The 62,605-nt window shown below is 44.9% G+C and overlaps 1 protein-coding gene across 1 annotated transcript; it reads left to right on the plus strand.

The window, feature by feature from the left end:
- The first annotated feature begins 22,672 nt into the window (after nucleotides 1–22,672).
- On the plus strand, nucleotides 22,673–43,204 carry LOC142682176 (vitelline membrane outer layer protein 1-like). Its single transcript, XM_075847302.1, has 3 exons — nucleotides 22,673–22,822; nucleotides 29,668–29,780; nucleotides 42,916–43,204. The coding sequence occupies exons 1-3, from the start codon at nucleotides 22,673–22,675 to the stop codon at nucleotides 43,202–43,204; spliced, it is 552 nt and encodes a 183-aa protein (XP_075703417.1).
- The last annotated feature ends 19,401 nt before the right edge of the window (nucleotides 43,205–62,605 follow it).

Raw genomic sequence — 62,605 nt, forward strand, 5'->3', positions numbered from 1 at the left:
TTTCCGTCAGTAGAGTGGTGTGGTGTGAGAGCTTATTTCTTGCGGGAGGAATTGTAGTTTCTATTGGTACCATTTAAAGTGCCATAAAATGTACTGGGAAACTGAAAAAAAATAGGAAAATATAGGAATATAGGAAGAAAATCTGATTCCATTTTTTGGGGTTTTCGTTTTTAAAGCTTTCGCCGTGCGGTAAACACGAAAACTACAGCGATTTTGGTGGTTTAAATTATTTACGTTTTTTACGGTGTTCACCGTGCGAGTTAAATAATGGTATATTGTAATAGTTCGGCCTTTTACGGACGTAGCAATAACAATTTTGTTTATTTTTTTACATTACTTTTGAAGAAAAATGGGAAAAGGTTTTTTTTTAACTTTTTTTTCTTTCTCACTACTAATAACTTTAATTCTTCTACACATTTTATTAGTCCCCTTAGGAGACTTGTACCAGCGATCATTGGATCCGCGGGTACAATATGCTGCAATACTAATGTATTGCAGTATATTGTTATTTTTACAGACTCCTGTAACAGCGCGATCGCTGTTCCTGTCCGTTAGTCCCGGGTGTCAGCTGTAATACACAGCCGACACCCACAGCGTATGGAGCGGGCTCAGCACCATGACGTGCTATTAAGTCATAGTGCTCAAAGGGGTTAATGGACAGCGGATGGTTTGAATATTGCAATTTTCCACTGATATGCCATTTTAGTGCATAATATGTTGTGCCCAGTTTGTGCCCCTGAAGACAAATACGTCATAAAATGTTAAACGGGTTCTCCTGGGTATCGCGATGCCATATATGTGGACGCAAACAGCTGTTTGGGCACGCTGCAGGGCTCAGAAGGGAGGGACGCCATTTTGCTTTTGGAGCGCAGATTTTGCTTGGTAGTTTTTCTGTTTGGGGTTTTGCTGGTATTTCAGTTTATACTGTGGGGGCATGTGTAATCTGTGCGGAGAACATCAGGGGCATAATAAGAGGGTATAATAATGCGGTAAATAAATAATAATTCATAGATATGTGGCCGGTGTCCCACTGATAAATGGTGTCGGATGTTACCCGCTTTTAGAAAACACTGCACATTTTGCATCGCTATATTCCTGGGAGCCAGAACTTTTTATTTTTCACCACCGGAGCCGTGTGAGGGCTTATTTGTTGCGGGACAATCTGTACATTTCATTGGTACCATTTTGGGGTACATGCAATTTTTTTGATCACTTTTTATTACATTTTTTTGCAAGCCGGGTGACCAAAAACAAGCAATTCTGACAATGTTTTTTAGTTTATTTTTTGCGCCGTTCACCGTGCAGTATAAATGACCATTATATTTTATTCTGCGGGTCGGTACGATTACGGCGATACCAGATGTATATAGGTATTTTAAGTTTTGCAGCGTTTGTGCAATAAAATCACTTTTTTATAAAATAATTTATTTTCTGTGTCACCAGATTCTGAGAGCCGTAACTTTTTTATTTTTCAGTCAAAAAAGCTGTGTAAGGGCTTGTTTTTTGGGGGACCGGTTGTAGTTTTTATCTGTATTATTTTCGGGTACATGCGACTTTTTGATCACTTTTTATTCTCTATTTTGGGAGGGGTGGTGACCAAAAAATAGCGATTCTGGTGTCGTTTTTTATTGATTTTTTTTGGGGTGTTCATCGTGAGGGAAAAATAACATTATAGTTTTATAGTTGGGGTCGTTACAAACGCGGTGATACCAAATATGTGTACTTTTTTTAACGTGTTCATTTTTTTCCTATGATGACAGACTTATTATAGGAAGAGAAGCAGTGTTTGTTTATAGAACTTATAACTTTTTATTTTTACACTTTTTTAAAAACATTTTTATTCTTTTTTTTACTTTTTTCACTTGTCCCACTAGGGGACACTTAGACTTGCAGCTTTGATCGCTGCTAGAGTACATTACACTACACACGTAGTGTAATGTATTCTAACTGTCATTGTGACGTGACAGTCACGCTGACAGGAAGCCTCGGAGGACCGGTGGAGGCTGCTCCTCCGAGGCTTCCGTACATGGCAACCCGGAGGTCATTGTCAGACCTCCAATTGCCGTGACAAGCATCGGTAGCCCCCACTTCGTGGGGGCTGCCGATGTGCTTCAAACCCCTTAAATGCGGCGACGGCAATCCGTCGCCGCATTTATGGGGTTCATTTCCGAAATCAGCAGCGATGGTCCGCTGACCGGCAAGGCTGGAGTGTCAGCTGTCAGGGACAGCTGACCTCCTGGTTCCCGGACACTGTCCGTTAGGACAGTGTGCGCCGGGAACTACTCCACAATAATACGTCTGGATGCGGGAACTAACCCCGCTGCAGGACGTACTATTGCGGCGCAGCGCGGGAAGAGGTTAAGGTTTGTTTTTCTTAACGGCTTTCACAGTGCGGCAAAAACGACAAGTTCACTTTATTCTGCTGGTCAATATGGATACGGTGATGCCAAATTGATATATTTTTATTAATGTATAAATTTATCTATTTGTTAAAAAAAAATGTTTTGTGTCGCCATATTCTGAAAGCAGGAACTTTTTTATTTTTTTGTCGTTTGAGGGATTATTATTTGTTGATTTTTATTGGTACCATTTTTAGTGCAATTGACTTTTTGTTCACTCTTTATTACATTTTTTTTTTGAGAGTTTGAGGTGACCAAAAAACAACAATTCTGTTTTAATTAATAATAATGTTATATTATAATCGTTCAGACTTTTACAGACGCGGCAATACAAATTTTGTTTATTTATTACATTAAATTTTTTTTACACTACTGAGAACTTTATTTTACTATTTTTAACACTTTTTATAAGTCTCCCTAAGGGATTTGAACCACTGATCGTTAGATTGCTGGTTTAATACACTTTGACAATAATGTATTGCAGTATATTGTCATTTTTACAAACCTCTGCAGGACTTAATGGAAGCAGCCCCCGGGCTGCCATAAAAACCATCGGCACGATCTCGTCGCTGGTAGCCAATTGACTGTAGGAGTGGGCTGGCACCCTCTTTCTAACTAGTTAAATGCCACAGTTGCTATTGAACGGAGCATCTAAGTGGTTAAACGGCCAGGATCAGAGTTCTCAAAGTAATACACAGCTGACACCTGCAGCGTATGGAGCGGGCTCATCGTGCATCAAGGAGTTAAAGTACAATGTATTTTAGTTTTTAGTATTTTAGTTTTGAAATAATTTTTTTTACTTTTATTTTACTTTCGTTTTATATTTTTATTTTGTATGGGGACTTTAATTTACATAATTTTTTTATTACTCTAACATTCTTTTACAAGACAGTCCAGGGGACCTTTATCTTAGTGACTTCAGCTCCAGCGATCATGTCCTCTTTGTACAGTGTCATAATCAGGTTTGACCGTGGCACTGAATGGGTTAACTGTGGATTGGATCCTAGCAGTTGTAGCAAGAGTGTGGATGTAAATTGTGGGTTATAAATACCCAAGTTTAGAGGGAATGTCACGCTGGGGCAGCACCTTATGTTTAAAGAAGGAAGTTGGAGTGGCCGGAGCATGTGCTGTGGGCAGGGCCGGTTTTCGACAAAGTGTAAAACTGGGCAAAGTTAAAAGTGGGTCCCCAAATGCTGAAGTAGGAACTGTTCACATCTGCGTTGAGGTTACATTGAAGGCTTCCGTCTGCGTTTATGTTAGGGGAACCCATGAAAGCAAACCATGGGCTATTGGTTCTGTCAAGAAAATGGAAACTTTACGAAACGGAGACAAACAGAAACCATTTACAACGGAAGCATTACCATTGAAATAGTACTGCCAAACTGTTACCACTAAGTGACTGAATAATACCCCCGCACTGATACTGAATACCGCCACACCGTTACCACATAGTGACTGAATAATACCCCCGTACTGATACTGGAAAATACTGCCAAAACATAACCACATAGTGACTGAATAATACCCCCTTACGGTTACTGAATAATACCACCACATCATAACCACATAGTGACAGTAACAATATGGGGGTATTATTCAAAGTATACCGCCACACCATAACCAAACATTGACTGAATACCTCCACACCATAACCACATAGTGACTGAATAAAACCCCCTTACTGTTACTGAATAATACCGCCACACCATAACCACATAGTGACTGAATATTACCCCCATACTGTTACTAAGTATACCGCCACACCATAACCACACAGTGACTGAATAATACCCCCATACTGTTACTGAATAATACCCCCATACTGTTACTGAATAATACCGCCACGCCATAACCACAAAGTAACTGAATAAAACCCCCATACTGTTACTAAGTATACCGCCACACCATAACCACACAGTGACTGAATACTACCCCCATACTGTTACTGAATAATATTGCCACACCATAACTACATAGTGACTGAATAATACATCCAAACTGTTACTGAATAATACCGCCACACCGCAAACACATAGTGACTGAATTATACCCCTGTAATGTCTATGTTCGCGGTCCGTTGTTCTGACTTACCCCTCGACGGCCGCGGCCATGGACATGTGTGTTCTCTGCAGCGTCGTCCTCCTGTGAGGCACCGGCACTCACTTCCTGGTATCAAGACTGTCTCCAGGAGGGCGCGCGCACCCGCGCGTGCACGGTCTTAAAGGGCCAGTGCGCGCATATTGCAGGAAGTCTGCAATCAAGCCCAGAATGCTACTGGGCTATAAAAAGGGCTCTGTTCTTTGCCTGAGCGTTGTTAGTTACCCAAAGTTTGTCTTGCAAATGGTCTCCTTAAGTCTCTTCCAATTCCCAGTGTTCCCCGTACCTGTAACCTATATCCCGTGCTATCCTGGTTAAGTGCCGCGCTAAGCTGTTGTCATGTTGTGCTATATTCCACGCCTGTTCTGCTACTCTACGCCTGACGTCTACCTATTGCCTGGTCCCAGCCGAGCCTGCCTTTCTACTGTACGAGTTGCCACAGGTACCCTTTTCTGGACTATAGACTCTGTACTGTATGTGTTTGGCCAGCTGCCATCCCGCTACGTGGTACGGCCCAGTGGGTCCACTCCCTGCATCGTGACAGTACGCTCAGGCCATAGACCCCGCTGGTCCATTCAAGGGCATGTCACCCTCCCAAGCCATGGAGGCAGGCCTGCAGGATCTCCGAGCAAGACAGGACCAACTTCTTGTGGTAGTGGACTCCATGGCTGTCACGGAGGGTTCGTGGACCCACTGGGCCGTACCGTCTTGGCGGTATGGCAGCTGGCCAACAGGACGCAGGTCAAAGTCTATAGTTCGTATAGGGTACATGTGGCAGCTCGGAAAGAAGTAAGGCAGGCTAGGCAGGAACTTGGCAGCAGGTGGACGTCAGGTGTGGAGAAGCAGGTTAGGCATAGCATACAGCACAACACAGAGCAGCAAGCACGACACTAGATTCAGGATACAGGAACAGGAAACAGGAACAGAAAAACACTGGGAGCAGGAAGCACTAGGGGGCCATTTGCAAGACAGACTAGGGATACAACAACAAAGCTCAGGCATAGAACTAAGGGGCTGAACCCCTCTTATAGTCCAAAGTACTCACAGGTCAAAGGTCAGGAACGAGGTCCGGTGCGCGTGCTGCCCCTTTAAGAGCGGGCGCGAGCGTATCCCATACGGGATCCAGCATTGGTGAGTAGACGCGAGTGCTGGCTTCTCCTGAGGAGGAGGCTGGGACCAGCGCTTGCCGACTCGTGGCTGCGGCTGTCAGGAGAGGAACGGAGCTCACAGCCCACAGCCACGGACATGACAATAGCACAGCAGCTTGGCGCGCTAGCTGCTTCCCTTCCTGCTCCTATGCAAGCTCCTCCGATTGACCCTCCTGCTACACCTCCTGGCAGTTACGGTTTGGATCCTCTGTTCTCGCTGCCATTGCCTCCTCGTTTTCATGGAGACGCAAGTACGTGCAGGGGGTTTCTGAACCAATGCCATATCCATTTTACCCTGCACGCGCGAGCGTTTCCGTGAGACGGAACTAAGATCACCTTCATCATGTCTCTACTTTCCGGCAATGCCCTGGCATGGGCGAACCCAATCTGGGAACGTCAAGGATCCGAGACCCAAGACTTCCAGGGGTTCGTGCGGTTATTCCTGAGGAGCCAGGACGAGTCTCGTCGGTAGCCACTGCTATTTTTAACATTCGCCAGGAGGACACCTCCGTGGGTGAATACACCATCCAGTTCCGGACCCTGGCAGGAGAACTGTCCTGGAACAATGAGACCTTGGTAGCGTCTTTCTGGCATGGTCTATCGCCAGAGGTCAAGGACGAACTTGCTGCTCGAGATCTACCACCTGCCTTGGACGACCTGATTCTGCTTGCTACTCGGGTGGACATAAGGCTCAGGGAGAGATCTCATGAGGTTCGACAGGAGAGACAGCTTCCTAGACTGGCGCCCAACTTCCAGCAACCCCTCTTACCGTCTTCTACTGCTTTGCCCGAGGTTCCGATGCAGGTGGATCGGCTAAAATTGTCCGTTCAAGAGAACAGCGCAGGCGCACCTCTGGACTCTGTCTATATTGCGGCCTCGCTGGCCATGTCATACATCTGTGTCCACAAAAGCCTAAAAACCCCAACGCCTAGGATTGGTTGGAGAGACAACCCTGGGCGCTACTGCATTTAATCGAGTACTCTCCTCCAAACTGTTCATTCCCGTGACCATCATTGCTGGCGAGAAGCCCCATGCGGTCTCTGCCTACCTGGACTCTGGTTCTGCAGCCAATTTCATCTACCAAGACCTTGTGTATCTTCTTCAGTTGCCCACTGTTCTGCTGGAAAGGCCGTTGATCATTGCCTCGGTAGATGGACAGCCATTACCTGACCCAGTTTTGTCTGTGACCAAGCCATTGAGACTTCAAGTTGGAGCTCTTCACTCTGAGCTCATCTCCCTGTTTGTCCTGCCCAAGGCCGTCAACCCCGTGCTGCTTGGTTTTCCTTGGCTCCGTTTGCACGCCCCAGTCCTGGATTGGAACTCTGAAGACGTTCTCCAGTGGGATCCCAAGTGTCTCAACAGCTGTCTGGGTCATATCCATCCACCGCAGTCTCCTCCGCATCAGTCATTGGCAGGGTTGACTCCTTGTTACTCTATGTTCTCTGATGTCTTCAATAAGAAGGACGCAAAGATCTTGCCGCCACATCGAGCATATGATTGTCCGATCGACATGGTTCCTGACTCGTCCCCTCCTTGCGGTAGAGTGTACCCTCTCTCCTTGCCTGAGACCCAGTCTATGTCTGCCTACATTAAGGTGAATCTGGAGAGGGGCTTCATAAATCCTAAATCCTCATCCCTGGCCGGAGCTGTGTTTTTCTTTGTCATGAAAAAAAAGATGGATCCCTCCGACCCTGCATTGACTACCAAGGCCACATCCAGATTATAATGAAGAACAGGTACCCATTGCCTTTGATTTCGTAACTGTTTCATCACATACAGGGGGCACATTTTTTTTTTAAACTGGACCTGCGGGGGGCCTACAATCTGATCCGGATTTGTCAGCGTGACGAGTGGAAGACTGTATTTAATACACGTGATGGGCACTATGAATACCTAGTTATGCCCTTCGGCCTGTGTAACGCCCCTGCGGAGTTTCAAGAATTTGTCAATGACATTTTTCGTGATCTCATCTATGTAACTCATCAGAGTAATGTCCGCCAGGAGTTGGTCCGTTTAAGGGAGAATCATCTTTATGCCAAGCAGAGAAGTGCGTGTTTGAAAAAAAGTCTCTTCCCTTCCTGGGCTATATCATCTCCGATCAGGGTCTCAGGATGGACCCTGAGAAGGTAAAGGCTGTCCTGGAATGGCCACACCTCCAAGGCTTAAGAGCCATACAATGCTTCCTGGGAATCGCCAACTTCTACTGGCTGTTTATTCCCAACTTCTCGACTTTGACAGCATCAATCTCTACCCTCACTAAAAAGGGTATGAATGCCAAGGTGTGGACTCCAGAAGCAGAAGCCGCATTTGAGTCCTTAAAAAAAAGACTTCACATCAGCCTCTATTCTTAACCACCCTGATGTATCCCTACAGTTTTCATTAGAGGTGGACGCTTCTTCTGTCGGTGCTGTTGGATTGTTGCTCCTGAAAGGTTCAAAAGGCAAGACTGTGGTATGTGTCTACTATTCTAAGCTGTTTTCTTCCTAGGAGCGCAACTACTCGATTGGAGATCGAGTGTTACTGGCTTATCAAGCTGATATTGCAGGAGTGGAGACATCTACTGGAAGGTGCAGTCCATCCTATACTGGTCTTCACGGATCACAAGCACCTGACCTACCTACAGACATCTCAACGGTTGAATCCTCGTCAAGCCAGGTTCTTTGCTCGGTTCCGGTTCGAACTCCACTACCGACCTGCCAACAAGAATGTGAGGGCCGATGCCTTGTCTAGGTCATTTGGAGTCCCCACAAAATATTATTGATCCTTCCTGCATCTTCTCTGTGAACCCTCTGCAAGTTAGAGACATTCCTCCGGGAAGGACTTTTGTTCGTCTGGCAGACAGAGGAAGAATCCTTTGCTGGGGTCACAGTTCCAAGCTAGCAGGTCAAGCGGGTGCCCGTAAGACCCGAGACCTAGTTGCCCGTCAGTTCTGGTGGCCCAAACTGCTCAAAGACATAGTTATATAGTTACATAGTTCATACGGTTGAAGAAAAGACACATGTCCATCAAGTTCAACCAAGGAATGGGAAAGGGGAAGTAAAATATTTCTACACATAAGAGCTTATATTTTTTTGTTCTAGGAAATTATCTTTGCCTTTTTTGCAGCATCTCCTGTCCCTGCTGTGACGGCTCCTGTGGTGACTATTCCATAGATTCACAGTTCTCACAGTAAAGAAGGCTTTTCGCCTCTGCAGTTTGAACCTTTTTTTCTCCAGACGGAGGGAGTGCCCCCTTGTTTTTTTAGGGGGTTTTACATGGCACAGGATTTCACCATATTTTTTGTATGTGCCATTAATATATTTATATAAGTTAATCATGTCCCCCCTTAGTCGTCTTTTTTCAAGGCTAAATAGGCTTAGTTCTTTTAATCTTTCCTCATAACTTAGATTCTCCAGGCCCCTTATTCGCTTCGTTGCTCTTCTTTGTATTTTTTCCAACTCCAGGGCATCCTTTCTATGAACTGGAGCCCAGAACTGAACTGCATATTCTAGATGAGGCCTCACTAATGCTTTGTAAAGTGGCAATATTACATCCCTGTCCTGTGAGTCCATGCCTCTTTTAATACACGACAATATCTTGCTGGCCCTTTTAGCAGCTGATTGACATTGCATGCTGTTATTTAGTTTATGATTTACAAGTACACCCAGATCCTTCTCAACAAGTGACTCCCCCAGTGTAGCCCCCCCCCCTAGGACATATGATGCCTGCAGGTTGTTGGTACCCAGATGCATATGTTTACATTTATCTACATTAAACCTCATTTGCCAACTGGATGCTCAAACACTCAGTTTGTTTAAATCTGCCTGCAATTCATGAACATCTTCCATAGACTGAACTATATTACATAGCTTGGTGTCATCTGCAAAAATAGAAATAGTGCTATTAATCCCATCCTCTATATCATTAATAAATAAGTTGAATAATAGTGGTCCCAGCACTGAACCCTGGGGTACACCACTTATAACCGGGAACCATTCAGCGTAGGAATCATTGACCACAACTCTCTGGATACTGTCCTTGAGGAAATTCTCTATCCAATTACAAACTATACTTTCTAAACCTATAGTCCTTAATTTACCCATTAGATGTCTATGAGGGACAGTGACAAATGCCTTTGCAAAGTCCAAAAACACTATATCCACAGCGGCCCCTCTGTCTAGGCTTCTGCTCACCTCTTCATAAAAACAGATTAGGTTAGTTTGACAACTTCTGTCCTTAGTAAAACCGTGCTGGCTGTCACTTATAATACCATTTATTGTCACATAATTCTGTATATAGTCCCTCAATAGCCCCTCAAACATGTTCCCCACACTGGATGTTAAGCTTACTGGTCTATAATTACCCGGGGAAGACCTAGAGCCCTTTTTGAAAATAGGCACCACATTTGCCCTGCACCAGTCGCTTGGCTCTATATCAGTCACTAGAGAATCTCTAAATATTATGAAGAGGGGGACAGAAATAACTGAACTAAGCTCTTTAAGAACTCTAGGGTGTAACCCATCTGGCCCCGGGGCCTTGTGTACATTTATTTTATTGAATTTAGCTTGGACCATATCTACATTCATCCAATTCAGTATATCAACTGATATATTAACAGCACTGGCACCGCCTACATCAGTTCCTCAGCACTGGCACCGGCTACATCAGCTGCTCTTTCTTCTGTTGTATATACAGAGCTGAAGAACCCATTTAGTAACTCTGCCTTCTCTTGATCCCCTGTCACCAACTCCCCATTACCACTATCTAGTATGACCCACATGTTCAGACCTTGGCTTTTCTGCATTTATATACTTGAAGCATTTTTTGGGATTTGTTTTACTATCCTTGGCCACTTGCCCTTCATTTTGTATTTCTGCTGATTTTATTACATTTTTACAAATATTATTAAGCTCTTTATAATTTACAAAGGCTGCAGATGTGCCCTCAGATTTGTATTTTTCAAATGTCCTTTTTTTTGTCATGTATTGTCCTTTTTACAGAAGGTGTAAGCCATGTGGGGTTTAATTTGAGTTGTTTATACTTGTTACCTTTAGGAATAAATTTTGCAGTATAATTACCCAAAGTAGATTTGAAAATCTCCCATTTATCATTTGTACCATTATTTGACATTAGTTCTTCCCAGTCTACATCCTGAATAGCAGCCCTCATCCTGGGGTAATTGGCCTTCTTAAAATGAAATGTTTTTGCCCCCCCCCCCCAGCCTGTGTTTGTTTTTTACAGTATAGGTAAAATGTAACTATATTGTGATCACTGTTACCGAGGTTTTCACGAGACGTCATGGACTTTGTCTCCTCATGTACGGTATGCGCAGCAAATAAAGTTGCTCACTCCAGGCCAGCTGATCTGCTCCAACCACTGCCTGTGCCCGTTGCTCCCTGGCAGCATGTTGCAATGGACTTTGTCACGGATCTGCCTCTCTCTGCGGGTTGCATTGTGATCTGGGTGGTGGTGCATCGATTTTCTAAAATGGCTCATTTTATCCCCTTGACTGGTCTGCCTTCTGCTGCACGATTAGCCGACCTCTTCATTCAACACATCTTCCGTCTGCACGGCTTGCCTCTGCATATTGTCTCGGATTGAGGGGTCCAGTTCACCTCAAAGTTTTGGAGAGCACTCTGCGCCCTCCTCAGTGTAAAGTTGGACTTCTCTTCGGCCTATCATCCCCAGTCCAATGGGCAAGTTGAGAGGGTTAACCAAATTATGGAGAACTATCTATGTCACATTGTTTCCAGACGGCATAATGACTGGGTGCAGCTGCAACCGTGGGCAGAATTCTACCATAATAACCACACTAGTGAGTCCACCACCTCCAGTCCGTTCTTCATCGTCTACGGCCAACATCCTTGAATACCTGTCTCTACTATGTCCCAGGTGCCTGCAGCTGACTACCTTCAGGGACTTTCTGCAAATATGGCAACAGACCTGATCTTATATTCTGCTGGCGGTGGACCGCATGAAGAGAAAGGCAGATACTAGAAGACGGGATCCTCTGCAGTTTCTTCCAGGTACGAAAGTCTGGTTGTCAAAGAACATCTGGCTGAGTGTGCCGTCCTGCAAAATTTCTCCCATGTTCCTCGGACCCTTCGAGATCCTGCTACAGATTAACCCAGTGTCTTACAAGCTGCGGCTGCCTCCTATCCTCAAGATCCCTAACTCCTTCCATGTCTCCTTGATGAAGGCAGTGGTCCTAAACCGCTACGCAAGGACTCCTTGTTCCACAGTGGCTCCTGGCGGCTTTCGAGGTAAGGGAGATTCTGACCACCAAGAAGGTAGGAGGAAGGACGTTTCATTTGGTGGATTGGAGGGGATTCGGTCCAGAAAATAGGTCTTGGGAGCCAGAGGAGAACATCGATGCCCCTGTCCTCGTGAGGAAGTTTCTCTCCCGCTCTGGTCCCAAGAAGGGGGGGCGTAAGAGGGGGGATACTGTAACGTCTATGGCTGCAGTCCGTCGTTCTGACTTACCCCTCGACGGCCGCGGCCATGGACATGTGTGCTCTCTACAGCGTCGTCCTCCTGTGAGGAACCGGCACTCATTTCCTGGCATCGAGACTGTCTCCCGGAGGGTGCGCCTGCCTGCGCGTGAATGGTCTTAAAGGGCCAGTGTGTGCATATTGCAGGAAGTCTGTAATCAAGCCCAGAATGCTACTGGACTATAAAAAGGGCTCTGCCCTCTTATTCTTTGCCTGAGCATTGTTAGTTACCCAAAGTTTGTCTTGCAAATGGTCTCCTAAGTGTCTTCCAGTTCCCAGTGTTCCCCGTACCTGTATCCTGTATCCCGTGCTATCCTGGTCAAGTGCCGTGCTGAGCTGTTGTTGTGTTGTGCTATATTCCACGCCTGTTCTGCTACTCTACGCCTGATGTCTGCCTGGCCCCAGCCGAGCCTGCCTTGCTACTGTCCGAGTTGCCACAAGTACCCTTTTCTGAACTATAGACTCTGTACTGTACCTGTTTGGCCAACTGCCATCCCGCTATGTGGTACAGCCCAGTGGGTCCACACCCCGCATCGTGACAACCCCCATGCTGTTACTGAATAATACCACCAGACTATAACCACATAGTGACTGAATAATACCCCCATACTGTTACTAAATAATACCACCACACCATAACCACATAGTGACAGAATAATACCCCCATACTGTTACTGAATAATACTGCCACACCATAACCACATAGTAACTGAATAATGCCCCCATACGGTTACTGAATAATACCACCAGATAATAATTACATACTGACTGCATAATAATACCATAATACTGTTACTGAATAATACCACCACACCATAACCACATAGTGACTGAATAATAGCCCCGCACTGATACTGAATAATACCGCCAGACCATAACCACATAGGGATTGAATAATACCCCCATAATGTTACTGAATAATACCGCCCCACAATAACTATATAGTGACTGAATAATACCCCCATACTGTTACTAAATAATACCACCACACCATAACCACATAGTGACAGAATAATACCCCCATACTGTTACTGAATAATACTGCCACACCATAACCACATAGTAACTGAATAATGCCCCCATACGGTTACTGAATAATACCACCAGATAATAATTACATACTGACTGCATAATAATACCATAATACCGTTACTGAATAATACCACCACACCATAACCACATAGTGACTGAATAATAGCCCCGCACTGATACTGAATAATACCGCCAGACCATAACCACATAGGGATTGAATAATACCCCCATAATGTTACTGAATAATACCGCCCCACAATAACTATATAGTGACTGAATAATACCCCCATACTGTTACTAAATAATACCACCACACCATAACCACATAGTGACTGAATAATACCCCCATACTGTTACTGAATAAAACCGCCACATCATAACCACATAGTGACTGAATAATACCCCCATACTGCTACTGAATAATACTACCACACCATAACTACATAGTGATTGAATAATATGCCTATACTGTTACTAAATAATACCGCCACCCCATTACCACATAGTGACTGAACAATACCCCCGTGCTGATACTTAATAATAGCGCCACATCATAACCATATAGTGACTGAATAAAACCCCATACTGTTACTGAATAATACCGCCACATCATAACCACAAAGTGACTGAATAATACTCCCATACAGTTACTGAATAGTACCTCCATACCATAAACACATAGTGACTAAATAATACCCCCGTACTGTTACTGAATAATACCACCACACCATAACTACATAGTGATTGAATAATACCCTAATTCTCTTACTGAATAGTACCACCATACCATAAACACATAGTGACTGAATAATAACTCCATACTGTTACTAAATAATACCGCCACATCATAACCACATAGTGACTGAATAATATACCCATACTGTTACTGAATAATAACGCTACACCATTACCACTTAGTGACTTAATAATACCACCACACCACATAGGGACTGATAGGATGTGTAACGTCTATGGCTGACTTACCCTTCGACGGCCGTGGCAATGGACATCTGACTTGTGTGCAGCGTCGTCCCATGTGAGGCACCGGCACTCACTTCCGGATACCGAGACTGTCTCCAGGAGGGCGCGCACGCCCGCGCGTGAACAGTCTTGAAGGGCCAGTGCGCGCATATTGCAGGAAGTCTGCAATCTAGCCCAGGATGCTGGGCTATAAAATGGGCTCTGCCCTCTTGATCCTTGCCAGATCGTGGTTTGTTACCCGAAGTTTGTCGTGCTAATGGTCTACTAGTGTCTTCCAGTTGCCCAGTGTACCCTGTTCATGTTTCCTGTTTCCGTGCTATCCTGTTCTAGTGCCGTGCTGAGCTGTTGCCATATTGTGCTGCTTTCCACGCCTGTCCTGCTACGCCACACCTGACGTCTAACCGCCGCCTGGTCCCAGACGTGCCTGCCTTGCTACTGTCTATGTTGCCTCAGGTATCCTCTCTGAACTATTGACTCTGTACTTACCTAATTGGCCAGCTGCCATCCCGCTATGCGGTACTTCCCAGTGGGTCCACACGCCACATCGTGATAGTAAGCTCTGGCCATGGACTCCACTGGTCAATTCAAAGGCATGTCACCCTCCCAAGCCATGCATGTGGACCTGCTGGATCTCCGAGCTAGACAAGATCAACTTCTTGTGGCAGTGGACTCTATGGCACAGCAGCTAGGGACGCTAGTTGCTTCTCTTCCTTCCTCTATGCAAACTCCTCAGGTCCACCCTCCTGCTACACCTCCTGGTAGTTCCGGATCGGATCCTCGGTTCTCGCTGCCATTGCCCTCTCGGTTCTATGGAGACGCCAGTCGGGGGTTTCTGAACCAATGCTATATTCATTTTACCCTGCACGACCGAGCATTTCCGTCGGATGGTACCAAGATCGCCTTCATCATGTCTCTACTTGCCGTCAAGGCCCTGGCGTGGGCAAACCCCTTCTGTGAACGTCAAGGACCCGAGACCCAAGACTTCCAGGGGTACGTGCAGTTATTCCGGACTGTTTTCGAGGAGCCAGGGCAATTTTTGTCGGCTGCCACTGCTATCTTCAACTTTCGCCAAGAGGACACCTCCGTGGGTGAATATACCATCCAGTTTCGGACCCTGGCAGGAGAGCTATCCTGGAACAATGAGGTGTTGGTAGCATCCTTTTGGCATGGTCTGTCCTCCGAGATCAAGGACGAACTTGCCACCTGCCTTGGATGACTTGATTCTGCTTGCCACTCGGGTAGACATAAGGCTGAGGGAGAGATCTCATGAAGTTCGTCGGGAGAGATGGCTTCCTAGACTGGCGCCCAACTTCCAGCAATCCCTCTTGCCTGCTTCTTTTGCTTTGCCCGAGGTTCCGATGCAAGTGGACCGGCTAAAATTGTCGGTCCAGGAGAAAAAGCGCAGGCGCACCTCTGGACTATGTTTATATTGTGGCCTCGCTGGCCATGTCGTGCATCTGTGTCCTCAGAAGCCAAAAAAAAACAGGTTTGGTTGGAGAGACAACCCTGGGCGTCACTGCATTTAAGCAAGAACTCTCTTCCAAACTATTTATTCCCGTAAACATCATTGCTGGCGAGAGGTCCCATCCGGGGTCTGCCTACCTGGACTCTGGCTCTACAGCCAACTTCATCTGCCAAGACCTTGTGGATCTTCTTCAGTTGCCTACTGTCCTGCTAGAAAAGCCATTGATCGTTACTTCGGTGGATGGACTGCCATTCGCTGACCTAGTTGTGTCTGTGATGAAGCCGTTGAGACTCCAAGTGGGAGCTCTTCATGCTGAGCTCATCTCCCTGTTTGTCCTGTCTAAGGCCGTCAAACCCGTGCTGCTGGGTTTGCCTTGGCTCCGTCTGCACGCCCCAGTCCTAGATTGGAACTCTGGAGACGTTCTCCAGTGGGGTACGAAGTGTCTTGACCGCTGTCTGGGTCATGTCCAGTCTCTAAAGTCTTCTCCGCTTCAGTCATTGGCAGGGTTCCCTTCTTGTTTCTCCATGTTCTCCGATGTCTTCAATAAAAAGGAGGCTGAGACCTTGCCGCCACACCGGGCATATGATTGTCCGATGTACCTAGTTCCTGAGTCATTTACTCCTTGCGGTAGAGTGTACCTCTCTCCTTGCCAGAGACCCAGTTTATGTCGGCCTAAAGTAAGGAGAATCTGGAGAGGGCTTCATTCGTAAATCCTCATCCCCGGCCGGAGCGGGGTCCTTCTTTGTTAAAGGAACAGTGTCATCACAATTTTTTTTTAAATATGTTAAAGATGTTAGTGCTTTATTTAAAACAATTGGATTAATTTGTGTGTTTGTGTGTTACTTTTTCTTATTTTTACACTTTTTCTTCCCTATGGGGGCTGCCATTTTTTTTTCCATTTCTGTGTGTGTCGATTAACGACACATACAGACATGGAATACGGCAGCTCCAGTCCCATAGGGACTGCGAACGGGGCCCGTTCCATCCACTAACATGTACGCCGCTGTGTGGGAACGGCGCATGCGCCGCTCCCACACAGTTCAATTTGAAATGCGCGCCGTCCGGCGCCATTTTCCTGTGGACCGTAAGTCGCGGCCGGGCAGTAAGATTACTACTTCCGGTCGCGGCTTCCGGACTTGTGCACATGGAGCAGCGGCAGCAGACGGAGCGGATGGACCGGAGGGAGCGGCGGCGGCGACTGGAGCAGGTATATAGTTACATAGTTACATAGTTACATAGTTAGTACGGCTGAAAAAAGACACATGTCCATCAAGTCCAACCAAGGGAAGGGAAAAGGGAAGGAAAAATTTCTACACATAGGAGCTAATATTTTTTTGTTCTAGGAAATTATCTAACCCTTTTTTAAAGCCATCTACTGTCCCTGCTGTGACCAGCTCCTGCGGTAGGCTATTCCATAAATTCACCGTTCTTACTGTAAAGAAGCCTTGTCGCCTCTGCAGCTTGAACCTTTTTTTCTCCAGACGGAGGGAGTGCCCCCTTGTTTTTTGAGGGGGTTTTACAAGGAACAGGATATCACCATATTTTTTGTATGTGCCATTAATATATTTATATAAGTTAATCATGTCCCCCCTTAGTCGTCTTTTTTCAAGGCTAAATAGGTTTAATTCTTTCAATCTTTCCTCATAACTTAAATTCTCCATGCCCCTTATTAGCTTCGTTGCTCTTCTTTGTATTTTTTCCAACTCCAGGGCATCCTTTCTATGAACTGGAGCCCAGAACTGAACTGCATATTCTAGATGGGGCCTCACTAATGCTTTGTAAAGTGGTAATATTACATCTCTGTCCCGCGAGTCCATGCCTCTTTTAATACACGACATTATCTTGCTGGCCTTTGAAGCAGCTGATTGACACTGCATGCTGTTATTGAGTTTATGATTTACAAGAACACCCAGATCCTTCTCAACAAGTGAATCCGCCAGTGTAGCGCCCCCTAGGAAATATGATGCATGCAGGTTGTTGGTACCCAGATGCATAACTTTACATTTATCTACATTAAACTTCATTTGCCAAGTGGACGCCCAAACACTTAGTTTGTTTAAATCTGCCTGCAATTCATGAACATCTTCCATAGTCTGAACTATATTACATAGCTTGGTGTCATCTGCAAAAATAGAAATAGTGCTATTAATCCCATCCTCTATATCATTAATAAATAAGTTGAATAATAGTGGTCCCAGCACTGAACCCTGGGGTACACCACTTATAACCGGGGACCATTCAGAGAAGGAATCATTGACCACAACTCTCTGGATACGGTCCTTGAGCCAATTCTCAATCCAATTACAAACTATATTTTCTAAACCTATAGTCCGTAATTTACCCATTAGGCGTCTATGGGGGACAGTGTCAAATGCCTTTGCAAAGTCCAAAAACACTAAATCCACAGCGGCCCCTCTGTCAAGACTTCTGCTTACCTCTTCATAAAAACAGATTAGGTTAGTTTGACAACTTCTGTCCTTAGTAAAACCGTGCTGGCTGTCACTTATAATGCTATTTATTGTCACATAATCCTGTATATAGTCCCTCAATAGCCCCTCAAACATTTTCCCCACGATGGATGTTAAGCTTACTGGTCTATAATTACCCGGGGAAGACCTAGAGCCCTTTTTGAAAATAGGCACCACATTTGCCCTGCGCCAGTCCCTTGGCACTATACCAGTCACTAGAGATTCTCTGAATATTATGAAAAGGGGGACAGAAATAACTGAACTAAGCTCTTTAAGAATTCTAGGTAAGTGATTTCTATGTATGTTTGTGTTTCAGTGTGTGTTTATTACTGTATGTAAACCTTCTACACTGTGTGTTAGCTCAAAAAATGGCGACACACAGTGTAGGAGGTCAGACCGTTCAAACCCCTCGTTTCTCCCGGCACTAGCCAGGATAAAGGAGGGGGGGGGATGCTGAGAGCTCACTAGAGCGAGGGCTTTTTACCCAATTTTGCAGCATAAAGCAATGTGGTTGCTTTACCACATGCAATGCTGCAATTTTGGGAATGACTCCATCTAGTGACCAGCAATGGGAAATATTATAAATTAGAATCCAATTGAATCCAATTTATAATATTTCCTGACTCGTGAAAAAAAAATAAAAAATTAGAACAATGTTTAATCACCTAAACACTAATTGTTTAACTAAAAAAAAAACAACATGTTTTTCTGGCAACACATTCCCTTTAAGAAGAAAGATGGATCGCTACGACCTTGAATTGACTACCGAGGCCTGAATCAGATCATGGTGAAGAACAGGTACCCTCTGCCTTTGATTTCTGAACTGTTTGACCGCAAACGGGAGGCAATTTTTTTTTCTAAACTGGACCTGCGGGGGGCCTACAATCTGATACGGATTCGTCGAGGTGACGAGTGGAAGGCTGCTTTTAATACTCGTGATGGGCACTACGAATATCTAGTTATGCCCTTCGGCCTGTGTAACGCCCCCGCAGTGTTTCAAGAATTTGTCAATTACATTTTTCTTGATCTACTCTATGTCTGTGTTGTGGTGTATCTCGATGACATTTTGATTTTTTCCCCAGATCCAGTAACTCACCAAAGTCATGTCCCCCAGGTGTTGCATCGTCTAAGGGAGAATTGCCTGTATGCCAAGCTGGAGAAGTGTATGTTTGAGAAGAGGTCTCTACGCTTCCTGGGCTATATCATCTCCGATCAGGGCCTCAAGATGGACCCTCAGAAGGTAAAGGCTGTCCTGGAATGGCCACGCCCCCAAGGCTTAAGGGCCATATAAGGCTTCCTGGGATTCGCCAACTTCTACCGGCTGTTCATCCCCAACTTCTCATCTTTGACTGCTCCTATCTACACCCTCACTAAAAAGGGTATGAATGCCGAAGTGTGGACTCCGGAGGCAGAAGCCGCATTTGAATCCTTAAAGAAAGCCTTCACGTCAGCCTCTATTCTGCACCACCCTGATGTATCCCTACAGTTTTCGTTAGAGGTAGATGCTTCCTCTGTTGTTGCTGGTGCACTGTTGTTCCAGAGATGTTGGAAAGGCAAGGCTGTGGTATGTGGCTACTATTCCAAGCTGTTTTCTTCCGCAGAGCGCAACTACTCGATTGGGGACCAGGAGTTACTGGCCATCAAGCTGGCTCTGCAGGAGTGGAGACATCTACTGGAGGGCACAGTTCATCCTATCCTGGTCTTCACAGATCACAAGAACTTGACCTACCTACAGACGGCCCAGCGGTTGAATCCTCGTTGAACTCCACTACCGACAAGAATGTGAGGGCCGACGCTTTGTCTAGGTCAATTGAAACTGAGGACACTGTGGAGTCCCCACAGAATATTATTAATCCTTCCTGCATCTTCTCTGTGAATCCACTGCAATTAGAGACATTCCTCCGGGAAGGACTTTTGTGCGTTTCGCAGACAAAGGGAGAATTCTTCGCTGGGGTCACAGTTCTAAGCTGGCAGGTCACGCGGGTACTTGTAAGACCTAATCGCCTATCAGTTCTGATGGCCCACGCTACCCAAAGATGTTATGGACTTTTTCTCCTCACGCACGGTATGTGCAGCAAATAAAGTTGCTCACTCCAGACCTGCTGGCCTGCTCCGAACACTGCCTGTGCCAGTTGCTCCCTGGCAGCATGTCGCAATGGACTTTGTCACGGACCTTCCTCCTTCTGTGGGTTGCAGTGGGATCTGGGTGGTGGTGGATCGATTTTCTAAGATGGCTCATTTCGTTCCCTTGACCGGTCTGCCGTCTGCTACGCGATTGGCTGACCTCTTCATTCAACACATCTTCCGTCTGCACGGCTTGCCCCTACATATTGTCTTGGACCGAGGGGTACAGTTCACCTCGAAGTTTTGGAGAGCACTCTGCGTTCTCCTCGGTGTAAAATTGGACTTCTCTTTGGTCTATCATCCCCAGTCCAATGGGCAAGTCGAGAGGGTTAACCAGATTATGGAGAACTATCTGCGTCACTTTTTTCCAGGCTGCATGATGACTGGGTGCAGCTGCTTCCATGGGCAGAGTTCTCTTATAATAACCACACTAGTAAATCTACCACTTCCAGTCTGTTCTTCATCGTCTACGGCCAACATCCTCGTATACCTCTTCCTGTCTCTACTATGTCCAAGGTGCCTGCAGCTGACTCGACCTTCAGGGACTTTCTACAGATATGACAACAGAACCGATCTTCTATCCTGCTGGCGGTGGACCGCATGAAGAGAAAGGCAGATACAAGAAGATGGGCTCCTCCACAGTTTCTTCCGGGGACTAAAGTCTGGTTGTCTTCAAGGAATATCCGTCTGAGGGTGCCGTCGTGCAAATTTGCCCCTAGGTTCCTCGGACCCTTCAGAATCCTGCTAGAAATCAACCCGGTATCTTGAAAGCTGCAGCTGCCTCCTACCCTTAAGATTCCTAACTTCTTCCATGTCTCCTTGCTGAAGCCGTGGTCCTGAACCGCTACTCCAGGACTCCTAATTCCGCAGTGGTCCCTGACTGCTCATCTGGGATTTTTGAAGTAAGGGTGATTCTGGCCACCAAGAAGGTGGGAGGAGGACATTTTATTTAGTGAATCGGAGGGCTTTCGGTCTAGAAGACAGGTCTTGGGAGCCAGAGGAGAACAGCGATGCTTCTGTCCTCATGAGGAAGTTTCTCTCCCGCTCTTGTCCCAAGAAGAGGGGGCGTAAGAGGGGGATACTGTAATGTCTATGGCCACGGCCCGTCGTTCTGACTTACCCCTCGACGGCCGTGGCTAGGGACATCCAACTTTTGTGCAGCGTCGTTCCCCTGTGAGGCACCTTCACTCACTTTCGGATACAGAGACTGGCTCCAGGAGGGCGCGCGCCCGCACGGTCTTAAAGGACCAGTGCGCGCATATTGCAGGAAGTCTGCAATCTATCCCAGGATGCTCTGGGCTTTAAACAGGGCTCTGCCCTCTTCTTCCTTGCCAGAGCGTTGTTTGTTACCCGAAGTTTGTTGTGCTAATGGTCTCCTAGTGTCTTCCAGTTTCCCAGTGTACCCTGTTCCTGTATCCTGTTTCCGTGCTATCCTGTTCTAGTGCCGTCCTGAGCTGTTGCCATATTGTGCTGCTTTCCACGTCTGTCCTGCTACGCCACACCTGACGTCTACCCGCCTCCTGGTCCCAGACGTGCCTGCCTTGCTACTGTCTACATTGCTTCAGGTATTCTCTCTGAACTATTGACTCTGTACTTTACCTGTTTGGCCAGCTGCCATCCCGCTACGCGGTACGACCCAGTGGGTCCACACCACGCATTGTGACATGATGCGGATCAACTTGACCACTGTGACCCTATAGTTATGCCACTTGTATGCTATATAATAGGGGATATTTCAGTAAAGTAAAAAGATGATCAAATCATTTAGTAATGATGTTTAAGCACACTCGGGTATGAAGTACAGTAGGAAGTAATGCTGATGAGGAGTCCAACATGTGAATCAAGAGTTAAAACACAATTCTGAAAAAGGGTTAACGTAAGCCTAGGATTAGTATCTTCACCTAGACCTGACAGTGAAGCCATCTTAGATATGGCGTCTAGTTCTCTGTGCGCTCTTCACATGCCAGCCCCATTGTAAAACTCTTTGCGATGACGGCTGGAGGCACTGACGGTCATGGATCAGGAGTTTCAAAGCTACCCAACATATCAACAAAGACCTGGTTCACATTTTATCTTCATGCAAACCTAAACGACATTTTATATATAAACATAAGGAAAGGGATCTGTTTCTAAAAATCCAGTCACGCAGGATGCAGATACCTTTGATGTCCTAGAGGCAATTTTCACCATTGTGTTTCCAACTATATTCCTCATATCTGACCTTAGACTAAAAATGTATTCAATGTCTCCTATTGTGAGATGTTTGCCTGCTTATCCTCTCGTCTTTGTTTGTGGATTTCAGATTTACATCTAAGCAAAATACCAGGTCGTAACTGTGAAGAATAATGTCATAACGACCTAACATGGTGAAACCATCCATCTATCGCACGTGAAATTTAACAATAGGAGGTCGGGGCTATAAATACAGGCTGCCCAGAGAGTTCTTGGAACCATTTTCCTTAAGGAGATCTTCTTCCCTTTTCATAAGATGGTGACCTTAGTTGTAGTGTTTGTTCTTATACAAGCAACATTGACCAGTAGTTGGTTTATTTCCGTTGGTAATGGTGGGCTTTGGGGTTATTGGGGCACTGTAGAAACATGTACTTCTGGGTCCAGTGCCAGAGGATTCAGCTTGAAGGTAAGTCAACTTTCTGTCTAATTAAATTACTTTGCTATCATGTTTTTGCCCGTTTTCTGTTGGAGGTAATCTTCTGCCCTTCATTTCTTGTCCTCTTTCATGAAGCTATGTCTATGAGGACTTACATTCTTCCAAATCAATTGCCCCGCACCCTTATTTCCTAGGTGGCCTGTGAGAACTGGCTCCCCAGGAGAAACCTGCTGATCCACAGGCCTTTATAGCTCCTATTTGGGACCAGCTATACCTAAAGTCTTGCACTATGCTGGTCACGGCAGGTACACCTCTTTCTGACTCACTTGAATGTTTCCTAATTGCCTAGCTAGCTTTCCATACAATGTAAGCTGCCACCTCACTTACTGCTCATTCTTTAGGAACTGCTGCCACTACAAGCACAACGATGAATGCAGCCTAGCCCGATTCTGACAATTCTCGTGTAGGCTCCTCAGTTCCAGTCTCTATCCGGTGGGTCCTACCAGCCGCTCTCTATGTCCTCCGGTCACTGCCTAGCTTGGAGTCCTAGACCCTCTGTCAGTTTCTCTTGATCTGGAAAAATTTCCAGCCCTGTCAGAGTCCCAACCAGTATAGCTGACATGTCTATTTCTGACAGCAGCGTCCTCCTTCGGGTTGCTACATTTCCAACCCAAAAATAACGACCTGCTTGACATGCATAAAAATGCTTTGTGGTTTGGGGCAGTAGCTTCACACGGAGAGTGTTTTTTACAATTGGAGTTTTAATGCCTTTTAGATTAATATTGAGCAGATCCCCTCCCCACACTGCCTCCTAAATACTATTGGCTCACACCCAGTACCACATGAAAATAGTACCATAGGCTTTGCCCCATACAAACAGTGCCACACATAGTGCCTCTGTAGACAGTGCCACTCGCAGTACCCCCTGTAGACATTGAACACACAATGCCCACGGTAGACAGTGTCAGACAGTGTCACACACAAAGTCCCCTGTAGACAATGCGACATAGTGCCACCTGTAGATAGTGCCACACAATGCCCCCTATAAAAAGTGACACACACGGTGCTCCCTGTAGAAAATGCCACACACATTTCCCCCCTGTAGAAAGTTTCACACACAGTAACCCCTGCAGACAGTGCCGCATAGAATGCCCCTTGTAAAAAGTGCCACACACAGTGTCCAATGTAGACAGTGCCAAACAAAGTGCCATCTGTGGCTAGTGCCCCACACAGTGTCATCTGTAGATAGGGATACACAGTGCCTTGTGTAGATAGTGCCCCACACAGTGCCCTCTGTAGATAGTGTCACACACACATCCCAGTGGTCAATTACGGGCCTCGATTGGCTGCTGTGGTCACGTAAATTATGTACGTGGCAACATTGCTGCCGGACCGACGGGGACCATGCAAACGTCGGCACTGTAAGGGGTAGGGAATTTAAAATGTGAATAATCTTTTTTAATATTTTATAACACTTACTGCCGTTACTCAAAGATGTTGCGTTAAGCTCCACCCTGGTGCTAAGCTCTACCTATAAAACAGCGCCAGACTGTGCATCCGAGTGCCTACAATTTAGATAGGGTCAGCAAGCCAACCATTCCTTGCTAGACCCGCAAAGGAACAGAGTTAAATAAACATAACGTCAGCACCTACTATACACAGTGCAATATATACATGGCCAGAGTGACCACTCCTTCTCCAATGATGTCATTACAGTGGCTGGACTCACTACTGACTGGACACCACCTAGTGGGGAAAATACACAAATCCAGCAGATAACAGTAAACAACAGCACATCTTAAAGGTATAGTGCACCATTATACTTGCATACTTTACAATGCCACAGAGGGCCCAAAATACAATAAACCATGTACACCAACATTTCTCTCTAACTTGGGTATATAACCCCCCTTACAATTGGAGCAGAAAGATATTCTGCTCCACTACTATCTCCTTGACACTAAGCGCTGATCTCTATGATCAGTACAGAGGAACTTGGGGAAGATGAATGTAATCGGGCGGCCATGTTTGGGTTCCTGGTATAGCAAGAATCAGAACAAATGAGTATCATCTTTAACCCAAAAAACCTTAACTGCCCTACCCCACCAGGGAGTTTACCAATAACAGATTCACTGTGCTATACCACCAAGGACTTTACCAATGACATCTTGTCTGCCATAGATAACCAAGGACTTTAACAATAATTTCACTGTCCTAGACCCCCAAAGACATTACCAATAACCCCCTTTCTGCCATAGACCACCAAGGACTTACCAATAACCCATTCCCTGCCATAGACCACCCAGGACTTTACCAATAACTTCACTGCCCAAGGCCCCCAAAGGACTTTATTAATATTCCCCTTCTCATGCCCTAGACCACCAAGGACTTTACCAATAACCCATTATCTGCCATAGACCACCAAGGACTTTACCAATAACTTCACTGTCCTAGACCCCCAAGGACTTTACTAATAACCCCCTTCTCTGCCCTAGACCACCAATGACTTACCAATAACCCATTCCCTGCCATAGACCACCAAGGACTTTACCAATAACTTCACTACCCTAGGACCCCAAGGACTTTACTAATAACCCCCTTCTCTGCCCAAGACCACAAGGACTTTACCAATAACCCATTCTCTGCCATAGACCACCAAGGACTTTACTAATAACCCCCTTCTCTGCCCTAGACCACCAATGACTTACCAATAACCCATTCCCTGCCATAGACCACCAAGGACTTTACCAATAACTTCACTACCCTAGGACCCCAAGGACTTTACTAATAACCCCCTTCTCTGCCCAAGACCACCAAGGACTTTACCAATAACCCATTATCTGCCATAGACCACCAAGGACTTTACCAATAACCCATTCTCTGCCATAGAACACCAATGACTTTACCAATAACATCACTGTCTTAGAAATCCTGGGACTTTAACAATAACCCCTTCACTGCCCTAGACCACCAAGGACTTTAGCATTAACCCCATTATTATTCAGGCATTGTATGGCAGTATTATTTTAAATACCTTAGGGCAGTTTCATTGCATTAATGGCTATGTAAATCTTTGAAGGCAATTTTTTTTTAAATAAATCAATGTTTTATTTTATTTTGAACAAGTTTTACATTAGGCTTTGTTAATCCTGATGGATTTGGCTTTTGACCCAAGATACCTAGAAGCTGTATCTCAAAATGTTATTTTTTTATATAAAACCCAGTGTTATATGGGCACTATAAGAGTATTATTTGAATATGTTATGGAGGTATTATTTAGACATTGTACAGCTTAAGTTTTGGGAACTGTGGGGGCATTGCGTATATGAAATGTACATGCAGATTTTGAAATCACAAAAATAAAAATGGCAAATGAAGGAGCACATACATTGCTTGTTGCCCATGGCCCTATTTTCTATAAATCCAGCCCTGTATAACAATTTTTTAATGTTCCTTATGCTCGTGAGATGTCTCTATTTTTAGGTGGAGGGTCCCCAGATATCTGAAGATAACACAGCTCTGAAGAGAAGCAGACTATTTTTGCATTTTGTGGGGAATATATGGGCATTATATGTAACTATCAGTTGTACACTTTATGGCGGTATTATTTAGATTTTTTATGGCATATTTTTTGGGCACTGTGTGGAAGCATTATTTAGGTATGTATTAACTATATATGCGTCGCCTCTTGTGGATGGCGTCATCACTATATCTGGTATCATCACCAGTTTCATGTGGGGCATTCTTCGCTTCCAAACCCATCTCCACGTAAGATGCACACGGACTTGTATGGTACTGACTGTTTTTCGAATTCAGCGACGTGGTAGTGTGTATGTCTGAACTGCTAACGTCCAGGGGCCGCAACGACTTTCTCCTGAAATTTGTCCTTCACGGGGATCCGTCCAATTTTTGTGAAGGACGCGTCACGTGGTGGGATCCCTTGTTTCTCCTTTGGGTGACCATGTGCCATCGACATAACATCACCCAGGTAACGCCAAACTATATACAGGTGTACAATGAGATTCTTGCTTGGCCACCATTGCTTTATTAACCCGGACTCTTTCTTACTCATGTACAGCCTTTGGACGAAGCCAGTTAAAGGCAAAACGCGCCTCATGCGGTTTTCTGTTCAGCTCCTGCTCTTTGGACATTGTGGTTTTACTTCCTCATGGATTATCTGGGTTTATTTATGATCTTTTTGCTGTTTTTTGTTCGTTAGCTTTACATGCCCTTTAGCACATTGGGCCTTTAAAGTGTTGTTTTCCATCCAGACACATTGGGGTAGATTTACTTATGTGTCTGTGCCTAAAATGAATCGAAAACTGTGCCACAATTTGGGGCAATTTGGTGCAATTTTTTCATTTTACAACAGATGTTTGCATCTCTCTAGAAACGTAAAAATAAGTTCAGAAAGGGCAGGCTTAATGGAAGGGGGTGTGGCTTAGAATATGACCAAAATGTGCCAAAGATCTGGCTTAAAATTCTGACGCAAATTAAGCTAAAACAAAAGTGGACGGAGAAAACTAAAACTAAAAAGGATACATTTGGTGCATTTCTCAGTAAATCTGCCACATTTCAGATATTTTTGCATTGTTTTTAGTATTTTTACACTCTATTTTTTAAGTGAATTCTATATACAGTTATTCTATATATCTGGTATTATAGTGTCACCATTACTACTAGTGAATTAGTGTAATTGATTTTTTTCTTATAGGCTATGTTCACACAGGGCGGATACGCAGCGTAAAAGCACACAGCTTATCCGCCCTGGTTGCGGTAGGGAATTCCAGACGAAAAACCGCACCAAATTATGGAGCAGTTTTTCATCTGGAAAGTCCACAGTGGAAAACTTCACGTGAAAAAGAAAAAAAATTCCTTCTTACCTTTAGCCATAACAACGCGTTCTGGAGTCTGGCCTCCTGGGATTACATTTCATCCCGTGTGACCACTATAGCATGTGATTGGCTGCAGTGGTCACATGGGATGAAACATCACCCCAGGCAGATGGCCTGGACGAAGAAGCACAGAATTTGGATTAAGTATGAGATTTATTTTTGTGATTTTTGCGACGGAATTGAAGCTTTTCTGCCCCAAAAATCGCAACATCCACACTTGCCAACTGACAGTCCCGGCAAATTACTGTCCCCGCAACTGTAACATTGAATTGTATCTGCGTCCTCAGGGCAGTGACGTCAGGGGCACCTCCTGCAGCTGAATTACCAGACAGATCATTGCTGACGACTAGCCAGGGCATCCGCTCATAGAGGGAGCCACTGACAACGTCACTGCACACATATGGACAATGAATTTCGGGCTCCTCCTGGAGCTCCCGATTCCCGGCCGAAGTATTATAGCATATAAGAGTAGTGACGTCAGGGGCACCTCCTGCAGCAATATCCCCGACCAGAGCATTGCCGACGCCTGGCCGGGGATTTCGCTATTCCAGGGAGCCAAAATGGCTCTATCTACAGAGAGCAGGGTGAGGGCTATCTACAGGTGGAGCATGTGGCGCTATCTACAGGTGGGGTATGTGGCACTATCTACAGGGGGAGTATGTGGCACTAACTATAGGGGGTGTATGTGGCACTATCTACAGGGGAGTATGTGGCACTATCTACATTGAGGTGTGTGGCATTATCTACATGGGGTGTGTGCGGTATCTTCTACACAGGGTGTGTGCCATCATCTACGGGGGGTGTGTGTCATCATCTCCAAGGGGTTAGTGTGGCATTATCTACAAGGGGTCTGTGTGGCATGTAAAGCAAGGTTATGTGGAATCACCTACAGGGGGCTGTGTGTGTGGCATCATCTAAAGGGGGTGTGTGTGGCATCATCTAAAGGGGGTGTGGCATCATCTACAGGGGGTCTGTGCGGCATGTAAAGGGGTTGTGTGTGGCATCATCTACAGGGAGTGTGTGTGGCATCATCTACAGCGGGTCTGTGTGGCATCTACAGGGGGGCCATGTGGTTCTATATACAGGGGGCACTGTGGCATCATATACAGGGAGTAGTGTGTGGCAAAATCTACAGGGAGCAGTGGGTGCAATATCTACAGGGAGCAGTGTGCGGCAATATATACTGGGGGCAGTGTGGAGCACCATCTACAAGGGGCACTGAGTGTGGCACTATCTACGCTGGTTTTTACGCTACCAGTAGTGGTCAGCACGTATCACCTAGCCCTAGTGATAAAGTGAAACATCACCTGCCTGTAAACAACCAGATAACCAGAAACATACCGGCCACCATAGTAGTTGTCAGCCAAATAAGTGCAGACATTTTGTTTGTTTTTTTGTATGCAGAAATTCTGAAAAGCCACGCCCGCTAGCCACACCTTCCGGATAAACCACACACCCATAAGACACACCCACAAAATATACCACACCCTAAATGTCCCTGGGAAAAAAATTCAAATGTTGGCAGCTATGCAACATCTGTTATTTGTTGCAGGTTTTACCATTGAATTCAATGAGAAAAACCGCAACAAAAAATCAGCAAATACGCAAATACAATTGACATGAAGTGGATTGAAAAACCACACCACAGGTCAATTTCTGAGTGTATTTTTCCGCTCAGCATTTACAAAGCATTTGTTCAAATCTCATCCACTTACGTGTGAACCCGACCCTACAGTGATTTGGCAGCAGTAGTTTTTTTTTTTGGATGGTGTCTTCGTGCCTCGTGTTTTGCGCGCACATGATATTGAGATGTTGTTTTGTACTTTGTATTTTTGATACATTAATAAAGTGATTTAGAATTGTTTGCATTGTGTTGTCCTTTATGATTACAGGTATGGGAATATGTGCCCTGTATTTTAATAGTAAGGTATAAGAATTTTTTAGATGTCCCGTAACCTCATGAGATGTCTCTATTTATAGGTGGAACGTTTTCAGGGATCTGGAGATGATACAGCGCTGAATGGAATCAAACTATATTGTTGTCAGCCTGGAAGCAGAACTCCCATAAACACGATCACCTCGACAGTTTCCGAGTAAGTTCGACTGGTAACAGATCCTGTCTCGGGGGTCACGTGATTAGAGAATGTGCTAAATCACATGATACAATAAAATATCTCTAATCTGGCAACCAACACTCCAGAAATCCTAATAATTCAGCGTAGAATATAAGTAGTGCCATACCTGATCCAGTGATCGGCTGATCGGCTGTAACTGTGTCCAATGAGGATTTGTATAATATAAGTAAATATAAAGACCTACATTATGTATTTGGGGATGAGATTGTTTTATAATATTGTCGCCATCTGCTGCATGTGTCAGGACGTTGCTATCAATGCCGCCACCTATACGCTTCAGCATCCTCAGCCACATAATATTAATATACAATAGACGCCAGCTATGTCCAAGTGAAAAAGTTACAGTCTAATTGTCGGGTATAATATTACTGCGCAAAGCTAAATGATCACAGCCGACCTGCCGGCGCCAATCAGATCCCTGCCACCATATGTATATACAGTATATATTTGTATGTGAGTACAGTGAAGGAAATAAGTATTTGATCCCTTGCTGATTTTGTAAGTTTGCCCACTGTCAAAGTCATGAACAGTCTAGAATTTTTAGGCTAGGTTAATTTTACCAGTGAGAGATAGATTATATAAAAAAAAATAAAAAAAAATTACATAGTCAAAACTATATATATTTATTTGCATTGTGCAGAGAGAAATAAGTATTTGATCCCCTACCAACCATTAAGAGTTCAGCCTCCTCCAGACCAGTTACACGCTCCAAATCAACTTGGTGCCTGCATTATAGACAGCTCTTACATGGTCACCCGTATAAAAGACTCCTGTCCACAGACTCAATGAATCAGTCTGACTCTAACCTCCACAACATGGGCAAGACCAAAGAGCTTTCTAAGGATGTCAGGGACAAGATCATAGACCTGCACAAGGCTGGAATGGGCTACAAAACCATAAGTAAGACGCTGGGTGAGAAGGAGACAACTGTTGGTGCAATAGTAAGAAAATGGAAGACATACAAAGTGACTGTCAATCGACATCGATCTGGGGCTCCATGCAAAATCTCACCTCGTGGGGTATCCTTGATCCTGAGGAAGGTGAGAGCTCAGCCGAAAACTACATGGGGGGAACTTGTTAATGATCTCAAGGCAGCTGGGACCACAGTCACCAAGAAAACCATTGGTAACACATTACGCCGTAATGGATTAAAATCCTGCAGTGCCCGCAAGGTCCCCCTGCTCAAGAAGGCACATGTACAGGCCCGTCTGAAGTTTGCAAATGAACATCTGGATGATTCTGACAGTGATTGGGAGAAGGTGCTGTGGTCAGATGACTAAAATTTAGCTCTTTGGCATTAACTCAACTCGCCGTGTTTGGAGGAAGAGAAATGCTGCCTATGACCCAAAGAACACCGTCCCCACTGTCAAGCATGGAGGTGGAAACATTATGTTTTGAGGGTGTTTCTCTGCTAAGGGCACAGGACTACTTCACCGCATCAATGGGAGAATGGATGGAGCCATGTACCGTCAATTTCTGAGTGACAACCTCCTTCCCTCCACCAGGACATTAAAAATGGCTCGTGGCTGGGTCTTCCAGCACGACAATGACCCGAAACATACAGTCAAGGCAACAAAGGAGTGGCTCAAAAAGTAGGACATTAAGGTCATGGAGTGGCCTAGCCAGTCTCCAGACCTTAATCCCATCGAAAACTTATGGAGGGAGCTGAAGATCCGAGTTGCCAAGCGACAGCCTCGAAATCTTAATGATTTACAGATGATCTGCAAAGAGGAGTGGACCAAAATTCATCTAACATGTGTGCAAACCTCATCATCAACTACAAAAACGTCTGACTACTGTGCTTGCCAACAAGGGTTTTGCCACCAAGTATTAAGTCTTGTTTGCCAAAGGGATCAAATACTTATTTCTCTGTGCACAATGCAAATAAATATATATAATTTTGACAATGTGATTTTCTTTTTTTTTTTTTATATAATCTATCTCTCACTGGTAAAATTAACCTAGCCTAAAAATTCTAGACTCTTCATGTCTTTGACAGTGGGCAAACTTACAAAATCAGCAAGGGATCAAATCCTTATTTCCTTTACTGTATATGTGGTGTATATGCATCCAAAATGTTGTATTCAATAGTCAGAGGTGCAGCTATGTTCTCCAGCACCCGGGGAAAAGATTCAGTTTGGCACACCCCCCCCCCCCCCCACAACTTCTTTCCCGACATCTTCTTTCCCCTCGCCATGTTTAATTTCTCTACCAATCGATGAGGTGTCATTTTTGTTTTTCACATGTGCCTGACTAAAACAGATTGTATAACTGGGGCTAATGAGACTATATGGTGAAATAACAAATATCCCCCTCTTGTAGATAGCTCTACACACCCCACTAGTAGATAGTGCTATACACACACTCCCTTGTAGATAGTGCCACAAGCCCCTTGTAGATAGTGCCACACTCCCCCTTGTATATAGTGCCCCACACCCCCCATGTAGAAAGTGACTGTCACATTGGGTTCGTGGACCCACTGGGCTGTACCGCCTTGGCGGTATGGCAGCTGGCCAACAGGGCGCAGGTTAAAGTCTATAGTTCATATAGGGTACCTGTGGCAGCTCGGATAGTAGCAATACAGGCTCGGCTTTGAATAGGCAGCAGGCAGACGTCAGGCGTGGTGAAACAGGACAGGCGTGGTATACAGCACAGCACGACATTGGCTCAGCACAGCACAAGACCAGGATAGCATTGGATACAGGTAACAGGAACAGGAACACTGGAAAACACTAGGAGACCATCGCATAGACAAACTTAGGGTACAACAACAACACTCAGGCATCGAAGCAAGGGGCTGAACCCTTCTTATAGTCCAGGGCACTCATGGGCTGATACTTCATTAAAATCCTGTGAGCGCGCTGCCCCTTTAAGAGCGGACACGAGCGTGCGCGCCCACCCTACGGAATCCGGTCGAGGTGTGTGGAAGAGAGCGCTGGCTCTCCTGAGGAAGAGACTGGGGCCAGCGCTCGCCGACCCATGGTGGCGGCCGTAAGGGGGAGAGAGAACCTGATGGCCGGCAGCCACGGACATGACAGTGACACTCAGTCATCTTTGTAGATAGTGCCACACACCCCTACTTATAGATAGTGCCACACAGTCCCCTTAAAGATAGTGCCACACACCCCTACTTGTAAATAGTGCCACATTCCCCTGTAGATAGTGCCACACGGCCCCTCTTGTAGATAGTGCCACAAAAATTCCCCTGTAGATATTGCCACAAACCGCTCCTTGTAGATAGTGCCACATTCTATAGATAGTGCCACACAGCCCTCCTTGTAGATAGTGCAACACAAAGCCCCCTGTAGATAGTGCCAAACCCACACTGTAAATAGCGACACACAGCCTTTGTAGATAGTGCCGCGCACCCGTCCTTGTAGATAGTGTCACATTCGAATGTAGATAGTGTCACACAGCCCCTTGTAGACAGTACCACACAGCCCTATTGTAGATAGTGCCACACACCCATACTTGTAGACAGTGCAGCATTCCCCTGTAGAAAGTGCACACACAGCCCCCTTGTAGATAGTGCCACACAAAGCCCCCTGTAGATAGTGACACACACACCCTGTAGATAGTGAAACACAGTCCCCCATTTTAGATAGTGCCACACACCCCTCCTTGTAGATAGTGCCAAATTTCCCTGTAGATAGTGCCACACAGCCATTCTTATAGATAGTGCCACACAAAGCCCCTGTGGAGAGTGCCACACGAGCCCTGTAGATAGCGACACACAGCCCCATTGTAGATAGTGCCACACACCCCTCCTTGAAGATAGTGCCACATTCCACTGTAGATCATGCCAGAAAGCCCCCTTGTAGGCAGTGCCACACAGCCCCTTGTAGACAGTGCCACACAGCCCTTCTTGTAGATAGTACCAAACACGCCTCCTTGTAGATAGTTCCACATGCCCCCTTGTAGATAGCGACACACAGCCCCCCTTGAACATAGTAAGCCCGCAGGTCGGGACCTGGGAGTCTTAGACCTAGCACAAATTTCACAAGCGGCAACGTAGGCCTTAACGTCTTTAAGCGACCCAGGCAACCAATAGGTTCTAGAAATGAGGTGGTTGGTACCCAGAATGCCTGGATGGCCAGATAGTGCAGAGTCATGATTTTCCCTGAGCAACCTTAGCCGGAATTGCTGGGGGAACAAACAGCTTGTTCTCAGGAAGGTTCTTGGGAGCAGAACCTTGATCAGCCGTAATTTCGGAGACTAAGTCACAATCCACAAAGGATATGATTATAACTTGTGGCAAAATACAAGCAGGATCCTCCTCAGGAGGAGGACTGGCCATGAAGCTACGCGACAGAGCATCAACCTTAAAGATTTTTAGACTCAGCCCAGGTGACCACAAAATTGAATCTCGTAAAAAACAACGCCCATCGAGCTTGTCTCGGGTTTAACCTCCGGGCAGATTCTAGGAGAACCAGATTCTTGTGGTCAGTAAAGACCATTACCTGGTGTCTAGTCCCCTCCAGGAAGTGGCGCCACTCTTCAAATGCCCGTTTAATGGCTAAGAGTTTGCGGTTGCCAACGTCATAGTTTCTCTCAGTGGAGGAGAACTTCCTGGAGAAGTAGGCACAGGGACGGAGATGGGTGAGAGACCTAGTACCCTGGGACAAGACAGAATCCACTCCCACCTCGGAGACGTCAACCTCCACGATGAATGGCTCCATTTGGTTTGGCTGAATCAGCACTGGGGCAGAGACAAAGCACCTCTTAAGGATCTCAAAAGCCTGGACCGCCTCCGGAGGCCAGTGGAGGAGATCAGCACCTTTACGAGTGAGGTCCGTGAGAGGCTTAGCGATGACCGAGAAGTTAGCAATAAATCTCCTGTAATAATTAGCAAACCCCAGGAAACATTGTAAGGCCTTCAGGGAGGCAGGGCGGACCCATTCTGTCACAGCCTGAACCTTGGCAGGGTCCATGCGGAATTCATTAGGAGTGAGGATTTGACCCAAAAATGGAATCTCCTGCACCCCAAACACACATTTTTCGAGTTCTTTTTCCCGAAGGGCCTGGAACACCTTCCTGACATGCTCAATGTGGGAGGACCAGTCCTTGGAAAACACCAGTATATCATCAAGGTACACTACAAGAAATACCCCCAGATAGTCTCTTAAAATCTCATTTACGAAATTCTGGAAGACCGCGGGAGCATTACACAACCCAAAGGGCATGACGAGATATTCGAAATGACCTTCGGGTGTGTTAAACGCAGTCTTCCACTAATCCCCTTCTAAGATCCGGATCAGGTTATAAGCCCCCCGAAGATCAAACTTAGAGAACCATTGTGCCCCCTGAACCTGATTGAAGAGATCAGGAATCAAAGAAAGGGTATATTGTTCCTCACAGTGATTTTATTTAAATTTCGGTAATCGATGCATGGCCTAAGACCACCATCCTTCTTCCCTACGAAGAAGAAGCCAGCACCTGCCGGAGAAGTAGAGGGGCGAATGTAACCCTTGGCCAGGATTTCCTGGATATATTCTTTCATGGCTTCACGTTCAGGACAAGAGAGATTAAATATCCTACCTTTAGGGAGCTTAGCTCCGGGTACCAGATCGATTGCGCAATCGTAATCTCTATGAGGAGGTAACTCTTCGGAGGCCTTTTTCGAAAAGATATCGGCGAAGTCCTGAATAAACTTAGGTAGAGTGTTCACCTCCTCAACAAGACAAACCAAATTAATAGAAAAACATGACGTCGTGCATTCATTACCCCATTTAGTAAGATCACCAGTATTCTAGTTAAAAGTGGGATTATGCATATGCAACCAAGGAAGGCCTAAAATCAAATCGGACGATAACCCCTGCATCACAAACACAGAACACTGCTCCGAATGAATGGAGCCAACAATGAGTTCAAAAACAGGGGTATGCTGCATAAAATAACCATTAGCAAGTGGAGTGGAATCTATACCCACTACCGGGACAGGTTTAGGCAAATCAATTAATGGCATAGCTAGAGACATAGCAAATTCCACAGACATAATGTTAGCAGCAGACCCTGAATCCACGAAGACACTGCCGGTGGCAGACCTTCCATCAAAAGAGACCTGAAAGGGAAGCAAGATTTTTTTAGGCTTCATATTTACGGGAAATACCTGTGCGCCCAAGCGACCTCCCCGAAGTCTTTCCGGCTGCTTATTCTTGCGCCTGGGACAGTCGTTCACTTGATGCTTGTCATCCCTACAGTAGAAGCAAGGATCATTCTTCCTGCGGAACCCTCTACGTTGTTGGAGAGACACATAGACCCCGAGTTGCATCTGTTCATCCGAGTTCTCCGTGGAAGAACGAAGCAACGGAACCTCTGGAGCCATCATAGGGGAGCCAGAGGTGAAGGCGCCAGAGCGTTCAAGTTGTCGTTCCCTGAGACGTCGGTCAAGACGAATTGCTAAAGCCATAGCCTGATTTAGAGAGTCTGAAGTGGGATAGCTAACTACCAGGTCTTTCAGGGCGTTCGACAGACCCAATCTAAACTGGAACCTCAAGGCAGGATCATTCCACCGAGAAGCTACACACCACTTCCTAAAGTCAGAACACTACTCCTCAATGGGTCTCTTACCCTGACATAAGGTCACCAGCTGACTCTCGGCAAAGGCAGTCTTGTCAGTCCCGTCATAGATGAGCCCGAAAGCAGAAGAAAAAAAAGGTCAACAGAAGAAAGTTCGGGGGCGTCAGGAGCCAAGGAGAAGGCCCATTTCTGGGGGCCGTCCTGGAGCCGGGACCTAATTATACCCACTCGCTGGCCTAATTATACCCACTCGCTGGCTTAAGTGGGGCCTTAATCGGAAATAGAGTCTACAACTCTCCCGAAAAGAGAAAAATGTCTTCCGGTCCCCTGAGAACCGGTCAGGCAACTTGAGGTGGGGTTCAAGAGGTGAGTTGAAGGGCACTACCATGGTAGCATCACGCTGGTTGAACCTCTGAGCCAGGTCTTGGACTTGTAGGGAGAGACCTTGCATTTGCTGAGCCAGGGCCTCAAGGGGGTCCATAGTCGAGTCAGGTATAGGGCCTGTGATTATATAATGAATCGGGGTAGGGAGACGGACAGGTGAGCCCTAATCTACCTGCTCTACTTGCACGGCCCGTCCTAAGCAACGGCGTACACCTGGGCGATGGTCCCTACGCTCAGTAAGTGCAAGACAGACAACACAAGACAAGGGCACACAGAAGCAAAGGGGGTAGTTGGGGCAGTTGGCCACGGCAATACCGTGAGCAACAGGCAGTAGTGAAAGAGCCAAGTCAAACCAGGAGAGTACGTAGTAGCAAAATCAGAGCAGGAGAATCGTCAGTCAAGCCAGGGTCAATATGAAACAGCGGTCAATCAGGTAAATAGCAGGAATCGCAGAGCCAGGAAACAAGACAATCACAGGCAAGGAACAAGCTGCAAGTGAGGGTATAAATAGACCAAGGGCGGGAGCAGCACCGTCAGGCCAGGCTGTCATAGGTTCTCCCTCTCCTCAGCCTGCCAGCCTGAGTGGTAACAAATCGCGTCACTCTAGCAGACCTTAGAGCTGATGAAGGCTGATTAACCCCGGGCGTCGACACAGAACCTGTGTCTGGCAAACCCTTTACATAGATATTGCCACATAGTCCTCCTTATAGATAGTGCCACACAAAGCCCCCTGTAGAGAGTGTCACACGCGCCCTGTAGATAGCGACACACAGCCCCCTTGTAGATAGTGCCACATTCCCCTGTAGATAGTGCCACATAGCCCCCTTGTAGGCAGTGCCACACAGCCCCCTTGTAGACAGTGCCACACATCCCTCCTTGTAGATAGTACCAAACACTCCCTTGTAGATAGCGACACACAGCACCCCCTTGTAGATAGTGCCAAACAACCCCCTCGTAGATAGTGCCACACACCCCTCCTTGTAGATAGTGCCACACAGCCCCCTTGTAGATAGTGCCACACACCCCTACTTGTAGATCGTGCAGAATTCCCCTGTAGATAGTTCCAAACAGCCCCCCTTGTAGATAGTGCCACACAAAGCCCCCTGTAGATAGTGGCACACCCACCCTGTAGATAGCGACACACCACCCTCCTTGTAGATAGTGTCACACACCCATCCTTGTAGATAGCACCACACCCCCTATGCAGTTAGCGCCACATGCCGCCCAAACCGCCCATATGATGATCCTCCATTGCTGGGACCCCATCATTTGCTAGAACTGGGGACCCCGGTCTCACCCCTTGCTATAACCAGGCACGGCCCTAGGATAGATGCCGCCCTGTGCGAAATAATCTTTCGGTGCCCCACCACATCATTAAAAAAAATGCCCCATAAAAAAATTATAATGCCCCTTTAGTGCTCCCATACAGTATAATAATAATATTTAATAATATAATATATTACAACCCCTTCAAGGACCGAGTATTTTTTCCTCTAATTGTGCCCACAGTATTATGCCACCTGTAGTACCCCTACACAGTATAATGTTCGCTTAGTGGCCCCCACACAGTATAGTGACCCCCTGTAGATTTTGCCATATTGCCTCCCTGTAGACAGTGCCATAATCCCCCACCTCCTTTTTGTAGATCGTACCATACAGGTCCCCCCACCTCCCCCTTGTAGACAGTGCCTTACAGTCCCCCACCTCCCCTTGTAGACAGTGCACCCAAGCAAAAATAAAAATTGTACTCACCTAGGCCCCGTTCCCATGACGAACTTAGCTGCTCCATGATGGGACCCTGTAGCCTAGTACAGTGTTTCCCAACCTTTTCGGACTCGAAGCAGCACTGGAAAAATAAAATTTCCTCAGGGCCCGCCTACCAAAAATTGTTTTGAGAAAGACAGAAAACGGCTAAGAATAAGCACTACACTCGTAGGGTATGTTCACACACGTTTTTTGTAAGGCAAAAAAAAATCTGCCTCAAAATTCCTCAGCAACTGACAGCGTTGTTTTTTGTGTTTTTTTCTTAAGCTGTTGAAGCGAATGCAAAAGACGCAGGAAAAAAAGCTCCAAACGAGCGCCGCAGGTATTTTCTGCCTCCTATTAATTTCAATTGGAGGGCAGAGGCGGAAACCACTTGAAGACCATCAGCCCCCCACTCTCAGTAAAATGACCATCAGCCCACCACTCACAGATTCCCCCTGTAGGTAGCGCCACACAGCCCCTTGTAGGTAGCGCCACACAGCTCCTTGTGGGTAGCGCCACACAGCCCCTTGTGCGTAGCGCCACACAGCCCCTTGTAGGTAGCGCCAGACAGCCCCCTTGTAGGTAGCACCACACAGACCCTTGTAGGTATCACCACACAGCCCCCTTGTGGGTAGCATCAGACAGCCCCCTTGTAGGTAGCGCCAGACAGCCCCCTTGTAGGTAGCGCCAGACAGCCCCCTTGTAGATAGCATCACACAGCCCCTTGTAGGTAGCACCACACAGCCCCCTTGTGGGTAGCACCAGACATCCCCCTTGTAGGTAGCGCCAGACAGCCCCCTTGTAGGTAGCGCCAGACAGCCCCCTTGTAGATAGCGCCACACAGCCCCATTGTAGATAGTGCCACACAGCCCCCTTGTAGATAGCGCCACACAGCCCCCTTTAGAGTGCGCCACACAGCCCCCTGTAGGGAGCGCCGCACAGCCCCCTGTAGGGAAGTCAGCATATCCCCTTGTGTCACGGCGCGGGGTGTGGACCCACTGGGCCGTACCGCGTGGCAGAGTAGCAGCTGGCCAACAAGGTACAAAACAATGTATAGTTCAGAATGGGTACCTGAGGCAATGTAAACAGTAGCGGGAAGACACGACTTGACTTTCACAGCAGGTGACGCCGCGGATGCAGCGGGAAGACACGACTTGACTTTCACTTGTAGACACGATAGCACGGGATACAGGGTACAGGCAGCAGGAACAGGTAACACTGGGAACTGGAAAACACTGGGAGACCATTTGCAAGACAGACTTAGGTATACAACAACGCTCAGGCAAGGAACCAGTGGGCAGAGACCCTTATTGTAGTCCAGCAGCCATTTGGGCTGATAATTGATAGATGACAGCTGGATGCATACTGGTCCTTTAAGGACCCGGAAGACAGTGCCGGCATCTCCCAGGAGGGAGCGGAAGCCGTGAAGAGAGATTGCCGGGCCATGGGCCATGATCATCAAGGGGTAAGTCTGAACGACGACCCCTGGCCATAGACGTTACACCCTGTTAGGGAGTGCCACACAGCCCCCTGGTAGGGAGTGCCACAAAGCCCCCTGGTTGGTAGTGCCCCACAGCCCCCTGGTTGGTAGTTCCACACAGCCCACTGGTTGGTAGTGCCCCACAGTCCCCTGGTTGGTAGCGCCCCAAAGCCCCCTGGTCGGTGGTGCCACACAGCCCACAGCCCCCTGGTTGGTAGTGCCACACAGCCCACAGGCCCCTGGTTGGTAGAGCCACACAGCCCACAGCCCCCTGGTAGGTAGTGCCACACAGCCCACAGCCCCCTTATTGGTAGTGCCACACAGCCCACTGGTTGGTACTGCCCCACAGCCCCCTGGTTGGTAGTGCCCCAAAGCCCCCTGGTTGGTAGTGCCACACAGCCCCCTGGTTGGTAGAGCCACACATCCCCCTCGTAGGTAATGCCACACAGCCCACAGCCCCCTGGTTGGTAGTGCCACACAGCCCACAGCCCCCTGGTTGGTAGTGCCACACAGCCCAAAGCCCCCTGGTTGGTAGTGCCACACAGCCCACAGCCCCCTGGTAGGTAGTGCCACACTGCCCACAACCCCCTGGTAGGTAGTGCCACACTGCCCACAGCCCCCTGGCTGGTAGTGCCCCAAAGCCCCCTGGTTGGTAGTGCCACACAGCCCACAGCCCCCTGGTTGGTAGAGCCACACAACCCCCTGGTAGGTAGTGCCACACAGCCCACAGCCCCCTGGTAGGTAGTGCCACACAGCCCCATGTTTGGTAGTGCCACACAGCCCACAGCCCCCTGGTAGGTAGTGCCACACAGCCCACAGCCCCCTGGTAGGTAGTGCCACACAGCCCCATGTTTGGTAGTGCCACACAGCCCACAGCCCCCTGGTAGGTAGTGCCACACAGCCCACAGCCCCCTGGTAGGTAGTGCCACACAGCCCCATGTTTGGTAGTGCCACACAGCCCACAGCCCCCTGGTTGGTAGTGCCACACAGCCCACAGCCCCCTGGTAGGTAGAGCCATACTGCCCACAGCCCCCTGGTTGGTAGTGCCACACAGCACACTGCTCCCTGGTTGGTAGTGCCACACAGCCCACAGCCCCCTGGTAGGTAGTGCCACACTGCCCACAGCCCCCTTGTAGGTAGTGCAAGGACTACGAAATGATCCTGATAGCTGGCGGGCAATAGACATTCAAAAAAGGACAACTGTGCAGGAGCACACAAAATACCCAGCTTTCCCAGCTATCAAATAAATGTGTGGAAATAAACTAAGATATAACTTTTAGTTAGTCTAGCTAAAGGATTAATCCTTTTAGTTAGATTAAATAAAAAAGTCCAAATACAATGTCAGCCGCACAGTCTTATAAATCGTAGGTGGGTGCTGACCTGCCCAGGTCAGGGCTAACAGACCTGCTGTAGTAGAATCGAAAAATCAGGCAGCACTCCAAGGTATAAGCAAAATAGAAAAAGGTGCTTTATTGGTCCATATACACACGACGTTTCAGCTCAACACAGGAGTCTTTTTCAAGTGACTTGGATTCTAGATTAAATAAAAGTTATATCTTAGTTTATTTCCACACATTTATTTGATAGCCAGGAAAGCTGGGTATTTTGTATGCTCCTGCACAGTTGTCCTTCTTTGTAGGTAGTGCCACACAGCCCACAACCCCCCTGTAGATAGCAACCCCCCCCCCTTCCAGTATAGATAGCACCACTGTAGCTCCCTGAAGGAGTGGAATCCCCTTGTGGCTGGGGATTCCGCTCCTGGAGCGCTGCTTGATGTCTCTGTCCATATATGGACAGTAACATTCGGGAAAACTCCTGAAGCGGAATCCCCGGTCACAGCGTTGCAGACGCTATGACCGTCGATTCCACTCCAGGAGAAGCTCCTGTCGTCTGTGTCATTGGCTTCTCCTGGAGTGGAATCCCCGGTCATAGAGTCTGCAACGCTGTGACCGGGGATTCCGCTTCAGGAGTTTCCCCTGATGTCACTTTCCATATATGTACAGAAACATTAAGCAGCACTCCAGGAGCGGAATCCCCGGCCACATGGGGATTCCGCTCCTTCAGGGAGCTACAGTGGCGCTAGTAGATAGCAGAGCAGGAAGATACCTCCCTGCTCTGCTATAGTGCCGTCGCTAGCGCTATAGCAGCCGCAGCAGCTGCTAGCGTTGCCACCGCACTCATGCCCAGTGTCGCCGCTAGCAGCCGCTATGGCTGCTACAGCGGTAGTGACGGACACTAAGTGAAGAAGCGCCCGGGTGGAAAGGTGACTGCAGCCAGTGTGTATCCCCGCTGGTAGTTGCAACGGCGCGGGGATATACACACCCGCTGGCGCCCCTCTTGCAGTGTGGCAGCTTATGCCCTGTGCGACAGCACTGGTCGAACGTATCTAAGACCGGCCATGGCCATAACTGTGGCAAGGAGGAGTTTAAATAGAGTGGTGATCGAGCATGTTTATTGCTGCTGCATATAAAGTCTATGGAAAGGAGCACATAACTCTGACCCCCAGTAGTCGGGCCACCACCAATCTAAGATGTATCACCTATCTAGTGGATTGGGGATAAATGTTTTTGGAATACCCATTTAAGCCTGTGGTCTCCAACCTATGGCCTTTCAGTTTGCTGACAGCTGCATGCTGGTAGTTGTAGGATGGGGCTTTCGGATTAAGCTTTATTTATCTGTAGCATTTAAATGTATTCTCCTTTACTGACGAGTGTCCCAATAGTTCCCAAAGTGTCCCATATTCTCCTTGTCAATCTTTTTGTCTATTCTCTTTGAACCTTCTTTTCGGTCTTCTTCTCGATCTTCTCATTGATCTTCTAGCAGTCTTCTACTCTAATCTTATCCTTATTGTCGCTGGACCCATGTCCTGTGGCCACCACTTCGTATGGTCAATGTTTGGTGGCTTTTCTCCTCTAGGGACCACAAGGAAGGACAATTTTCTAAATAATTATCTTTTCTCCATAGGTGGGGGGACTGGACTAACATATATTGGTGTCCTAATGGGAATCTCATCAACTTTTCCTTACGAGTTGAGCCAAGACAGGGTTCTGGAGATGACACAACGGCCAACAACATGATGATGCAATGTTCAGATTCCAGCACTCTAACTGGAGAGGGAATGTCCTGGGGAGAATACGGAGGATGGAGTGGAGTTTGTACAAACGGTATTTGTGGTATCAAAACCAAAGTAGAAGGAAATCAAAGAGGTGGAGATGACACCGCTCTCAATGATGTCCAGTTTGAATGTTGTTAATTCTTCACCCTTCACCAGCCACAAACCGAATGAGATAAAATTCCTATAAATGTTGGTAATAAACTTACCATTATTAAAGAGACTTATACATGTTTTTTTATTATTAAACTATCATATGTTGTACTGTGCCACATAGCACCTGTGACGCCCCCTATAGGGTCAGCATAGTAATCACTATAAAGCAGAGTGACATGTACCATTGGTGGCACACCCCAAAGACCGACCCTGTTTGCAGTGTTCAGAGATCAGTGACTATCTTCCCTGGGTGAATTATATGTAAGAAATACAAAACACACAGGGATATTTCACACAAAGAGACCCCCGAAAAAATTCCTATAGAATTCAACCCCTCCTACAAAACACTCCACAACAAGGAACTAGTACCCTAACACAAGATCAAAGACTAGAAATTGTGCAATCCCGCAGATTATTTCTTAACAGTAAATATAATAAAAAAAATAAACAACACCTATACAAAACACTCCACAACAGGGAAATCTAAATCGGATACAAGATGAGAGAATTGAGACAGAAAGATCGTATAAAATTCCTCCAAAAAGTAAACCAAAGCAAACCCCTTTATACAATAACTCTACAGAGGTCCAGCAACCAAAAGAGAGTCTATTAAATTTTCACCTTCCTACTACACCGAACTCTCCAACAGAGAACCTTTTGGATATGTCCCTCTTTACCATTCATAATTCACCACCTATTTCTCCTACAGCAAACAACTCGAGTAAAAAATTGTCAAATTCCCTTTTACCAAACTGGGACAAATCACCGGAGTTTGATCAGAGAAATAACTTATTATTATCTCAACCATCCCACCCCTCAGTCAAATCTATAAGCACTATTATAGATAATACGAAAGAAGGCTCAAATATGTCAGTTCCATTTTTAACCTCAGTTTTTTCAAATGATCAATTAGATGAATCTATTCCATCTACTTCACAGCAACTCCTTTTTCCAAAGGACATAAACACACAATCACTAATCCCCATTACACATTTCTTTCATCCAAAAAAAAGAAAAAATGCTTCAGAGGAACTAGGGGAGGCAAAAAGAGGAAAAAAACAATAAAAACTCTAATACAAACCCCGAATCTAGAATACAGTTCAATATTCAACTTATCAAATCATATTCTGAATAGTGCAGAACTAACCCTTCTAAACAAAGGATTATCTTTTTGCCCCACATCTAAAAGCAATGGGTTTGAACTATTTCTGGACTTACATAAATTTACCAGAAAATTAACACTCCACAGACACTTTGAAATTTTAGCCACAAAAACCACATTATCTAATGAAATTACCCCCCTGAACACAAAGGAAATCCTAGAAAACAGTCAAATTGATCCTTTCACACACACAGAACTCAAACCCCCCTCCAAATTTTACCCAATAGGTAGTCAAGGAAATTTTGTGAATACATTCTACCATTTAGTTTCAACTGATCTAGAAAGCCTAGAGCTAGATAAAACAATTAAGAATAACAATTTGACCATAAATGAAATATCTGCCCTCAAAAATCTAAAAAAGAATAAAAATATAGTCATTAGATCAGCAGACAAAGGTGGTGGCATTGTCATACAAAATACTACAGATTACCAGTCTGAAGCCACCAGGATTCTATCAGATACGAATTATTACACAAAATTAACACATAATCCTCTATTTACAATTACAGAAAAACTCAAACATTTGATCAATCAGGCTTTTCTAAATAAAATACTAAACACAAAAGAAAAAAACTATTTAATACCTTCTAAGATCAACATGCCATTCTTTTATCATCTGCCTAAAATGCATAAAAATGCAAAAATACCACCGGGCAGACCCATTATATCGGGAATCCAATCACCGACCTGTCATTTATCCCATTATTTAGATATACTTTTCCAAAAGTATGTTCTAGAATTCCCAAGTTACCTTAACTCCTTAACGCCGAAGGATGGATATATCCGTCCTCAGCAGCTGCTAGTTCGCGCAGGAGGACGGATATATCCGTCCTGTGATCGCGCGGGTACTGACAGCGTACCCATGCGATCAGCGGCAGGAGCACGGCTGTTATACACAGCATGGCTCCTGCTGCAACGGCCGGAATCGAAGCACGCTCCGATTCCGGCAGTTTAACCCATTAAATGCCGCTGTCAATAGTGACAGCGGCATCTAATGTGTTTGACAGAGGGAGGGAGCTCCCTCTGTTACCCGATCGGCGCCCCCGCAAACAAATCGGGGGTCGCCGTCGGGTTTCCATGACAGCCGGGGGTCTAACAAAGACCCCCAGGTCTGTCTTCCGCAACTGCCTGTTAGGCGATGCCAGAGGCATGACCTAACAGGTTGCCTGTCAGTTTTACACTGACAGGCAATAATGCTTCGGTATACTAAGTATACCAAAGCATTATATATGCGATCAACAGATCGCATAGTGAAGTCCCCTGATGGGACACAAAAAAAATTACAATCAGTTAAATAAAGTTTGTGAAAAAAAAATAAAAATTACAGTCAAAGTCAAATAAAACTACTTTTTTGGCCCAAAAAGTGGTTTTATTTAGAAAAAGTGTCAAAACAAATCACACATACACATATATGGTATCCCCGCGATCGTAACAACTTGACCAATAAAATGAACACATTAATTAAACTGCCGGATAAACGGCGTCCAAAGAAAACCAAAAAAACAACGGCAAAATTCTCTCTTTTCTCCCATTCCCCCCATAAAAAATAAAATAAAAGTTAATCTATAAGTCCTATGTACCCCAAAATAGTACTGATGAAAACTACACATTGTCCCGCAAAAATCAAGCCCACATACGGCCACGTCGACGGAAAAATAAAAACGTTACGCCTCTTGGAACGCGGCGATGCAAAAACAAGTAATTTTTTTCTAAAAGGCTTTTTATTGTGCAAACGTAGGAAAAACATATAAAACCTCTACATATTTGGTATCCCCGTAATCGTGCCGACCCATAGAATAAAGTTAACATGTTATTTACGCTGCATAGTAAACGGCGTAAATTTATAACGTGAAAATTAATGCTAGAATAGCTGCTTATTTTCAATACTCTCCTAAAATAAAGTTAATAAAACTTAATCAATATATTATAAGCATCTAAAAATGGTACAATTACAAAATACAACTCGTCCCGCAAAAAACAAGCCCTTATACGGCTATGTCGACGGAATAAAAAAAAAGTTACGACTCTTGGAATGCGAGCGTGAAAAAACAAGAAATAATCCTTGGTCATTAACGTGCAAAATGGCCCGGTCATTAAGGGGTTAAAGATTCCGCACAATTAATAAGAGAGCTTGGTTCAATCAGTACGACAGATAACTCACTTCTCATTACTCTAGATGTTAGCTCCTTATATAGTAACATCGAGCATGAGATAGGTCTGAAAAACTTAAAAATAAGATTAGACAGAGATCCACTGCTTTTACCACCACAAAATGAATTTTTAATCAAAGGCATGGAATTCATTCTCAAAAATAATATTTTTACTTTTGACAAAGAAATATATCATCAAACGAGAGGCACAGCGATGGGGACTCGTGTAGCACCCAGCTATGCTAATATTTTTATGGGTATGTTTGAAGAGGTACATATATGGCAACACATGTGGGCAACCACCCATTTGACTTTTTTTAGGAGATTTATAGATGACCTCTTTATTATTTGGAAGGGAGACGTCTCCTCTGCTCTATCATTCTGCCAGTCCCTGAACAATAATATCTGGGGCATTAGTTTCACTTTTAATATCCAGGAAAAAGAAATTCAATTTTTAGACTTAGTAATCACTAAATCAACAGAAAATGTCATCACACGAACCCACTTTAAACAAGTGGACAGTAATAGCTACCTAGACTACAAAAGCGGCCACTACCGCAAATGGCTCCAGAACATACCTTACAGCCAATACATGCGTATCAGGAAAAACTGTACATCAAATACAGATTTTAACATACAAGGCCGTATTATTTATAAACGTTTTAGAGAGAAAAATGATCCCTGTACTCTTCTATCTGATGCATATAAAAAAACAAAAGACCTAAAACAACTGGATTGTGTTAAAATAGCTGAGCCAAAAAAAGCATTATTAAGTAAAGAAAAAACCAATAAATTTTCGTTCAATTTTATTACAAAATACAATAGTGAACACAAAAAAATTAGGGACATCATGTGCAAACATTGGCACATCTTGCAAAAAGACCCAATTTTAAAACACAATTTACCATTAAAACCGTTAATTACTTTTAGAAGAGCAAAAACCATCAAAAATATGCTTGCACCTAGCAGAGTAATTTTTCCTGATCATAAGAATGAAACCGAAGTAACCACTATTGTCAAACATACCAAAAAAGGCAGTTCGAAATGTGGGAGAATAAGATGCCTATGTTGTAATATGATTACTGAAACTGATACGTTCACATCAAATCAAACAAAAAATATATATAAAATTGATAAGCATTTAAACTGTCAGTCACAATATGTTATATATCTGATAAACTGCCAATGTGGCTTACAATATGTGGGCAGAACCACACAGCAATTACACTGCCGTGTTAATAAACATAGGTTCAATTGCAAGAACAAGTTTATGCTACATAGTATCTCTAGACACTGTATGTTAGCACATAGTGACAATTTTGATTGTTTCACAATTAGGGTATGTTCACACGGCGGGGGTCCGTAACGGCTGAAATTACGGGGATGTTTCAGCCTGAAAACATCCCCGTAATTTCAGCCGTACCGGCATGTGCAGGCGCTTGAACGCCGCGTCAATTACGGCCGTAATTAGCGCTGCTATTCATTGGAGTCAATGAATAACGGCTCCAACTACGGCCAAAGAAGTGACAGGTCACTTCTTCTACGCGGGCGTCTATTTACGCGCCGTCATTTGACAGCGGCGCGTAAATATACGCCTCGTGTGAACAGACAAACGTCTGCCCATTGCTTTCAATGGGCAGATGTTTGTCAGCGCTATTGAGGCGCTATTTTCGGGCGTAATTCGGGGCAAAAACGCCCGATTTACGTCCGTAAATAGGCCGTGTGAACATACCCTTACTCCCATTGAACAAATTTCAGCGTCCAACACCAACAGATTTGCGACTTTATGCAATAGAGAGAACTTCTGGATCTATAAATTAAAAACATTAGTTCCAGAAGGATTGAACGAAAAAATGGAGACAGTCATATAGTTATAACTAAACTTTTATTTAATTATATTTATTTATAATAAAACCTTTAATAAGATGATTTTTTGTAGCTATATGACTATTCATTTCATAATTATACAATAGCGCATTAACGGCAAGTGGTTTCTTCTATACATCAAACGAATATTCATAATAAATACAAAATAGCGTATTACTGTCAACGAATTATGATAATAAAAATGACAGTACTATGATATGATCAAATAAAAAATGATATCTTTTCACTATACAGTTGCTCAATCGCATTAAAAATGAATTATTTCATCTTGTTCATATTATAAGTGATGCTCCCTCATTTAAATTTTTTATTTTTTTTTTTTTAAATTTATTTTATTATATAATTTTTTTAAAATTAATATTGTTATTACATTTCTACCATTCTACATTATTTTAGCTGTTTAAGTAATTTTAAAATATATTTATTGTATCTCTTTTAAAATAACAGGTGGTACTGTCTCCTTTTAATCATTGATATTGTTTATTGTTGGGCTGTGTTCACACAGAGTTTTTTTTTTTTGTTTTTTTTTTTCTTCCTGCCCCAAAGAACTCGTCGGGAAACTCTGTGTGAACAGGGCCTTATAGTATATTAATATATTTGAACCTTTGGACAAATACAAGACCAAAGCAAAATAAAACAAAATAATTCTATGTAACATATAAGGTATAAACAAATTATTTTTAAATTGATTTGGTATTTTAATAGAAAAACAAATTATTTATACATACCTTTCTTTTGAACTGTTGTTTGACCTGCTAATTTGACCCGGTAGTTGTTTCCTTGTTAATTACTCATCTGTGTTATAAAACAGAGACTGATATCCACTGTTAAGCACTCGTACACTACCTGAGGAAGAGATCAGTACGATCTCGAAACTTTTTTTGTCGTAATTGTACCTGAATAAAGATCGTTTTAGCCTGAATCACCTCTTTTGAATGCAAACAATTATTTCCAACTGAGGATGCGCCAGAGGGAAATTCCTTTTTTTCTACCTATTCCCTATCGCTATCTTCCCTGGGTGGTCTAAGTAGTAGAACCAGAAGGAAGTTAAAGGGGTTGTCCAGGACTTTAATAATGACAGCCCATCTTTACTATAGGTCATTGATGTTTCATCCGTGGGGATTGGACCCCAAGTAACCTTGCTGATCAGAACTATGGAGGATCTATTGTGCTTTTCTTCATAGTGCTCCCTGATTTTTGGGGCAGGGAGAGGCCTCAATATTCAAAAAGCAAATGCAGCAGGGAGAGGTACACGTGTTGCGTTCCTTTGATGTGCCAGGGTCTGTTTTATGTTTCACTATGATTAACACACCATGAAAGGCACAATGTAAAAAAAGTTATCCTGGACCTTGTACACTGAATAAACCATTCTAAAACGTCTGTGACTGGGGGGAAGCTTTTGGTTTTCTACATGGTGATATGGAGGTCGTATATGTAGGGCAGAAAATAGCTGCTCTCTACCTATTGCTTATAAAAAGTATTTCTATCGTATATAGTAGATACTAGCTGTGCGCGCGACTTCGTACGCGCAGACCACTGAAAAATGTACCGATGCCGTTTTTTATAAGTATACTCCTAGCCTTGGACCATACTCAAAACAAATTGAAAAAAAACCAAAGACAATAAACAAACTTCAGTTAAAAATAGTTTTCTTTCAGCAGTCAGGTTCACTACAACAACGCTTCCCTGTAAATAATGTTAGCAGTAGAACCACCACGGATTTGCGCATGAAGATTGGTGGAGTTGCTAACATAGGAGAGAGCCACATAGAGCTGGCCGTGCGCAAAGCAGCTGACACTGAGGTCCACGCCCACAAGGCGCAGCGTTTGGCCCTGTGCTTTGTTGATGGTCATAGCTGTAGCGTCGATGGACGTGGGCCGTCGGGTTTACTCACCTCCCGACGCCCGCAGCCATGGATCCATGAGCGCTGGCCCCCATCTCCCTCCTAGGAGACGCCAGCGCTCACTTCCGCTCCGTCCGGCTGTGTCCCGTAGGGTGCGCGCGCACGCTCGCGCCCGGCCTTAAAGGGCCAGCGCGCGCAAAATAGCAAGTCGTCATCATCATCAACTGCCACGATTTCCTGGTCTATAAGAAGGCCCCTGGCCTTCTAATCCTTGCCTGAGCGTTGTTAGTTTTCCCAGTCTGTCTTTCAAATGGTCCCTTACTGTTTCCCGTTCCAGTTGTTACCTGTGCCTTGTTCCCCATTCCTGTTTCCCGTGCTGTGCCTTAGTATGAAGTCGTGCCACGTCCTGTGTCATCTGCCACGTCCGGAGGAATCCGCCACGTCCTGTGTTGTCTGCCACGTCCGGAGGAATCCGCCACGTCCTGTGTTGTCTGCCACGTCCGGAGGAATCCGCCACGTCCTGTGTCATCTGCCACGTCCGGAGGAATCCGCCACAGCCTGTGTCTTCTGCCATGTTCGAAGGAATCCGCCATGTCTGGCGCAACCTGCGGCTCCTGTGTCATCCGCCACGTTTGGCGTTATCTGCTGCACCCATCTCCATCTGTGCCAGAGCTGCGGCCACGGTCTGGACTATCCAGGTACCCTTGTGCGGGACATTGTATTTCTGGGGTTTCCTGTTGTTTGGCCAGCTGCCTCCCCGCTACGGCGGTACGGCCTAGTGTGTCCACTAACCAGCACCATGACAATAGCGTAATAGCGCTGACAGGAAACTGTACACGTTTAAAACTGAAGGACATTTGGAATGAGGGCGATTTGGGGTATAAAAACGCTATCACCTGCGCCGCATCCTGTTAAAATCTCAGTTTCTATCACGTTTTGTTGTAGATTTGTGATTTTTAGTCGGGTGCCATTACATAGTTTTGGTGGGCTGAAATTTCTAAGGAGAATTATGGGGACGCCGACTTTTAAATTATTTTTGTGTGACGGAAGACCGGGTGTGCTTAGGGAATTTAAAAATTCCACCGGATAGTTGGTAGTGTCTTCTTGTTCAATGGCTCTGTTGATAGAGATATATTCTGCACTTTCCCCATGAATACACGTCAATATTTCAGCATTTATTGCTGCTGCCTGGTCGTTGCGACTCTTTCGCTTAGCCAAGAGTTTTTATGATTTGATATTTGCGTTGGGTCACCATACACAGAAGAAGTAAGGTCTTGCCGCGATGGAACAGTACAACATAAATTATCAGGCAAAATAACTTTCCCTTCTTCTTGCGGATACGTGCCCTCACCAATTTTTAGGAATAAATCTGAAAACTCTTGTGCATTTGTGTTGCCTCCTGTTCGCGCCCGCTTATTTATTGTTAAATGCATCAGTATAACGTTGCGCCACAGACTTGAGCTCTTTCGGCAGGCTCTAATTTCATCTGCCCTCGTTCCTCGAGGTATGACTAGCAAAGTCTGCCTAAAATCGCCACAGAAAAGCATTGTCATACCACCCATGGGCCGGTCATTTTTGTCTGATATCTCGCAAAGTTCCTTCTTACCGCTTTCCGGTTTGCCATAGTGTACTCGACCCATATTACTAAGCAGCAATCGCGTAGATCCCTTGCTTTGTCGCTCTTTCTAGAAACATTACACACTGGGCTTTCCGTAAGATTCAAGTCAATCGGGATCTCAAACATTGTCTGGGTGGTTTTGCCTCCGGGCAACAATGTGGCTGCTATGCCCGATGAAGCGACAATTTTGCTTTGATTGCGTATTTAGGCAAAGATGACTTTGGTGCCATCTACGCTATGACACACGCAATCTAATATCATACGCTGTTCCGCTGTCAGACTCGAGACACCGTTTTGCAATGTTTCGGCCAGTTCCGCTGGATTATAGATTATTTCCGCCGCATACTCCCTGTTTATGTGTTCCCCGTCTAAAGCTGGTGCGGGCATACCATATTGAGAGACGGGATTACCCCCTATAGATGTAACTATGTCTTGGCTAGCCAGCAAACATTGTCGTTCATATTGCTTTCACGCAACCTGTCGTTCAGTTTGCAGTTAGGGTATGTGCACACGATGTGAGGCTTTTACGTCTGAAAAGACAGACTGTTTTCAGGAGAAAACAGATGCCTCGTTTCATACGTAAAAGCTCCTCCTCGTATTATGCGAGGCGTCTTTGACGCTCGTAAATCTTGAGCTGCTCTTCATTGACTTCAATGAAGAACGGCTCAAATTACGTAGCAAAGAAGTGTCCTGCATATAATGTATATAAGTGTCCTGCACTTCTTTCCCGAGGCAGTCAATTTACGCGTCGTCGTTTGATATCTGTCAAACGACGACGCGTAAATGACAGGTCGTCTGCACAGTACGTCGGCAAACCCATTCAAATGAATGGGCAGATGTTTGCCAACGTATTGTAGCCGTATTTTCAGACGTAAAACGAGGCATAATACACCTCGTTTACGCCTGAAAATAGGTCGTGTGAACCCAGCCTTATTGTTTAGTTGTGCATTCCTGAAAAAGTCTTCAACTAACTGTCCGAGCCCTTTGAGACAACCAATCAGATTACAGTTTTTTGAGGCAGCTAGGTGCATGAAACCAGCGAGCGGATTGGTTGCTTTATCTCTCTTTTATGTGTAATATCCAATCCAGACAAATGTTGGAACTGTTGTCCATAGCAACAAATCAGATTACACTTTAGATTCTTGTGAGGCAGCTAGGAGAATGAAAGCAGCAACCTGATTGGTCATTTTATCTCCCTTCTATGTGTAAGAACCAAAATAAAACAAATGTTGGAACTTTTGTCCATAGCAACCAATGAGAATGTAGTTTACATTCTTGTGAGGCAGCAGGTGAATGATAGCAGCGCTCTGATTGGTTGCTCTATCTCCTTACTATGTGTAAAAATCAATGTAGAGAAACGTTGGAGGTGTTGTCCATAACAACCAATCAGATTACAGTTCTTTTTTTCTGAGGCAGCTTGGACAATGAAAGCAGAAACCTGATTGGTAGTTATATGTGCCTCCGATGCATAAAAAAAAACAATATAGACGAAAGTTGGAGTTGTTGTCCTTGCAAAATTTGCATATCTTCTGATTGAGTGAACCGATTGCGATGAAATAAAAACTAAATGTTACTTCAAGTTGAACCCTATGTTTTTCCATCCGAATTTGGTGCGTAGTCTTTACGTGATGCGTGCACAAACAGACAGACAAAAAGTGAGGAGGGTTGTCCACGTACTTTGGCCACATGATGCACATTTGAGGTGGTTTTCCTATGACCTTTTGAATTGCGTTCCTCCAGATTCCCCGGTCTTATGTTTGGTGTGTTCATGATTTTCTGATTATTTTCCCCTATGCTTTCTACCTACTTGTTAACCCCATCTCGTCATCTGCCGTATATATACGGTACACGTCGGGTGGGGGAGCATGGAGCGGGCCCACGGGCTGAGCCCACTTCACAGAACGAGGGTGTCGGCTGTGTGTTACAGCCGACACTTCCGGGTAGCGAGCGGGATCTCGCTTTTTTAACCCGTTAAATGCCCCAGTCAATAGCAACCGTGGCATTTAAATGACTAAAAACAGGGGGCGACCCCCCCTAACATTCGAACGCCGCCCCCGTGGCGGGATCAGGGGTTGCCGTTGGTTGGCATGGCAGCCTGATGAAGGCCCCTAGGTCCGCAGGGCTTCATAGGAATCTGTCAGTATCACGATATACTGCAATACATTAGTATTGCAGTATATCGTACAAGCGATCCAGCGATCGCTGGTTTAAGTCTCCTAGGGGGACAAGTAAAAAACAGTAAAATAATGTTATTTTTCATTTAAAAAAAAATTAAAATGTAAAGTTAGCCCCCCCTCTTCCCATTTTCCCAAAAGCACAATGTAAAAAAATAAAAAACTAACATAAATGGTATTGACGAGTGCGTAAAAGTCTGAACTATTACAATATATCATTATTTAGACCGCACGGTGAACGCTGTAAAAAATTTACAACGGCAGAATTGCTGTTTTGTGATCACTTTATCTACCACAAAAGAATTAAATAAAAAGTGATCAAAAAGTCTCATGTACCCCAAAATGGTACCAATAGAAACTGCAGCTCGTCCCGCAAAAACTAAGCCCTCATACCGCTAAATCGACGTAAAAATATAAAAAGGTATGGCTCTCAGAATATGGCAACAAAAATCTAAGGGTATGTTCACACGGCGGGGGTCCGTAATGGCTGAAATTACGGGGATGTTTCAGCCTGAAAACATCCCCGTAATTTCAGCCGTACCGGCATGTGCAGGCGCTTGAACGCCGCATGAATTACGGCCGTAATTAGCGCTGCTATTCATTGGAGTCAATGAATAACGGCTCCAATTACGGCCAAAGAAGTGACAGGTCACTTCTTCTATGCGGGCGTCTATTTACGCGCCGTCATTTGACAGCGGCGCGTAAATATACGCCTAGTGTGAACAGACAAACGTCTGCCCATTGCTTTCAATGGGCAGATGTTTGTCAGCGCTATTGAGGCGCTATTTTCAGACGTAATTCGGGGCAAAAACGCCCGAATTACGTCCGTAAATAGGCCGTGTGAACATACCCTTAATTGTATTTTTAACAATCCGTTTTTTTCTTGTAAAACTAGTAAAACATAAAAAAAACGATATAAATGTGGTATCGCTGTAATCGTTTTGACCCGCAGAATAGAGTTAACAGGCCGTTTTTACCGCATGGTGAACACTGTAAAAATAGAACCACCCAAAAGATTGAGGAATCGCTGTTTTATTCCTATTCCACCCAACAAATATATTCTTTTACAGTTTCCCACTACAATAAATGGTGTTGTAAAAATGTACAACTCGTCCCGCAAAAAACAAGCAATATTGATTAAAAAATAAAAAAGTATTGGATTTTGGAAAGTGGGAAGGAAAAATCGAAAGTGAAAATCCGAAAAATGGCTGCGGCGGGAAGGGGTTAAAGTAACCGAGATGTCTACAGAATAATAAATGTGTCCATCCTAACTAGATTAAGACAGGTCATCCTATTGATCAACAACTACTTAAATTTTCGCTACTTCTTGAATATTTTACTGTAAACAACAGAATCTTTATGACCATCGATGCTTCAGAAAGAGGAAACGTCAAATGCACCGTCCATGAGAGAACTGTTCGTCCATTGTTCATATCCAGGGCAGGACTGTTATGAGGAAGTTTCCTACAAAGAGCACAAACAATTCTACTTAGATGTGTCTTGCAAGGAGCGAATATCTAGAAATTCGTTTCGGGGATGATTTTAAATTAATTTCAGTCCAAATAAATTTGCCGCAAAATGCAAGTACCCCGTTAGCCCTGCCAGACCCTCTGATGTCTTCTAGGACTGTATCCAAGTGGAATATGGTTCCAGTTAACATCAGAGAGTCAAATAAGGCAATCGGAAGTAGCAAAAGGGAAAAAAAATGGATTATCCTTCCCGGCGCTGTCCCTCGTTAGTATAACAAAAAAGTTGCAGTTCTTTCTAATGTATTTTTCTAAGATTTATCTCCAAGAAAATCGTAAGATCGAAAAAGGCTGAAATTCCATATGTTTATTATGATGTCGGTACAGCAACGCGTTTCGAGATCTCTTCATCAGGCTTTAAAACACATACAGTACTAAGGTGACAGCAGTCGTTATATATATATATATATAGAAAATGGAAGGTGTTGATCCCTGCTTTGGACCTGTATATTTCGCTGACAGCCTCCCTGGTTGTTATAGTAACAGCAGGAGGACTACAGAAGCCTGGGGGGACCGGAAAAGGAATTGGAGGCTGGATAGCGTCCTTGGCAGTTGTGTAGGCTGGGTAGCGTACTTGGTAGTTGTGGTAACGTACGGAGCATATATATTTTTTGTAATAGTTTTTTTTCTTTTCTATAGTATTAAAACTGAAGATACAAAGGGGTAAACATACATTGCAAGACAACCGGTAGTAGATCTAATTATTTAAGGAATGGTTAACACCAATTTCCATCCTATAGATTTTCAATCTATAAAGGGGATATGGAAATGGGACTCTTATCACTGAACCAATACTTTTAAATTATTATTATTTTCACCATAATACTTGACAGGTGACGTCACTCTCTGTCCGCTGTGTTGATCTTCCATGCCATGTATTGTACAGCAAGTAAGGCGCATGCGCGGTCCCTGCAATTCTCTCGACTGTGCATGCGCGTTACTGGCTGTACAACACAGAACAGCCCATACATGGCATGGAAGATCAACACAGCGGCCAGAGCGTGACGTCACCCGTTAAGTACCTCACCTCAGCATCTGGAAACGGGGTCAATTTGGAAAATGTAAGTATATTACAAATTTATTTACATTCATAACTTACAAGTTATGCACATGCACATTTTAACTCAGAAAACCCCTTTTAGCATACATCACCAATGTGGCAGGACCTCAGCCCTTGGGCATGTGATCTCAGATTGGGTGAATTACAAGATAAATTCCACTACAGGTACACCCTTATGAAGCGTCCAATATGGCAGTTTCACTAGGACGTCTTTCTTAATATCCCTTATGCTCTTAAATCCATCATAACCCAATTCACAAATAACCGGATCCCAGGGGATTTCAACCCTATATCTCTCCACAATTTCTTTAAGCATATCCTCCCAGAATCTATTTATTTGGGGACTTGACCACAACATATGGATTAAGTCTGCCTCTTCCCCTGCACACTTAGGATAATTTACTTTCCGATCTTTAAACATTTTAGCCGACCTATATGGTGAATAATGCACCCTATTAATGAAGAGTTGTGTGACCCTAAGCTGAGGTCCATGAGATAGTTTAGGAATATTTCCAAGTATTCTCTTCCATTGGAGCTCTTCTATCTCCCCCATATCGTGTATCCATCCCACCTTAGCAGGGATTAAAATAGCTCGACTCTTTATATCACTCATTACTTTATATATCTTTGAGAGTCTCCCTTTCCTACCACTTTCCTCTATTCCCAACATCAAGGTTACAAATGGGTTCTCCTCCAACTCCTCGGTCATTTGCCTCCATTTATGACCAAGTGCAGGTCTGAGCTGTAAGAACCATAATATATCTTTCTCCTCAAGTCGATATTTCCTCGTTAGCTCATGGAACAGTTTTAGTCCCCCTTCTTTAAGGATCTGTCCTAATTTATATATCCTCTTCTGCTTCCAAAATTTACACTCATTAGTAAAATAATAAACTCCCATATTTGTATTCCCCCATATAGGCATGCTACTATAGTAACCATCCGCTACCAGTCTCTTAGCTACTACTTTCCATACCATAGTGTACATATACAAAGAGGGAAACTCACTCCTGTATCTTCTCCCCATTCCAGAATTTCAAGCATGTTATAATTCTACCAGATTGGGAATCTATATCCTAGGGCCCTAACCCAAACACTATCCATTATGTATGGAGCACATTGAAGAATAGCAAGAGAACTATGGAAGCTTGGAGGGACCAACAGAAGTTAAAGGTTGGACTGCGTCTTGGTTTTTACGGTGGCGTACGGAAAAAGTATGAAGAATACTCGATGTGACAAGGAGAAAGGAGGGATAGGATGGTAACTGGATGGCTGGAGTGCCATTATGTGCTTCACAGTTTGCAGTATACTTGGGCGTAAGGGTGACGGCCTGTTAATTTGTTCCATACTTAAGCAAAAATGTCCTTTGTGGAGACCATGAGTCACTAGGTATTATTCGTAGTGGTGATGACGACATGTATAGATAAGAGCAACTTAAAGAGTAACTAAACTTTCAACAAAAATCATAGTGACGTGTCAGAAGTTTTGATCGGTGGGAGTCCGAGCACTGAGACCCCCACTGATCGCTAGAATGGAGCGGCAGAAGCGCTCGGGTGAGCGATGAGTCGCTTGGTTTCTGATCGGCTTTTCTTGGAAAGCAAATGTAGCGGTGTACGGACTCAATAGAAAGTAAATGGGCCCGTAGACCGCTACATCGACTTTCCAAAAAAAAGCTGATCAGAAACTAAGCGGCTCAGCGCTCACCCGAGCAATTCTACCGCTTCGTTCTAGCGATCGGTGGGGGTCTAAGTGCTCGGACCCCCACCGATCAAAACTTCTGACATTTTACTATGACATGTCAGAAGTTTGTTGAAGGTTTAGTTACACTTTATGTCCTGTGTTCGTGTCCAATGTTGTTATGTTTGGGTTTGAGGACCAAAACTATATCAATTAAATGATAGTTTCTTTTATCTCATTTAGATCATTGGGTACCTAAGTGTTCGATTGGTGCGATCGAATAGCAGTTGTAGTATCCTTTATGTTGTATCGTACGATGTCTGGATCTACGACGTTGTATGCAGTTATTCACACAGTTTGACCGATGTTTATTTAGTCGGCAATGCAGAGTTTGTATTGTTCTACCGACGTATTGTATATTGCATCTTCAATTTATCAAATAGGTCACAGAGCTAGATTTGCAGTTGAGGTTATATGTTATACTAAAAATATCCCCTGAGTGTGTTATGTGGAAGTTTCCTACAAAGAGCACAAACAATTCTACTTAGACGTGTCTTGCAAGGAGCGAATTTCAGGAAATTTGTTTCTGGGCTGATTTGAAATTAATTTCAGTCCAAATAATTTTGCCGCAAAATGCAAGTCCCCCGACAGCCTCAAAGACCCTCTGATGTCTTCTAGGACTGTATCCAAGTGGAATATGGTCCTAGAAGACATCAGAGAGTCAAACAAGGCAATCGGGGCACTTGCGATTCCACAAAAATAAAAAACATACTCGCCACTTCGGTTGTTCCCCCGTAGCGACGCGTCCCTGCCGGCAGGTGAGATGACGTAGCTGTCCCATGTAAATTGCTGCAGCGGTCACTGGGAACAACTTCTTCATGACGTAGTTTTGTCCCAATTGATTGAGTCTCTCTCTGGTTATAGATTTTTTTATGTATCGAACAATAAACTTATCTTTATTATATTGGGTGTGCGCTCGTTCATAATGTACTTCTTTACTATTAGTATTTGCTTTTTTGCACATTTGTAGCACCCCATCCTTAGTATCATTTTTTCAGTGGTTTCCATACTTTCCAAGTTCCGTAGCTGTCCCACGTGACCACTGTAGCCTGTGATTGGCTGCAGCGGTCAAGTGGGACAACTATGTCATCTCACCTGCCAGAAGGGAAGTGTCGGGAGAAAAGGGGATGTGGTAAGTATGTTTTTTTTTTGTATGTCCTCTTCTTCCTGTTCTTTTCTTTCTTAAATCGGAAAAATCGTGCCCGGTGTTTTGACAATTTATGCACCGCAAACCCCAAAAGTTTTTCATTTTGGTGAATGCAAAAATTTTGGGAAATTCAGACCAAATGAGACTTGTGCTGAATCGGTTCGCTCATCTCTAGATGTGTCCAGTAGTTGCTTAAAGGGGTTGTCCAGGCACGAACAACTGATGACCTATTCACAGAATAGGTCATCAGTATATGAGCGATGGGGGTCCAACACCCGAGGCCTACACCGATCAGCTGCTCCAGCTGCTTCCAGGCGCTGGGTATTATGCAGGGTATGCAGTATTTGGATGTTATGCAGGGTTTTCCGTGACTGGAGCCATCTGCTTCCAGCATGTACATCCGAGGCCGTAGGCAGCCGGAGCAGCTGATCGGAGCGGGGTCTGTGTGTCGGACCCCCACAATCATAAACTGATGTCCTATCCTGTGGATAGGTCATCAGTTGTCCATGCCTGGACGACCCCATTAATGCATACCCAGGAGCTCGTATGTGCAGCCTGAAAACTTAAGAGGTTGTGGGAACAGGCTTGTCGCTAAAGGGGGTTTAGAGGTTTTGTTTCACCCAAGCCCTGGTGCCTCAGGGGCCCAAATGCCTCTCTGTCACATAAGACTCCAGTTTTATAAATGGCACATGGTAGGTGGGGGTTCCGGTTACAAATTTGGCATTGGGGGCTAGGAGCTTCAAGTTACGTCTCTGTGTGGGGCTGTACTTAAGATTCATGGGATGCTTCATTCAGTGGGCATAACTATAAAGGGTGCAGAAATAGCAGTTATCCCTGGGCTATGTTTCCTAATGGGGTCCAATGACCCCCTGTCACATAAGAAGTTCCCAGTATTATGAATGGCACATGGTAGTGGGGGGCCATTTCGGTCCACAAACTTACTTTTAAATTTTGAAGTTTTCATCGAGTCTGTTTGGTGGCACATGGAGCCCTACACGCATTTATTACGGACCATAGGCCACTGTATGGTGCCTAGATCATCTAGGTTTATAATTAGGACATCCATTATTGGTTTAGAAGGGATGGGAGAGCCTGAAAAACAATTGCTGCCCATAGTTCAGATAACATTGGACATGTCCACCACATTTAAAGAAGAATAACTCATTTGTCCATAACCTCTCAAAAATAGGGTCAGCAGTTGTGGGTTATATGGGACAGACATGTAGGGATGAAGTACCATCAGAGACAGGATTTTCTTTTGCTTTTTCCTCCCTACCTTAAAAAGCCATAACTTTTATTTTTTCGTCAATATAGCCGTATGAAGGATTGTTTTTGAAGTTTTTACGGCACCATTTTTTTAACCATATAATGTACTGGGAAACTGGGAAAAAAATATTTGTCGGCTGGAATAAGAGTATTGCAGCATATTGTGTTTTTACTGGCTCCTATTCAGCCCTGCCTCTGACAGGACTTCATAGGAGCAGAGGGATGGCAGACTTGGAGGCTTAATTAGGCCCCCAGGCTGCCCTGCCAACCATCGGCACCCCGCAATGGTGTGTTGGAGGGCCAATGGGGCCAACCCCACATTTCAATGGCTAAGTTGCTTCGGTTGCTGTTGTTGACAGGGTTATATCTGATCCCGGCTGTTGTCCGACTGTTGCATTGAGGTGTCGCCTGACAGAGTATGGAGTGGGCTTGAGACCCTTTTTCATGTGACAATTATCGGGCAAACAAGCGTTTTGTGAATGCTTGTGCCTGTGTAAACAGGGCAACGATCAGCCGATGAACGAGCAGACACCCGTTCATCGAATGATCATATCGTTTACACAGCCTAAAATATCATCGTTGTCGGCAGCACATCTCTCTGTTTAAAGAAGGGGACATGCTGCTAACATGATAGAAATGTATGGAGATGAACGATCGTTGTAACGAGCACTCGTCCCCATACATAGCCCCTTGTGAAAGGAGCAAAAGAGCGCCGATCAATGAGCTGTTTCGTTGATCGGCGCTCCTTTACACGGACCATGTTGGGTCGCGTAAGAGCCTGCTCCATAAATCCTCTTCCGGGCTATGACGTAACCCTAGATCAAATGCTGGAAAGGGGTTAAATTCCATGTGGTTGGTAGATCTAGAGATCTTTTGAGACCAACCAAACTCCCACTTATGTTGCTAGAATGCTTCATAGTGGGTTGAAAAAAGACCTAAGTCCAACATATTCAACATTCAAAACCCATAGTTTACTCAAAAGAAGGCGAAAAACGCCCGGCAACGATCATTTGCATATTTATATAAATATATGACCCCTGAATATTTCACTTTAGAGTAAATATATGAAGTTCTGACAAGTTTTCTTCATAACTAAGATCTTCCATGCATCAAGCTAATTTAGTTTTCTTCTCTAGAAGCCATACCCTTTCTAATGCAAGGCAACGTTAGTTGGCTTTAGAGGAAGCAGACTGGCTTTGAGCGTTATCATTCAGTTTATAAACAATAATTACACCCAAAAACTTCTCCATTGTAGACATAGTGACTTTATAGTGACCCTTACAGAGTATAATTATTTTCTTTCTTGTCTTCCCACTAGAACGTATATGGATTTTTTGCAAACCTTTGGCATAACCAGGCCCTGGAACTTACTGAGTTTGACTGATGGGCTAGGGAAACAAACTTGAAATAACATATGTGTAAGGGCTTATTCACACGGACTAGGGGAAACTCGGATGTGAAAAACGTTGCACCCGTGCGGGACCCGTTCCCACCGGTCCCTCATAGACTTGAGTCTATCGAGGGATCCATGAAAACGGAAGACAATAGGACATGTTCTATTTTTTAACGGGCCCTTCACACGGTTCGTTAAAACAACGGCCGTGTAAACGGCCCCATTGAAAAACATGTGATCCTTGTGACTGCCGTTGTTTGAACGGCCATCACACGGACGTATTCAACGTTCATGTGAATAAGCCCTAATTTGGATATATTGGTAGAATGCTTTCTTGTGATGGAAGTAGGTGGTGGCTAAGTGCTCAAAGCTTTGTTACCCATTATTCTCCTATAAAATAGCCAGAGCCGTTCTCAAATTCTGGGA

Source organism: Rhinoderma darwinii (genome assembly GCF_050947455.1).
Source record: "Rhinoderma darwinii isolate aRhiDar2 chromosome 3 unlocalized genomic scaffold, aRhiDar2.hap1 SUPER_3_unloc_11, whole genome shotgun sequence".
NCBI lineage: Eukaryota > Metazoa > Chordata > Amphibia > Anura > Rhinodermatidae > Rhinoderma > Rhinoderma darwinii.

Bases quoted from the DNA above. Each gene is read 5' to 3' on its own strand.
- LOC142682176 (XM_075847302.1), top strand. From the start codon at position 22,673: ATGGTGACCTTAGTTGTAGTGTTTGTTCTTATACAAGCAACATTGACC. The intron at 22,823-29,667 runs GTAAGTCAACTT...CTCTATTTATAG, and splicing joins CCAGAGGATTCAGCTTGAAG to GTGGAACGTTTTCAGGGATC. The intron at 29,781-42,915 runs GTAAGTTCGACT...TTTTCTCCATAG, and splicing joins ATCACCTCGACAGTTTCCGA to GTGGGGGGACTGGACTAACA.